Source organism: Gossypium hirsutum, chromosome A05 (genome assembly GCF_007990345.1).
Source record: "Gossypium hirsutum isolate 1008001.06 chromosome A05, Gossypium_hirsutum_v2.1, whole genome shotgun sequence".
Taxonomy (NCBI): Eukaryota; Viridiplantae; Streptophyta; class Magnoliopsida; order Malvales; family Malvaceae; genus Gossypium; species Gossypium hirsutum.
In genome coordinates, this window is record NC_053428.1 from 57,491,341 (window position 1) to 57,563,429 (window position 72,089).

A 72,089-nucleotide genomic window follows, 5' to 3' on the forward strand; every position below is an offset into this window, starting at 1 on the left:
GAGTGGTTTGGTGTTGATAAATTCGGTTTAGAATAGAAACAAGGTAGGTTAGAAAAAGGTAATTGATGGAGATGGAAAATAAAACTTAAACGTCAAGAATGTTCAATACTAAAAAGTATTGCCCGAGTCTTATATTGCTTAAGGTGAAATTTGTGGAAGGATAGAAGCGAACCTTGACCCAATACCTATATAGAGGTAAGAACCAAAGGTATAAAAATATGGTTGAACGCCACACCGATTCGGTGATAAGTTCAATGGAGTTCGGATTGACACCACTAGCAAGCTAGATAAGTCGCTTCGAGACTCGAACGAAAGAAGAGAGGAGGTAACCTCACAAGAACAAAAGTTCTATTAAGTTTAATTGATCAAATTCTGTAACCTTTTACAATAAACAAGTAAGCTATTTATAAGCCTAAAATGCCTATTGATATTCGGCATCTATGTTGTTCACACTAACTTAAATTCTGTTCACACAGGTATTTAACATGTTCACACAAATAGCATTAAAATCCAGTTCATGCTTGAAGATGGTACATGAATTGGCCGAACCATCATGATGCTTCACTTGATGCATTCATGCATCCTTAGCCTTGAAGAATCTCCATAATTCCATGAATGTGCAGCTCTTTAATGATCCTACATCTCCCTTGGCTGAATGAGGCATTAATGTGCCTAAAATACTTGAATGGTCATCTTGAAAATGCATGAATCATGCATGAAACGTCCCATGTATTTTCCCCCATAAATATGATCCATGAATCTTCAAATACATGAACTTTCAGCAACTCCCTCTTGCATGAACGTCCCAAATGCATGTGCTCCTTTAAATGCCATCCATTGAACCTCAATTGTGCATGCACACTCCCATACATTGTATTAAATCATTCATGCATCATCCTTACGTTCATTGAACCAGCCCATTCATGAATCATCTTTAATTGTGTTCCCACATCATGCATTGTAAGTAGACGTTCATGCACCTAGCTTGAATGAATCTCCACATTCGGCTGTACCTACATGAAATATGAACAAATTAATTAAAATAGATATATTAATTAACACATAAATTTAAAATAGACAAATTTAATAAAGTCTTAAGCTAAACATATTAAATTCGGCTAAGACAACTTTAAAAACATGAAATAAATCAAAACATAATTATGAGCTGTAATAACTTAAACTAAGTTAATAAAATACTTTAATTATTCAACCAATAAAATAAATGAGCTGAATTGTAGCTAAATTGAGCTCGATTGAGCTGAAATGAGCTCATTTGAGCTGGTCGGAGTTGAAACGAGCTAGAAAAGCTAAAATGGAGCTGAAATTAGCTTGCACTAAGGTGCATGGTTTCTTCAAGGAGTTGGATCGAGCTTCCTCATCTTCAACAAGCTGATTCTCCTTCCAAAACTTGAACAACAAAGCTGAAACAACTTCATGAAATCGCTTGGACCTAGCTCGGGTCATTGGTCCCTTTGGAAGCTCGAGGGAATCAAGACGAGGACTTGATGGGGCTTGGGGCGTGGTCACATCATTCCCCCCTTCTTCAAAATGACTTGTCCTCAAGTCGAGCTGTTTATTCTCTAGAAAATAATCCGTCTTTTGCAACTCTCCTTGAATGAATGGAACAATTAGTCGTTCATAAGCCTTTGCAAAAGAACTCACAATATTCGGCATTAGAGATGGCAAATGAATCAATGAAAATAGACAACCATTAATCATCAAGAAATGATCAGAACAACTATGTGGATCATGCATGGTCATAACAAGACAAATATGAGTTATGTAAAAAGGCAAACTTAAAACATCATTCTTACAATCATATGGACAAAACTCCTTCCATATCCATAACTCATCAAATGGTCGAGACAAAGACAAATATGTTTTTAAGCATTCAAACCTTTCAATTTGCTTCCACAAGTCATTGTTCAAGTAAATGGAATGCGAGTAATGGAACAAGAAATTTAAATCTTCATCACAAACACACAAATGAAAAGTTTCATATGATTCATGATTTCGCATGTTTGGCACTCGCAATTGTCGTTTGGTTATGTTCTCAACAATGAATTCATCACATTTTCCAAAGAGAAAAATCGTCTTATCATTACTCAAAATGGATTTATCATCATCAAGCAAAATCAAATAATTAACCACTACAGGATTCAAACGATTTTCAGCAATCAAGGTGTCTTCAAAAATTTTAGTTACATTCGACTTAAGAGAAGATGGTCGCATAACATCAGAATTCATACCTGATTCACCTTTAGGAGTGGAAAATTGAGAATCAATTTTACCTTTTTCAATCAAAGTGAACCTTTTCTCCTTGAGAGGGTATTGAAGTCGAAGCTCATTACACAATCCTTGAAAAACCTGAAACGAAGGGTAAACACAAAGGAAACTTGCACTTTTCGAAGTGTTGGGTTCATAATGCTGAAAGAGGGTAATGTCTCCATAGACGTTGAACTCAAAGGAACAGGCTAAAATACTATTCACATATTGAACATATGTAACGATACCAGGTTCAAAAACATGAATTGATCTTACCTTTTCGAAATGAAAAATGAATTTCATGGACAGCCACATAAAATGATCAAAGAACAATTTTAAATTATAAACAGAGTCTTTAAATTTCAGAGGCCAAACATCAAACAGACATAAATTTGTCACATAAAATTTAGGATGCTTGAGTTCCGCACATATCAACCTAAAATAATAAATTCCAGGTTTGAACACACGAGTTTGATTACTTACGCCAAAGTGTTTTAGTAAATCAAACATGTCAAACCAAAAGGGTTTTCGTGTCCATAGAAACAAACATTCAAATCTCTTTATATTCATCAAATCAAACTTGCACAAATTCATGGATTTGTCACATGACAATAATGGATGCACAAAATTATCATATTTGAATAATTGAATCGCTTTTCGTGAAAACTCGACATCATGCAAAACCAAATCTTTAGTTTGTCGTTCGTACCGAACAACATCAACCACATTGAAAGAATAGAAATTAATCGAATGAAAATAAGAGAATTTTTTTAAAACAAAGTCATTTTCAACAACTTTCAAACTTGATGGCCATGACTCGGTTTTTAAAACTTCCTTACCTCGCTTACCTTCAAGCTCGTGTGGTTTGATTTCAACTTCATCCTTACCTTTTTTGGTCATGCAAAAACGTCGCTCGTTAGGAAGATATTGAAGTTGATATTCGTCACAGAGATTTGTCGGAACCTGAAAAGAAGGAACAGAACAAAAACAAACATCACGGGGGTTAGTTAAAATTTCGTTCTCCTTTTCTTGTTCTCGCTCACTATCTTCATTTTCTCTCGTTTCTTCTTCAACATCTTTTTCTTTTTCAATTTTTTTCTCAATCTCAATTTCTTTTTCAATTTTCTTTTCTTCATTTTCTTTTTCACTCACTATTTTGATTTCTTTTTCTTTTTCACTACAATGTGTGGATGACACGAAAGAATCAAAGAGATAATCATTTGGCTCAAAGAAAGAGAAAATATTTTCATAAGCTTCTCATCCATTTCTTCGAGAACAATCCTTTGGGAAGGACTTCTTTGAAGCATACGAGGAATAGCTCGTCCTTTCTCGCTCATCTCGAGTGATTTTTGACTCGAAGTTTTCTTTTCGCGGTCTCGAAAGCCTTGTTGAATAGGAGTCTTGATATGTGTCTCTTCTCGAATAATGTCGTCGTGATGAACTTAACTCTATTTCTCGACTCGGTGGAGTTTGCTTCCGTCGGGCTTTTTCCTCCACTCGGTCCAAACGTCTTTTTAATGGGCTTAGTTTTTTCTCCAATATTCGGCCCATCTCGTTCACCAAGTATTGAAATTCATCGGTAGAGAATTCTTCTTGAGACATGATTCAAGAAAATGTTCGAAAATCGAAAGATAGAATAAATAGTAAATGAACCTCACCAATTCAAAATCCTCACCAATCTCTCACAAAGAAATAATGATTTTCACTCGCACTCGTGTTTACACTCTTCTAGGCTTTTTCTTTGATGTAAAACACACGTGCCTTTTACCTCTCGACCTCGTCTCACAATTTCGTAATTCGTCTCGATAGACTTAATTTGCTGCTTGAGGGTCGGTTTCAAAATAGGTTACAAAGGAATGATGTGGGTGTAGGGTAGGCTAAACAAAATAAAATCAAGGCTAAGTGTGGCGTTGGGATGGGTAAATAATGGTAGGAAGGGAAACTTGATGATCGGAGCAAATAGGAGATAAAAACTCGCAAGACTTTTCACTTTTTTTTAACTTGATTTTTTTGGTCACCTTTTTTTTTGCTCGATTTTTTTTCACTTTTTTTTTGAATTTTTTTTTCAATCAATTTTTTTCGAATTTTTTTTGATTTTTTTTGTTACTCCAATACAATAGTAAGCTAAATACAAGGGAAAAAAAATTAAATTACAACTCAATTTTTTTTTGATTTTTTTTTCATGTTTCGAACCTACTTGCGGCCTTATTACGAACGTCGGCATTCCTCGTTTTAGTAGCTCTAATACCAAATGATGTGATCCGGCCCAGGTTAACCGAGTCGTTTCACAAAGTTGCCCGATCGTCTACGAGGAGTAGTTGGAGTTGTCAAAATTGGGTGATTTAGGCTAAGGGTTGCGGAAGCTTTGAGAGGGTTTAGATGAGTGGTTTGGTGTTGATAAATTCGGTTTAGAATAGAAACAAGGTAGATTAGAAAAAGGTAATTGATGGAGATGGAAAATAAAACTTAAACGTCAAGAATGTTCAATACTAAAAAGTATTGCCCGAGTCTTATATTGCTTAAGGTGAAATTTGTGGAAGGATAGAAGTGAACCTTGACCCAATACCTATATAGAGGTAAGAACCAAAGGTATAAAAATATGGTTGAACGCCACACCGATTCGGTGATAAGTTCAATGGAGTTCGGATTGACACCACTAGCAAGCTAGATAAGTCGCTTCGAGACTCGAACGAAAGAAGAGAGGAGGTAACCTCACAAGAACAAAAGTTCTATTAAGTTTAATTGATCAAATTCTGTAACCTTTTACAATAAACAAGTAAGCTATTTATAAGCCTAAAATGCCTATTGATATTCGGCATCTATGTTGTTCACACTAACTTAAATTCTATTCACACAGGTATTTAACATGTTCACACAAATAGCATTAAAATCCAGTTCATGCTTGAAGATGGTACATGAATTGGCCGAACCATCATGATGCTTCACTTGATGCATTCATGCATCCTTAGCCTTGAAGAATCTCCATAATTCCATGAATGTGCAGCTCTTTAATGATCCTACATCTCCCTTGGCTGAATGAGGCATTAATGTGCCTAAAATACTTGAATGGTCATCTTGAAAATGCATGAATCATGCATGAAACGTCCCATGTATTTTCCCCCATAAATATGATCCATGAATCTTCAAATACATGAACTTTCAGCAACTCCCTCTTGCATGAACGTCCCAAATGCATGTGCTCCTTTAAATGCCATCCATTGAACCTCAATTGTGCATGCACACTCCCATACATTGTATTAAATCATTCATGCATCATCCTTACGTTCATTGAACCAGCCCATTCATGAATCATCTTTAATTGTGTTCCCACATCATGCATTGTAAGTAGACGTTCATGCACCTAGCTTGAATGAATCTCCACATTCGGCTGTACCTACATGAAATATGAACAAATTAATTAAAAATAGATATATTAATTAACACATAAATTTAAAATAGACAAATTTAATAAAGTCTTAAGCTAAACATATTAAATTCGGCTAAGACAACTTTAAAAACATGAAATAAATCAAAACATAATTATGAGTTGTAATAACTTAAACTAAGTTAATAAAATACTTTAATTATTCAACCAATAAAATAAATGAGCTGAATTGTAGCTAAATTGAGCTCGATTGAGCTGAAATGAGCTCATTTGAGCTGGTCGGAGTTGAAACGAGCTAGAAAAGCTAAAATGGAGCTGAAATTAGCTTGCACTAAGGTGCATGGTTTCTTCAAGGAGTTGGATCGAGCTTCCTCATCTTCAACAAGCTGATTCTCCTTCCAAAACTTGAACAACAAAGCTGAAACAACTTCATGAAATCGCTTGGACCTAGCTCGGGTCATTGGTCCCTTTGGAAGCTCGAGGGAATCAAGACGAGGACTTGATGGGGCTTGGGGCGTGGTCACATCAGTGCCTAATATCAACCTGGTCTGAAATGAAAAATATGATGCGCAAGTGTTTCCTTTCATCTTCCAACCATCGGTGATATGAACTCGTCTCGAAATGATTCGACCCTAATGTTTCCCGATTGTGAATTTGAGTAAATCTGAACGGATTGGAAAGAATAGACTTAAAATGATGAAAGATAGGCTCAAATGGAATAGTTTGAAATGGTTATGGAAGAAAAGAATGGAATTCAACTAAGGCTTAAAAAGTGAACCAACACAATTGGACGTGTTGACCCGAAATTTGGACAAGCACTTGGGTTTTAAAATAGTTGAAAGATATGATAATTTAATAACTAACCTCGACCCACTATTGACGTGATTCGGCTAGAGTGATTAAGTCGAGTTCACGAAGTTGCCCGATCGTAGACGAGAAGAGTCATTTGTGTCTTAGTCTTGGAAGTAGAAGTTAGATGGATAGGTTCAGATAAGCAGAAAGGGTTCAAAAGAAATGAAAAGGGTAGTGATAGGTTCGACTAAGGAAACAAGAAAGGATGCTGAATAGATGGTTCGGTTTGGAAACAATAATAACGAGATAATGTAAGGTGGGAATGAAATAGTGAACTTAACATCAGGAATGATTCAACACTAAAAAGTGTCACCCCGGTTCCTATATTATTAAGGTGGATAAATGGAATAGAAGGATAGGTGAACGCCACACCAAAGATGGTGATAAGTTTAAACAAGATTCGTAGACACCACTAGCACAAACTAGATAAGTCTTCGAAACTTGTACGAGATATGAGAGGAAGCAACCTCACAGAAACAAAGTTTCATTAAAATTTTGGCAAAAGTTCTTTTACAAAGAAATGAGTAAACTATTTATAGACTAACATGTTGTAGCCGAATGGACAAATTGACTAACTTAGAAGCTAAGCAATTCGTCTAGGAATCAACTAGAGTAATCTAGAACAAATTATTTAATTTATTAAGGCTAGGTTCGTATGATGTGAACTCCATTGGACAGCTTCATGTGTAAGCAAAGTATCTTGGATGAATGTGAAGTCTTAGAAACTTAATAGCTTGTCTAGATTCAGCCATGGGATGAATGACACATTCAAGAAGTGTCTCTTGGCTGAATAGACACCTAGGGAAGTCATTTGGGTAGCAAACAATTCATGTATTTCACCCACATACATTCAGCCATGCATGGAACTAGAAGGGAGCTTGAATCTGGCCGTACATGAACCTGCAATAAATGCCTTCATTCATGGATGTGAGCCTTCCAAAGTGAATGTATCTTCATAATCCAATGCATGTAATTAACCTTCCATGTACTTGAACATAATTCCCTCCAAGCATTGAACCAAGCTGTGCATGAATCTTCTCATTCATTGAACAATCCCGTACATGCACCTAGCCTTTAATGTATCTCCATATTCAGCTAAACCTACAAAGACATGGACACATTAATTATATCATTTAATCATAATTTAAACAGTAACTAACAACTTAAATAACAACTAACTAATTTCAGACACATTAAATTAAAATTAACTAGCATATTAAATTAGCCTAGCTCAAATAAAGAAAAAAACAATTAATGAACTAATTTGAGCTAGGGAATTTAGCATGATTTGTAGCAAATTAAGTTAAAACAAAGTTAAAACTTATTTTATTGAAATAATGATATGACCCTGGCCAAGGATGCCCTTGATTTCAGCTTGAATTTAGCTCCTCAAGCTCCATTTAGCTTGGTTCAGCTCACCGAATCTTATTTTAGCTCACATGAGCTTAATTCAGCTCGTTTGAGCTCTACCGAGCTTACTTTCAGCTCCTTCTTTCTTTCTTTCAATAAACTAAGTCTTAATTTAGTTTATAATTAAGTTTGCTACAGCTCATGCCGAAACCCCTAGCTCAATTTCAACTCATTAAGTGTTTTGACTATTTTTGAGCTAGCTGAATTTATTATAAGTTGACTTATAATTATTGTGTTCAAATTTAGTTAGTGATATTAAGTTATTTAGTTATTATTTTAAATTATAATTATATGAATAGTTGTGTGTTATTTAATTATGTTATTTACTTTTGTAGGTTAGCCGAATGTGGAAGGTACATTCATGAAGAGATGCATGAACGGGAAAGTTCAACGAATGAGAAGATTCATGCACGGCCTGGTTCAATGTTTGGAGGACATACATTCATGTACATGGAAGATTAATGCATATTGAAAGGTGCATCTCCCTTGGACGGCACACATGCATGAATGGGGGGGTAATCAATGCAAGTGCATGTATGGCTAGGTTCAAGGCCCCTTCCAAGTTCCATGTACAATCGATGCATGTGGGAGGACCCTTGGAGTTTCCTAAGCACCTATTCGGCCAAGAGACACCCTTTGGGAGTTTCATGCATCCCATGGCTGAACCTAGACAATCCCATTGGCTTCCAAAGTTTGCTCATACATGAAGCTGCCCATTCATCTCCCATTCGGCCGAACATGGACAAGGACACCATTGGTCATTTTTCTAGAAGGTTCATGTCTTAATTTAGGTTCATTACTTAATCATTAAGTTCATGAATGGACTATTCGGTTAGCATAAGAAACTAGTATAAATAGTTTGTTGATTTCATTTGTAAAGGACTTTTTGTCAAATTTTTGAATGAACTATTGTTCTTGTGAGGTTACCTCCTCTTTTCTTTCGTTCGAGTCTCGAAGCGACTTATCTAGCTTGCTAGTGGTGTCAATCCGAACTCCATTGAACTTATCACCGAATCGGTGTGGCGTTCAACCATATTTTTATACCTTTGGTTCTTACCTCTATATAGGTATTGGGTCAAGGTTCGCTTCTATCCTTCCACAAATTTCACCTTAAGCAATATAAGTCCCGGGGCAATACTTTACATAGTATTGAATCGTTCTTAATACTTAAGTTCATTTTTTCATCTCCATCCTATTTATTAAATATAAACTTTATTTCTTTTCTTATTAAACCGAACCTACAAAATATCCGAATTTAGCCTATCTTTTGAACCCTTTTAAAAGTCTTCCGCTTAAACTGAAAACAATCTTCATCTTAAAACAATTTCGAACGAACTTCTCGTCGACGATCGGGCAACTTTGTGAAACGACTCGATTAACCTGGGCCGGATCACATCATTTGGTATCAGAGCTGGTAAAAACGAGAAGTACGAGCACTCGAAGTCAATTTGAAATAGGTGCGTAAAAAAAAAAAGTTCGAAAAAAAAAATTGAAAAAAAAAATTGAAAAAAAAAATTGCATACGGTTTAGGTGCGGACGAAAAGAACGTGAAAGATCCGTAAAAAAAAAAAAAAAAAAAGAGTCTGGAGACACTTCAATAGAAATTTTTCCAAAATCTCATTTTACACCCTTTTATATCCCCCGTAGTGAAATTTCACGCAATTAAAAAAAAATTTCGATATAAAAAAAAAAGTGTTTCGAGTTTGTAAGTTTGGCATTTTCTTCCATTCATCTTCTAAGCCACACTTAGCCTTGATTTTATTTTGTTTAGCCTACCCTACACCCACATCATTCCTTTGTAACCTATTTTGAAACCGACCCTCAAGCAGCAAATTAAGTCTATCGAGACGTATTACGAAATTGTGAGACGAGGTCGAGAGGTAAAAGGCACGTGTGTTTTACATCAAAGAAAAAGCCTAGAAGAGTGTAAACACGAGTGCGAGTGAAAATCATTATTTCTTTGTGAGAGATTGGTGAGGATTTTGAATTGGTGAGGTTCATTTACTATTTATTCTATCTATCGATTTTCGAACATTTTCTTGAATCATGTCTCAAGAAGAATTCTCTACCGATGAATTTCAATACTTGGTGAACGAGATGGGCCGAATATTGGAGGAAAAACTAAGCCCATTAAAAAGACGTTTGGATTGAGTGGAGGAAAAAGCCCGACGGAAGCAAAATCCACCAAGTCGAGAAACGGAGTCGAGATCATCACGGCGATACGTGTCCAAAGACTACTCGCTAAGAGATTCTTATCGAGATTCCTATTCGTCAAGGAATTCAAGACGCGAGAGCTTAGAGCTTGCGACTTTTCGACATGATGAACGAGAGAGGACGAGTTATTCCTCGTATGACTCAAAGAAGTCCTTCCCGGAGGATTGTTCCCGAAGAAATGGACGAGAAGCCTATGAAAATATTTTCTCTTCCTTTGGGGCAAATGATTATATTTTTGATTCTTTCGTGTCGACTGCACATTGTAATGAAATCGAAAAAGCGAGAGAAAAAGAAAATGAAGAGAAAGAATTCGAAAAAGAAATTGAGATTGTACAAGAGTACGAGCGAGAAAAAGAAATCGAAAGAAAAGAAAAAGAGATTGAAAAAGAAAAAGAAATCCAAAAAGAGAGTGAGGTCGAAAATAAAAGTGAAAATGAGAGAGGAAATGAAAAGAGAAAAAAAGAAGTTGAGATTAGAAAAGAAACGAGAGAAAAAGAGATAAACGAACCAGAAAAAGTGAGGAGCATTTCGACTAATCCATATGAAACTTGTTCTTGTTCTGTTTCTTCTTTCCAGGTGCCCGAGATATCAAACGATAATTTTCAACTTCACTACCTTTCCGATAAAAGACATTTTCATATGGTCAGTATAGGTAAGGTTGAAGATGAAAACGTGCCTCAAGAGTTCAAAGGTAAGAGAGGTGAGGAAATGTTAACGATCGAGTCACGACCCCAGGTTTGAAAATTGTTGAAATACTTTTTAGTGACTTAATTTCTAAACGCTCTCCTTATTTTGGTCTGATTAATTGCTACTCCCTGAATGTGGTTGATTTTTGTTCCAATCAACAAACCAAAGGTTTAATTTTGCGTGATGACGGTTTTTCACGAAAGGCGATTAAATTCTTCATTTGTGACAATTTTGTGCACCAATTAAAGCTTTGTGGAAAATCCATGAATTTGTGCAAGTATGAATTGATGAATGTAAAAAGTTTTAATTGTTTGTCCCTGTGTATGCAAAAATCCCATTGGTTTAACGTGTTTGGTTTAATGAAATTTTTGCTACATTTTGGCATGAATACTCAAAATCAAGTTTTTAAACCCGGAATCTATTTTGGTTCGTTTTATGGGAAAGTCAAGCTTCATCAATTTTGTGTGAACAATTTCTATTGTTTTGATAATTGGGTGTTGAATAAGGAACTGAGGTATGAAAAATTTGATTTCAATTTAAATTCATTCCTTAATCCATTTTTGTGGTTGTATTTGAAGTTCGCATTTCATTTCGTTAAGGTTAATTCAGCCACAGAGATTCGACTAGACTACATTTCCGAGGAGAGAAGATTTATGATGATTGACAAAGGTAAAAATGATCCTTGTTTTTCCATCCCTCGAGGTAAACAAGGTATGATTTACGATAACTTTAAAATTTCTCTGCCCTATTCGGTTGGTAATAAAATTTTTGTTGAAGAATTGGTTGTTGCAAGGAATTTAAATTGTGATGTGTTTAACTGTTCAGCTTTATTTAAAAATGATCTTTGTTTTACTACTTTTAAAGGTAAGGCTCATGAACTTTTTGAAACATCGTTGTTCTCTTTAGGTGGTGCCAAAGATCGTTTTGTTGATTTGATTCGTTATTCACATATTGGTTATGACTTGTGGAAACGATTTGAGACATTTGAATGCCTTAGAACATGTTCATTTTCGTTTCGAATAATTGACGAGGCATTAACGAGTACATTAGTTTGTTTGCATGGTTGTGAACATGTTGTTTTGCATCCGTCCACTCCCATGGGATTTTCTTATTCTATTTTGCTTGCATTTGGATTACAAATTTATTTGAAACCATTCTTGTTAACTCATGGTTATTCCTTTCAGTTGTCCCAATTCCAATCCATCCCGTTCGACCGAGGAAAGCTAAGTAAAAGTTGCTGCGATCGAGTGAACCAATGGCTCGACTTGAGGACAAGTCGTTCTAAAGAAGGGGGGAATGATATGACCCTGGCCAAGGATGCCCTTGATTTCAGCTTGAATTTAGCTCCTCAAGCTCCATTTAGCTTGGTTCAGCTCACCGAATCTTATTTTAGCTCACATGAGCTTAATTCAGCTCGTTTGAGCTCTACCGAGCTTACTTTCAGCTCCTTCTTTCTTTCTTTCAATAAACTAAGTCTTAATTTAGTTTATAATTAAGTTTGCTACAGCTCATGCCGAAACCCCTAGCTCAATTTCAACTCATTAAGTGTTTTGACTATTTTTGAGCTAGCTGAATTTATTATAAGTTGACTTATAATTATTGTGTTCAAATTTAGTTAGTGATATTAAGTTATTTAGTTATTATTTTAAATTATAATTATATGAATAGTTGTGTGTTATTTAATTATGTTATTTACTTTTGTAGGTTAGCCGAATGTGGAAGGTACATTCATGAAGAGATGCATGAACGGGAAAGTTCAACGAATGAGAAGATTCATGCACGGCCTGGTTCAATGTTTGGAGGACATACATTCATGTACATGGAAGATTAATGCATATTGAAAGGTGCATCTCCCTTGGACGGCACACATGCATGAATGGGGGGTAATCAATGCAAGTGCATGTATGGCTAGGTTCAAGGCCCCTTCCAAGTTCCATGTACAATCGATGCATGTGGGAGGACCCTTGGAGTTTCCTAAGCACCTATTCGGCCAAGAGACACCCTTTGGGAGTTTCATGCATCCCATGGCTGAACCTAGACAATCCCATTGGCTTCCAAAGTTTGCTCATACATGAAGCTGCCCATTCATCTCCCATTCGGCCGAACATGGACAAGGACACCATTGGTCATTTTTCTAGAAGGTTCATGTCTTAATTTAGGTTCATTACTTAATCATTAAGTTCATGAATGGACTATTCGGTTAGCATAAGAAATTAGTATAAATAGTTTGTTGATTTCATTTGTAAAGGACTTTTTGTCAAATTTTTGAATGAACTATTGTTCTTGTGAGGTTACCTCCTCTTTTCTTTCGTTCGAGTCTCGAAGCGACTTATCTAGCTTGCTAGTGGTGTCAATCCGAACTCCATTGAACTTATCACCGAATCGGTGTGGCGTTCAACCATATTTTTATACCTTTGGTTCTTACCTCTATATAGGTATTGGGTCAAGGTTCGCTTCTATCCTTCCACAAATTTCACCTTAAGCAATATAAGTCCCGGGGCAATACTTTACATAGTATTGAATCGTTCTTAATACTTAAGTTCATTTTTTTCATCTCCATCCTATTTATTAAATATAAACTTTATTTCTTTTCTTATTAAACCGAACCTACAAAATATCCGAATTTAGCCTATCTTTTGAACCCTTTTAAAAGTCTTCCGCTTAAACTGAAAACAATCTTCATCTTAAAACAATTTCGAACGAACTTCTCGTCGACGATCGGGCAACTTTGTGAAACGACTCGATTAACCTGGGCCGGATCACATCAAATAATAAAAGAAACGAGCTGGAAAGAAGCTAAATTGAGCTCAAACGAGCTGAAACAAACTCAAATGAGCTGATTGGAGCTGAGTTGAGCTTGGGGAGCTGGAGAGGAGCTGAAGTCGGTTTGCAAAAGAGTACAATGAGTCTTTAAAAAGTTGTCCACAGCTTCTCCAACGTCAAGGGGCTTGATCTCATCCCAAATGCGCATCAACAAAGCTGTTAAAGCTTCTTGAAGTCGCTTAGTACGAGCTCGAGTCATGGGACCTTTTGGCAGATCGATAGAATCTTGATTCGCACTTGAGGGAGCCCCAGGCATGCATACATCAACTATCAATGGTTGATAAGAACCTTGGTATAAATGAACCTTGACCCTTTATCAATGGATGATAGGAACCAAAGGTATATGAACGCCATATTTTTGAAGTCATAAGTTCAGTAACAAGGAAAAGATAGAGGCCACAAGCTAAGCTTGATAAGTCAAATCAATTCCAAAAGGAAAAAGAGAATTGTATAACTCACAATTCAAATATATTTCAAATATTCAGCAAAAAGATCTTTTTCAAAAGGCTGATTGATGTGAGCACGCCCGGGGCATCCTCGAGTGCAAACCAAGATCTAAACGAGCTGCCTAAAGGACCTATAACTCAAGCTTATGCTAAACATTTCCTAGAAGCTATTTTAGCTTCTAATGCAAAACCTTGGTTCGAAACAAGGGCCAAAGCTCACAAAATCAGCTTGAAGCAACTATCCAAAGGACCCGTGCATTGTTGGCAAGCTGATCCTAGCTCATTTCTAGCTCCTCGAGCACCGTCCAGCTCAACTCAGCTCATTTGAGCTTGTTTCAGCTCGTTTGAGCTCAACCGAGCTTACTTTCAGCTCCTTCTTTCTTTCTTTCAATAAACTAAGTCTTAATTTAGTTTATAATTAAGTTTGCTACAGCTCATGCCGAAACCCCTAGCTCAATTTCAACTCATTAAGTGTTTTGACTATTTTTGAGCTAGCTGAATTTATTATAAGTTAACTTATAATTATTGTGTTCAAATTTAGTTAGTGATATTAAGTTATTTAGTTATTATTTTAAATTATAATTATATGAATAGTTGTGTGTTATTTAATTATGTTATTTACTTTTGTAGGTTAGCCGAATTTGGAAGATACATTCATGGCATTTAATGCAAGGTCCATGGGAAAGTTAATTGAACGGGAGGATACATGCATGGAAAGGTTCAATGTTTGGAGGACATAAATTAATGTACATGGAAGGTTAATGCATATTGAAAGGTGCATCTCCCTTGGACGGCACACATGCATGAATGGGGGGTAATCAATGCAAGTGCATGTATGGCTAGGTTCAAGGCCCCTTCCAAGTTCCATGTACAATCGATGCATGTGGGAGGACCCTTGGAGTTTCCTAAGCACCTATTCGGCCAAGAGACACCCTTTGGGAGTTTCATGCATCCCATGGCCGAACCTAGACAATCCCATTGGCTTCCAAAGTTTGCTCATACATGAAGGTGCCCATTCATCTCCCATTCGGCCGAACATGGACAAGGACACCATTGGTCATTTTTCTAGAAGGTTCATGTCTTAATTTAGGTTCATTACTTAATCATTAAGTTCATGAATGGACTATTCGGTTAGCATAAGAAACTAGTATAAATAGTTTGTTGATTTCATTTGTAAAGGACTTTTGACTTTTGATCATTTGAATGAACTTTGTTCAAAGAGTGAGTTTTCTCCTCTCTAAATTCGTACGAGTTTCGATCTGACTTATCTAGCGTGCTAGTGGCGTCTATCGTTCTCTTTTGAACTTATCACCTTGCTTTGGTGTGGCGTTCAACCCTTCTACAATTCCGCAATCCCACCTTGAACCGAATAGAAATCGGGGTGACACTTTTTAGTGTTGAATCGTTTCTGGCGTTTAAGCTCATTTATCCATTCCACCGACTATCCTAGATTTTACCCAACTATAATATCTTTTTACAAAACCGAGCCTTCATTTATCAACTTCCATTTTTCTTATTTTTATCCTTAAATCGAGCCTACTACCCTTAAAATTTACCATCACCTTAGCCAACCTTTAAAACCATTTTAAAGCTTCCACATCTTTAGCCTTATTTCATCCTATTTTCGATAACTCAACTATTCCTCGTCGATGATCGGGCAATTACGTGAAACGACTCAATTAATCCGGGCCGGATCACATCACTGATTACACACATATTTATAAGGCTAGGAAAAGGCTAGCTGAATGGTCACAAGTATTCATCTTAATAGCTGAAATAAAGCTCAATCTCTTGGAATTCTTGAACAAAATAACTCCACCATTTAATTCACTTTAATTCAGCTACATAATTGACCTTGAATGCTTGAAAAGTGACTCTTGAAGTGTCTTTTGGTTAGCCAAATAGTCACCAACACCTTAATGGTGTTTTGAATGCTTGAATTAATTCTTTTGAAGTAGCAAAACTATTGGAAGTTGAAAAGCTTGTTGCCAAATTTAAAGAAGCAATAATCCACTCTTTAAATTCTTTTAAATGATGTGTTAAATCTTCTTTGTAACAGCCTCTTGCTTAAAACTGAAAATGACTTGAAAAGCCACTTTATTGAATGTATAACAGCATGTAGCCGAAAACACTTGAAAAGCCTCTTTATTGAATTTATAACAGTTGTGAGCTGAAGAGACACCTACAATATTAAACACAATTAAACACTAATTAAACTCAAACACATTAAAAACTTAACTTCAATAAATGAATCATCAATTTTCCAGCAACTAGTTTAATTAAATGAAGCATAATTAATTAATCTTAAACTCATGCATCAATAAATTATCCTAGTAACTAGATTAATTAAAGAAACATCTATTAAGTGAAGTTCAATAATAACTCAATTATTAAAACTAAGATGAGTTGAATTAATGACCAGCAACTCATTTATTAATCTAAGATGAGTTATTAACTAATATGAACTCAATTAACTAAGATGAGCAATTTATTCAAGCAACTTAATTAAAAATAAAGTCTAACAACTCAATTTATTAAAAAACTAAAATTGAACGTCTCATTTTGCACTTGGGCCCCTCGAGTTTAGGCCAATCTCGATGTCGTCGAGATGTATCGAAACATGATGAGACTAGGATCGCATCATACCCTCCCTCTTAAGACGATTTGTCATCAAATTGGACAACTTGATCGAAAGAAATTTTTCAAGATCACAAATAAAATTATTTGCAGACCCTCCCTCTTTAAGAGGGTTCCACCTCACATCGTCACCTACAGAAGAATAAAATGAATTAGTGACGCAATGAAGGTTAAACCAAGAGAAATTTTTCAAGACTTTGTTCATATTCAATAACAAGAAAGGTTTATGAGTCAATCTCAAATGGTAATCAAAATACATTAAGAATGCTTCAAAACAAACATGTAATCCAAGCATCTTTTGTTCAGAACATGCATGATTCATATCAAAAGGCAACTTCCATACACCATCATTACAATCAATTGAACAAAAATTTTTACAAGTTAATGCCTGATCACATAATTGAATAGAAAACACATGTTTTGAAACATTCGATCATCTCAAATTGCACCCGCAAATCGTTATTTAAAAAAAAATTGAATTCGTGCAATAAATCAAGGAATACATATCAACAACATGACCTTTTTGAGTAATATTCTCATTATCTTTTTTTCAAAACAAACAATCCATTACTAATCAAAGAAGGACAATAAACCTCATCAAAGTACGAATGCGTTTCAGAAAACAAGACATCAACAATGTTTCCATCAATGATCAAAGGGAATGGTTGAGTCTTAAAAGATTCAGAAAACTCACCTTGTTTACCCATATGAATGAATGGATGGGAATTGATTTGAACAGTACCTTTTTCAGTCAACGTAAACCTTCTCTCTTCGAAAAGATAGTAAAGTAGAAGCTCTTTACTCAAACTAACCTGAAATGTAGGAGAAAAACAACTCGCACTTCTCAAAATGTCACCTTTACGAAAAGAAAAGGGGTTAGTGACACCATAATTGATGAACTTGAAAGGACATGCTAAATCGATGCTAGTGATACAACCACACCTCCCGAGTTGTCAGCTGCCAATGAAGATCCTCTCGAATTGCCCGTAGGACCGATGACCCGAGCTCGAGCAAAGAGATTCAAAGGCGCAACAACAGCCTTAGTTGATAGAGTTTGGGGTGAAACCGTTGCTGGACTTCTTGAAAGCTCTTGGACCAGCAAGCCAAGCAAACCATGCATACTCCTTCAAGCTCAAATCAGCTCAAATCAGCTCAACTTCAACTTAACTTAGCTCAACGAGCTCGTTTCAGCTCATTTCATTATTGCGTTTATTATGCTAGAATAAATCATTTAAGTTGCTGTTAGTTTTATTAGTTATTTGTTTTAATAATTAATTTGTCATAATCTAGACATGTTTTAATTATGTTCTAAATTAAGTACTTAATTAATTAGGACCAATTAAATATGTCTTAACTATTACAAAGATTAATTATGTCCAGCCTAATTTATGGTGCAAGATTTATTTGTCTATGTTGCCGAATTTAATGTGTCTAAAAGGGATTTAATTTGCTGAATTAAATGTTTTAGGTACATTACCCCTTGGACGGCATAGGTGCATGGATGATTTAAAATTGGTTTGCTGATCTTTGGTGTCCCCTAAGTGACCATTCAGCCAAACCTTACAACTCTTCAAGAAGACCGATTGGCTGCCCAAGACAAATTAAGGCTGTTCACACCCACCCGATTATTCCTTTCCCACCAAGGGCTGTTCGGTTTTGTTTGTTCACACATGTGTGGCTGTTCAAATCGGTTTGTTCACATTCTAAGACTATGGAAGTGCTCTAGACAGCTCCTTAATCACATGAACATTCGGCTGAATCAAACAGCAGCATGAATTCCAAATTCAAGCATTTGGCCGAACCTATTGATGGCATTTTAGCTCCCAAACAATTCATTCAATTTTCTATTGAATCAAGGCATCTAGAAGCTGCCCCTTACCGTTCTCCATGCACAAGAAACTTTAAGGAAGCTTCATCAAAAATTCTGGAATTTTCAGCAACCATTTAGCTACCTCAAGAGCCTATTCGGCTATCCCTTGCATTCACTATAAATTGTGGCTTGTGTTACTTTGAAAAGAACCTTTTGGACTTTTGTTAATGTTATGCTGCTGAATTTGTTAGGCAAAACTTTTCTCAAATTTCGTTCAAAGATTCAATTGGCTTCCTAGCGTTCTAGTGTGTCAACCGTTGTTCTTTGTCGAAACCGAACTTATCACTACTCGTAGTGTGGCGTTCAAACATACCGAGGTTCCTATCTTGTTAGATAGTGGGTCGAGGTTTTCCTTTACCAATTCCAAACCGAACTAAAAGAGCTTATAAACAACGGGTCGATACCAAATCGATATTGGTTCTTGTTTGCACTTTTTGTTCAACCTCATTTCTCCATTTACCAATTGTACCTAAACCGACCATTCCATTCGTACCATTTCATAAACCATTTCGTTCTTACCCTTCATACCATTACGTCCATTTCTTCAATTCCCCCTTACCTAATTGAACCAATTCATTCATCCACACCTATTCAGACTTTAAACCCGAACTTTCAAATTCCTCTTACCTATTCTAATTCAAACCCAGAACCAATATCCTTCTTTCCTTCATCCGACCTTTTTTTTATTTAAACCTAACGTAACTTCTTGTTGACGATCGGGCACATTAATATGACTCAACTTGTAACGCCCCAATTTTCAGGAATCCTGTGAATGTTGGCATAGGTTTAATTATGTTAGTGGGCCTCTAGAAGGCCCAAGCTTTAAGATAGAACCCGGTAATTTTAGTTAATTTTTGTTCCATAAGAAAAAGGGAGTGAAATTATGAAATAGGACCTATGTGAAAATGTTTGAAAATGCTATAGGCTAAATTGAAGTGGCCAAATAAATAGGAGTGCAAAATAGGAGGATTTGCATGACAAACCTCCCATTTTACATGAAGTGGCTAGCCATCATGTTGTTGTAGACAAAATGTACACTTGATATCCATAATTTATTGTACAAATTGATAAAAGGTTAGGTAAATGTTCCATGATAATAGGTTAGGTAAATGTTCCATGATAATGGGTTAGGTAAATGTTTCATGATAATGGGTTAGGTAAATGTTTCATGATAAGAATTTCATGTCTTTTGTATTAAAGAATTAAATGGATGAAATATGAAGTTTTATTAAAAGAAAAATGGGTGAAAAGAACAAAGTTTTGTCCATCTTTGTTCATCATAGCTGAAAGTTAGAGAAGAGAAAGGAGAGGAGAAAGCTCTTGAGTATTCGGTCATTAGGAGGAGGAAAATTGAAGGTAAGTTCTTGGTACCTTGCTTCTATTTTGAGGTTCATGAGTTCTTCTTGATTCTACCTTAACTCTTGAAGTATATTTTGATTTTTAGTTGTGTTGTGAGCATTTAGTCATGAATCAAAATGAAGGAAATGGTTGTTGTTTGATGTTCTTTTGATGAAAAATGGAAGATAGGTGAAGTTGAGCCAAACAAATGAGCATGCATGTGCCTTAGATGTTAAAGGGAAAAATCAGCTAACATGTTGTGCTTTAAAATGATGAAATGGAGATTATACTTAAGTAAAATCATAGATATGTGATGATTGATTGGTGATTTACATGTTCAAATAACAAGCATGCAAGTTAGGTGTGAAAGAGTGATTTGGTAATAAATCTGCTTGGGACAGCAGCAGTAACGTGACTTTGGAAAATCACCATAAATTGTGGGAGATGAGTTAGAAGCTGCATAAATTATGTAATTAAAGATTAATGAGTCTAGTTTCAAATGGAATAAACTAGAACATATTTTAAATTCTGTAGAATAAGAAATTTGATTCGTAATGAAGAGTGGTCAGATTAGTCAAACAGTGAAACATGGGAAACTTTGAGAAAAATCTGGTATTGATTGGCCATACCAAAAATTCTAAAAATTTTATGGATAAAATATATATGAGTCTATTTTCAAGGAAAATTAACGGCACTTGATTTGGAGTTTCGTAGCTCCAGTTATAAATAATTTAGTGACTGTTGCTCAGGAAGACAGCTTGCAGTGAAATTATGATTATGTGGTAAACATTGACAAAAATTTGTTAATGAGTTGCTTATTGATTTCTTATAAGCTTACTATGATCTGTAGGTGTGGTTGGCCGAATATTGTAAGGGGTTAATACGTAGTTTGTATTTGAATAGTTAGATTAACGTGTTAGTAATCCAATTGTAGGCGGTTCGTGTGTGGATCTCGTCAGCATATCGTCGCAAACAGGTGTGTAACTGACACCCTTTCATAGACTAGATTGGCAAAAGTCGAAAAGCCGAAATTTCGAAAAGTCGGTATTTTGGGAATTTGCGAGTGTGCGAATGCTTGTAAGATAGTTGGGTTTGTATATTTGGTAATCTAAAGTAATAAACTGCAGTACGCGCAATTTCGTACATTTTGATAATTTGGGCTTAATGGGCCAAAGATCGGGTTCATGGGCCAACGGGCCCAATTCGGTAAGTATACGCGGTAAGTGTTCTGATAGTACGTAAATAGTTAGGATATGCATGAAAAACCTAAAAGTAACTAAATTACTATAATACCCCTATGTATGGAAAATTACTGTTATACCCCTAGGTGCAAAATTACCGTTATACCCCTAGGGTTAATTTTGACTGAAAAGCATGACGATCTGATTCTGTATGATGTATGCCATGATTATATATCTGTTGCATGGGGACATGGGTTATATTATGGAGGAAGCGTTCTGGTGGCTATGCCACAAATATCTGATCTGGTGGCTCTGCCACAAATATCTGATCTGGTGGCTCTGCCACATATATCTGTTCTGGTGGCTCTGCCGCGATTATCTGTATCTGGTGACTCTGTCACATTATCTGTTCTGGCAGCCATGCTTCAAATTCTGTGGTGTGTAGCGGTTGGGTGGGTCGAGTTGTCTCCCCACGATGTAAGGTTGGTACGGGGGTGTATACGGTTGGATATGGTTGGGTTTCTACATAAACATGTAATATCTGTTCTGTTCTGTTATGGGCCTATGGGCTTTAAATAGAATTCTGTTCTGGGCTAAGGCCAACTTATTTTATTTCTGTGGTTTGAGCTGATATAGGCTATGGTTGGGTTAATTTACACACTGAGTTTCCCCAAACTCACCCCTTTTATTTTCATCCACGCAGGTAATCCCCAACCATAGTGGGCTTGGAGCTGTGAGGGAATTCGGAGTGGCCACCTATTCTGAAAGTTTGATTTTCTTCTGGTGAACTGGACATCCTTTTATTTACGTTTGAAGTTTTGGGTTTTTAAATGTAATAAGGCCGCTTATTTATTTTTGATGGTTTTTTTATGTATTACTAAGATAGGTAATACTTATTTTAACTGTTGAAATTGGATAGCTTTAGGGCGCGTTTTCAAAAACAACAGTTGATTTCAAAATAACACGACAACAAGCAAAGCTTCTGCAATGAAAGTATTTTCCAAGATTAATCACTTTTCCTAAAAATGACTTAATCAAATCGGTTTCCTAGAAATATCCATGACGTTAAGGTGTGGCAATGGTGGTATGCCTGTCTAGGATTGGATCCGAAGGGAGCTTGGTACTTAAGCAATCTAATGGACTCACCACCTCTTTTCCGGTTTCCTACCTGGTGCACAGCTTCCATTCACTTTAACCCTTAATGAATTAATCTTTTGAACATCAAGTACAATTTTCTGGACTTAGAATGGAAATTTTTTTTTTTACGTTTTTGATGTGGCATGCCAGATCCGGCCATAACTTCTGGGCCGGGTTTGGGGTGCTACACGACTCTTCCGAGGCGGATCGTATCAGCTAGGATAAAAAGTAGAAGTGGATCTTACCTTATCATTACAAAACAGGAAATTCATTGATAGCAACCAACCAAAAACAAAATTTTGATTTTGACCTTTTCTTAACAACTTAGGAAAATGTTCTCCGGGTTTGAACATGTGGTTTTGATCACACATTTTCAAAAACAGCAAAGACTTTTCTTTTGTCAATAATTTACTCTCTTCAATCACGCAAGACTTAAGCATGTAATCATTCAAACCATTATAGCTTTCACAATTTATCCGAAGAGGTAAACTTATACAAAATGAGTTCACAAAAAAACTCAAAGATCTCACATAACAATCACAATTAAACAAGTCAAGATTTGTATGTGTGGTACGGACGTGCACGCGGACCAAGATCGAGTTGCCAAGTCACGAGAAACTCCTACGAAAGATCCTAGACGAACAGATCTGAAATCAAAAACAAAGATTAAGATTAAACCGAATCAGATTTGAATTTAAAATTCCCAAATTCAATTAAAAGAGCAGCAAGAAGAAAAGAAATAGAATCGATGAATCAAACGAAATTGAGAAGAAAGAAAAGATGCGAATCTGCCAAGGAATTGATTCGGCCAAGAATGCCCAATTTCCAGCAATCAATTGATTCCCAAATTGAAAGAAATCCAATCGGCCAAACCCTAGGAATTGGGAATTTTTGGGTTCGAATGGGTGCTGCCAATAGGAGAACAACTTAAACGATGAGATCTTGAGTTTAATCAATGCTGGAAAACAAATAAGAACAGCAAAATATTAGATGAGAAATCGGCACAAGTATAAGCAAAGAAAAGTAAAGAAAGAAATCGAAAACAGCAAGAATTAAAGGATAAGTCCTAAAGATCCTTGAAATCCCGAAAGATTTCACAAATCTCTTCAAACGGCTCTAATCTCCCCTCCAGAGAATATCGATGGCAAGAAGAAGGTTGAAGATGGCTCCCACAATCAAAAGATTGTTAAAACAACTTCTAAAGAAAACTCAAGAGAGAATTCTTGGAGAAAACCCCAAAGAAAATTCTGCACTCAACAAATCTAAAATTTGATAGAAAAAATAATAATAAGATGTTTTTACAAAGGGTGGCTGGCCAATGCTTATATAGGCCTCCAACAAATCCTAATCTCACAAGTAACTAATAAAAAATTAAACCTAATTAATAAAATAACAAGGTAAATTCGGCCATGCACTTATATGGGCTGTTTTGGGCCGAATTTTACATGTAATGCTCCTAAAGATTAAAAAATTAAATTAAACAAGTAAGATGTTTACAAATTGGGCCCTTTAACATTTTGGCCTAATTTTCAACTAAGTATGAAGAAATTTCTTGATTGGGCTGGATTTTGGTTATTGGGCCCCGCCTTCAAGAATTTGGGCTCGTGATCCATCTCCTACCAAAATTGGGTCGTTGACGCTCGTAATGGAGATCCAATGCGTTTTGGCTGCAAGATTTGGTCTCTTGGACCAAGATTTCCAAGATTTGAAATCTTGATTTTCTTGATTCTTGAAATCTCTTCGAATAGCAAAATTGGGCCAAGATTCGGTTTCTTGATTTTCTTGAAAACAAGAAAGTGAATCTTGATTTTCTTGTTCTCTCGTGTATGCATCTAAGGCCTTGCTAACAAGCTCTTGAATGGTCCCATTTAGTTTGGACCGCATTTGTCGGGCCTTTGATCTTGTTATTGGGCCTTGTGGCAATTTGAGCCCATCACGTTCTTGAACTTGGATTGGGCCTTTATGACTCGTATCATTCCCCCCTTCCTCAAAAAGATTCGTCCTCGAATCTGAAAAATCAAATGGGGACAAGTCAACCACATTAAAAGTAGAACTTACATTGTACTCACCAGGTAGATCAATTTTATAGGCATTATCGTTGATCCGCTCGAGTACTTGGAAAGGCCCATCGCCCCTTGGGTTCAACTTAGTCTTCCTTTTTGTAGGAAATCGTTCTTTCCTCAAATGGACCCAAACCCAATCTCCGGGTTCTAGTACAACCCGTTTGCGCCCCTTGTTTGCTTTGTTGGTGTTGGCGTCATTTGTTTTGGCTATTCGCTGTCTAGCCTTCTCATGTAAGGATTTCACCAACTCAACTTTCTGTTCCCCATCTAAATTCATAACGTGTTCAAGAGGTAATGGCGCAAGATCAAGTACTGTTAGTGGGTTAAAACCATAAACAAGTTCAAATGGGGAATAACCAGTTGTAGAATGAATAGATCTATTATATGCAAATTCAACGAATGGTAGGCATTCTTCCCAATTTCTAATGTTCTTTCCCACAACAGCTCGTAATAGAGTCCCTAAGATTCGATTAACTACTTCAGTTTGACCATCAGTTTGGGGGTGACATGTAGTAGAATAAAGCAATTTAGTACCAAGCTTACCCCACAATACCTTCCAAAAGTGGCTAAGGAATTTGACATCTCTATCAGAAACAATTGTTTTAGGGATGCCATGAAGTCTTACCACTTCTTTAAAGAATAAGTCTGCCACATGTGTAGCATCATCTGTTTTGTGACAAGGAATAAAATGTGACATCTTTGAAAACCTGTCAACAACAACAAATATACTATCTCTTCCTTTTTTTGTTCGAGGCAAACCTAAAATAAAATCCATGGATAAATCTACCCAAGGTGAAGTAGGAATCGGTAGAGGAGTGTAAAGGCCATGAGGCATTACCTTAGATTTTGCTTGTTTGCATGTAATGCACTTGGAACATACCTTTTCCACATCCTTCTTCATATGTGGCCAATGGAAGTGTTCTTGCAATATGTCTAGTGTTTTGGCCACTCCAAAATGTCCCATTAATCCCTCACTATGGGCTTCATGAATCAACAATTCTCTCATGGAACACTTTGGTATGCATAACCTGTTTAAACGAAAAAGCAAGCCATCTACAAGATAAAATTTTTCAAAAGCAGTATGTCCACAATTGATATGATCCCGCTCGGGATGATGAGTCGATTCACTTGATTGCCCGATCGTCGACGAGAAGTTTGTTTGATTTTGTAGATAGATGGAGTTAGATGATTTTTTATAGTGGAAGTTGAGAAAATGGGTTCAAAAGATGGTTTGGATAGATGTTTGATAGGCTCGGTGAAATAAAGAAATATTGTTTATAATTTAATAGTTAAAATGAAATGGAAAAATAGAACTCAAGCGAAGAACGATTCAATACTATATGAAGTATTGCCCCGGGACTTATATTGCTCAAGGTGGATTAAATGGATTGTCGAAGATGGACCTTGACCCGTTACCTATAGAGAGGTAGGAACCAAAGGTATAAAAAGGTGGATGAACGCCACACCAGGATGGTGATAAGTTCAAGAAGTCGGGCTGACGCCACTAGCGAGCTAGATAAGTCAGAACGAGACTCGTACGAAATAGGATAGGAGGAAACCTCACAATCAAGTTTTCAATAATCAAATTCTGTAACCTTTTACAATAAACAAAATAAACTATTTATAGGCTCTCTAATGCCTATTAAAATTCAGCTACTAATGTGTTCACACAACAATTAAAAATGTTCACACTTCAAGCACTAAATCTCTGTTCATGGATAGTGTAAGTTCATGCATGGTTGAATAATCATGTTTCTTCCCAAAACCCGTTCATGCATGCTTAACCAATAAGAAAGCTTCCTTGTTCCATGAATGTGCATCTTCAATTCATATCCAACCCCTCTTGGACGAATGCTAGGTGCATGGGTCATGCATCTCTCTTAATTAAAACTTTAATGATGGGCTGGTTCATGAATGGAAGCATGTACCTTGTAAATTCGTTCTCCCCTTTGTACATGCACATTATACATTCAATGTGATGAATTAAGGTAATATTCCCTCCCTTTGGACGTTCATGAATCCACCCATACATGTATAGGAGCTGATTGGTCAAATTGAGGTGTGAATGGCTTAGATGCTGCCTTGGGAATACGATCGGCCAAGCTTGTGCTTTTAAGTTGCTGGACACCTTTTGGCCAAATAGGTGCCTTGGGGAGCCAAATGGATCAGCCACCATTCATTGAAAGAGGCCTTACATGCACCGTCCCATACATTGAACCTATCATGCATGAACCTTGTTTAATTACTCTCCAAATTCAACTCACCTACAAAAACACATGAACCAAAATTAAATCACATAAAATTCAGCTGAACAAACATTAATATAATTTAGACACACTAATTAAACATAAATTAAATTAGACAAATTTAATAAAGTCTTAACAAGACATATTAAATTCGGCCAAGACACATTTAAAACATGTAATAAGTCAAAACATAATTATAAGCTGTAGTAATTTAAGCTAAATTAATAAATTACTTAATTTATTCAGACATTAAAATAAATGAGTTGAAATAAACTTAAGCCAAGCTCAAACGAGCTAAAGTAAGCTAAATTGAGCTCAAACGAGCTAAATTAAGCTCATGTGAGCTAAATCGAGCTGGGTAAAACTAAGATTGAGCTTGTTGAGCTGAGATTGAGCTTCATCTTGCACTTGGGGCCCTCGTGTTTTAGGCCAATCATGATAGCAACGAGTGGTGCCACAACATGATGCGATTGAGATCACATCAACAATTCTTATAGATATGGCTGAAATCAGTATCATCATCATATAACTCTTTAATATGTTCAAACCCTAAGACTTTATAATTCAATGTAGTTATTAAAGTATATCGTCTAGACAAAGCATCTGCAACTACATTATCGTTACCTGTTTTATATTGAATCATATAAGGGAATGTTTCAATGAATTCTACCCATCGGGCATGTCTTTTACTCAACTTACCTTGTCCCTTTAACCATTTAAGAGACTCATGATCTGTATGTATGACAAACTCATTAGGCAGCAAATAATGTTGCCATACTTGAAGTGCACGAACTAATGCCAATAGTTCTTTGTCATAAGTCGAGTAATTTAACTATGCACCGTTCAATTTCTCACTAAAATAAGCAATAGGTTGCTTATCTTGCATTAAAACAGCGCCGATTCCAATTCCTGAAGCATCACACTCAAGTTCAAAAGCTTTAGCAAAATCAGGTAATTTAAGCAAATGAGCAGAACATAACTTAGCTTTTAGAGTCTGAAAAGCTTTTTCTTGGGTTTCACCCCATTTGAAACCCACTGATTTCTTTATAACTTCAGTCAATGGGGCAGCAATAGTAGAGAAATCTTTCACAAATCGTCTATAAAAACTGGCTAAACCATGGAAAGATCTCACCTCAGTTACCGATTTAGGAGTCGGCCACTCCTTAATTGCCTTAACTTTGTCCTTGTCGACATGAATACCTTGAGCACTAACTATGAAACCTAAGAATATTAGTTTATCACAACAGAATGTGCATTTATCAAGGTTGGCAAATAATCTTTCAGTTCGTAGAATATCCAAAACGGTTCGAACATGGAAAACATGATCATCTAATGACTTCGAGTAAATTAAAATATCATCAAAGTAAACTACTACAAATTTACCCAAATGTAGCCTCAAAACATGATTCATTAATCTCATAAATGTACTAGGTGCATTAGTAAGGCCGAAAGGCATAACTAACCATTCATACAATCCAAATTTTGTTTTAAAGGCTGTTTTTCATTCATCACCTTCCCTCATTCGAATTTGATGATAACCGCTTTTTAAATCAATTTTTGTAAATATTATTGAACCATGTAATTCATCAAGCATATCATCAAGTCTAGGGATTGGGTGTCGATACTTTACCGTTATCTTGTTGATTGGGCGACAATCAACACACATACGAAACGTACCATCTTTCTTTGGCACCAATAAGACAGGAACAGCACAAGGACTTAGGCTCTCACGAATGTACCCTTTGTCTAGTAATTCCTCAACTTGCCTTTGCAATTCCTTTGTCTCCTCGGGATTGCATCTATAGGCTGGTCGATTTGGGATTGAAGCTCCGGCTACTAAGTCAATTTGATGTTCTATCCCTCGTAAAGGTGGTAAACCTTTAGGGGCCTCACTAAAAACATCCTCATAATCCTGCAAAAGAGATTGAAACACACTAGGCAAATTTTCGTTAATGTTAGATAAAGATAAATAATTTTGCCTAAACCTCACAAGGATACAAGGCTGTTTATTAAGTAGGGCTCTCTTCACATCTTTTTTTATTGCCAAAAGATTTTTTCCGCTCATTTTACCACTAGAGGATTCACTCACCTTTGGGCTTTTTAAATTTTGACTTTTTCCACTACTATTAGCCTCTTTTCTCTTTGTCTTTTGTACTTGCTCTTTCTCCCTTACCCCCTCACAAAATTTTATCATCCTCAATTGATCTTTATATACATCAGTAGGATTTAAAGGAGCAAAAGTGAATTTCTTGCCTTTAAATACAAGGGAGTATCGATTAAGTTTACCTTGGTGTGTAACATCGCGATCAAATTGCCAAGGTCGTCCAAGGAGCAAGTGTGCCGCATGCATGGGGACTACATCACACCATACGTCATCCTCATAATTGCCAAGTTTAAAAGTGACCAAGGACTGTTTCGTAACTTTAACTTCGGAACATTCATTAAGCCACTGAAGGTGATATGGCTTAGGGTGTTTGGTACAAGGCAACTTTAAAGAATCCACCAAATAACTACTCACTACATTCGAGCAACTCCCACTATCAATAATGAGTGAACATAAGTTACCTTTAATAAAACACCGAGAATGGAAAATATTGGTCCTTTGGCTCTCATCATCTTTCATCTGAATGTTAAGGGTTCGGCGAACTACAAAGCAATGGAAATTAGCAAAGTCCCCTTCTTTTGGTGGTTCGACCAACTCTTCGCCATTATCACTGTCATCCACAAGTTCTGGCATATCTGGATCTGTTTTATCAGAGTCGGAAGTGTACTCACCATTATCTTTCAGAAGAAGTAATCTCGTGTTAGGGCATTCCCTACTATAATGACCACGCCCTTTGTACTTAAAGCACTCAATCTCACGAGTCCTCTTCGCACTCGAATCTCCTAAATTGGGCTGCTTAGAAGGTGTTTGCGTTTTAACAGGAGCCCCTTTTTTCCAATCTGATTGCTTGCTTCCATTACTCAAAGAAGGCTTGTTAGTAACGAAAGGTGATTTTGAGCTCTTAAAATCAGAATTGGAATTGTTACCTCGGTAATATTGCGAAGTCGAGAAGGAACCAAACCTTTGTTCCTTTAGTTGTTGCTCGATCTCAATGGCTTTATGAACTGCTTCTTCCAAATCAATGTAAGTTTGTAGCCTCAATGTATTAGCTACCGGCCTGTTCAAACCATCAATAAATCGAACCATAGTTGTTTCTTCATCCTCCTCCACATTAGCTCTCTGAATGAGCATCTCCATCTCTTTAAAATATTCATCCACTGTCCTACTACCTTGGATAAGTCTTCTCAGCTTTGTTTTAATTTCTCTATAGTAGTGAGGTGGAATAAACCTTTTACGCATAATCTGTTTCAACTCATCCCATGTCGAAATCTCACCTTCATAATTCCGATGGCGGTTTACCCCAAGTTGAGTCCACCAACTTAATGCATAATCAGAAAATTCCAGTGTTGCTAACGCTACCTTTTCATCATCCGGACATTTATAATACCGAAACATAAGTTCAATCTTAGATTCCCATTCACAATAAGCGTCAAGATCATTCTTACCACGAAATTGGGGAATTGTGAATTTCGATTTTGCCAAAGAAGGTTGCCCACGATCATGAAAATCATCATCCATTCTAGTGACACGTCGAGGGCCGCGCCTCTGGGGTTGGTTATCCCTATCTTCTTTGATTGGATCTCGATATTGAGGTTCTTGATTCAATCGCACCTCATTGATGGTAGCAGTCAAAGCTCGAAGAGCAGCAGCCTGTTCATCCAACTGTTGTTGGAATTTTTTAAATATGTCACTATTATTATCACCTGTAGACATTTTTTTTAAAACCTGCAAAACACTCAACACTCAAAAATAAAAGTTATCAAACCTCACCGTTAATCACTCAAAAAGAAAAAATCAAATTCTCAATGAGGTCGAATTCAATCTTGTGAGTTCTTTATCAGAGTTTATATCAACCAATTAGAGAGTGTGAACCAAACTACCAAAGAATCCTAATTTGCACTAGGATGCCAAAAACTGACGAGACACCAATTGATTCGTGTTGCACCGAGGAAGAAGTTGTGCACACGTTTAAATCCTACTAACACAAGAAACAAGAAGGTGTTAGATAACGTAAAGGAAGAATAAAGGTAAACAAATGAAAACCTACAGCTAAGAATCAATAAAAATTGCTGAAAACAGAAAACCTGAAAAACTGCGGAGTAACTTGACAACTTCGTTCGAGGTGTTCCCGATCTCCAAAAATCACAAAATTTAATCTGGAGTGTCCTTATATATTGAATTTTTGATCTGGAAATTTTGGGCACCAAATTCAACCCGCTGAATCTTTTTTTAAATTTTTATTGAATTTCGTCTTTTTTTATTTTTTGACTTTTTTGACTGATTTTTTTGCGGGAATAATTTTTTTATATTCAATCACAGTGCCAAAAACATGTATGTAAAATTTCAGATCAATAGGACAACGTTTACCCACTCAAATGAATTTTTTTTGAACAATTTTTCTGGGTAAAACTGCTGTTTATGCTTTAAAAAATAGAAATCAGTTTAGAAATCAACCAAGAACACCCAAAACGCCCAAAATCTGATACCAAATGATACGGGGTTGCGCGCGGACCAAGATAGAGTTGCCAAGTCACAAGAAACTCCTACGAAAACCCTAAACAATTAGATCTGAAACGAAACAGAAAATTAAAAGATTAGATTTTTGAATTTTCAGATCTGAAATAAAATCCCCAAATCAGCAAAGAATCAAATTGAGAATAGAAATAAGTGTTAGGGTTCTTGAAACCCTCAAGGAGATTGTGATTCTGCCCAATTGAACACCAAGATAGTTTTCCCCAAATTTCGACAATCTAATTTCACCCAAAAAGAGTATGGAAAAACCCTAGAAATTGGGGATTTTTGGGCTGATTCCTTAAGATAGAAAAAGGCTGAAAACACAATAAGAACAGAAAATAGATTAGATAATGATTCAGCACAAGTAGAAATAAAGAAAGAATTGACAGTAAGAAATTAAAAGATAAGTCCTAAGAAGCCTTGAAATCTCGAAAGATCTCACAACTCCCTTCAAACGGCTCTAATCTCCCCTCCAAAGAATATCAATGGCAAGAAGAAGGTTGAAGATGGCTCCCACAATCACAAGATTGTTAAAACAACTTCTAAAGAAAACTCAAGAGAAAAATCTTGGAGAAAACTCAAAGAAAATTCTGCTCTCAACAAATCTGAAATTTTAATAATAATGATAAGTGTTTAACAAGGTGGACAGCCATGCCTTTAAATAGGCCTTATAACTAGTCCTAATCTAATTAGAAAACTAAAATAAAAAAAACTCCTAATTATTTTAATATGGAAATTCAGTCAAAGGTCATTTTATCTGGGACTCTTGGACTGAATATTGACATAAAAATTTAAACTAAGTAAATAAATAAATAAATAAATAAAAATAAAAATAAAACTTTACAACTTGGGCCACTTTGACAATTTGGCCTGATTTTCAACTAAGTATGGATGGATTTCTTGATTGGGCTGGGAATTTGCTTATTGGGCCTCGCCTTCAAGAATTTGGGCTTTTGTGACTCGTATCATTCCCCCTTCCTCAAAAAGATTCGTCCTCGAATCTGAAAAATCAAATGAACTCGACTTTCCTCTATCGAACGGGACTAATGGCAATTGAGTCCACTGAAAAGAATAGCCATGAGATAGTAAATAGCAACGGAAACAAGCTTGTAGTCCAATCATAAGCATAACAGAACAGGTATAACGCATGTGAATGGACAGATTCAGATTACCATGCAACCTATCTAATTTACTCACCACTGCCTCGTCAAATATTTGAAACAAAGATGGACATGTTTTAAGGCATTCAGTCGTCTCACATTGTTCCCACAAACCATGAATAAATTGCGAGTAATAAATCAAATGGTAAACATAATCGTCACAAGTAGGTATTTGAAAAGATTCACATGGTTCACAGAGTTGCATAATCATACCATGCATTAATCGACGGTCTATAGATTCACTCACACATGCATTATCAAAACAAGAATCTTTTTATCAACCATCAAAACAGATAGATCATCAATAAATAAAATAGGACAGTCAAGCACGTTTCGATCTAAGTGTTCATCAACACGATCTTTATCACTATCCGAGGAGTACAAAAGTGTTTCAAAGGTTTCAAGCATCTTACCTCGATAAGCAGAAGAATAAGGGTCGATTTTACCTTTTTCATTTAAAACAAACCTTCGCTCATCGGGGGCATAGTGTAGTCGAATCTCCGTTGTTGAGTTAACCTTTGTCAAATGGAACTCAAACTTCATGTACAACCACATAAACTGTTTAAGGCACGAATATAAATTGAAAACAAATTTGGAAAATTTCGTTACCTTATTCTCCAAAACAGATTTGGACAAATTCGAGGATTTTACACAAGGTAAATCAAGAGAATAACAAATCACGCTTCTTTTCATAATGACTTTATCAACCACAATCGAAGAGTAACAATTAATCGGATCAAAATGAGGGGATCTTTTAAGAACTAAGTCACCAAAAGTTTTATCAATAATTTTCAAATCTGCACTGGACTCGGTTTCTAAAATTTCCTTACCTCGCTTACCTTCGGGATCATGTAGTGTGATTTCATCTTTGCCTAAGTTGATCGTATGAAAGCGTCTTTCATTTGAGAGGTATTGAAGTTGAAAGTTATCTTTCGATCTTTCGGGAACCTGAAAAGTAGCAACACAAGAAAAATTCATATCTTGGTTAGTGGAAACATTCCTCACTACCCTTTCCACGTCTTTTTCTTTTGTTTCTTTTTCTAATTTATTTTCTCTTCTTTCTTCAATTTCTTTTTCACTCTCAATCTCTTTTTGCTCTTTTTCATTCTCTTTTTCTTTTTCCTCACTTGTTTTAACAGAATTTTTCAGTTTGATTTGGTCCTCATGGACTTGTTCCGGAGTGAGCGGCACTAAGGTGAGTTTCTTTCCTTGATGCTTGAAAGAATACCTATTGGTACGACCATCGTGAGTGACTTTTCGATCCAGTTGCCATGGTTCTCCTAGCAACAAATGGCAGGCTTGAATAGGCATTACGTCGCACACAACTTCGTCTTGATACTTACCAATAGAAAAGGCGATGCGCACTTGTTGAGTGACCCTAAATTGGCCTTTGTTGCTAAGCCCTTGTAGTTGATAAGGTTGTGGATGCTTGGTAGTGGTTAAGCAAAGCTTTTCCACCATCGTCGTGCTGGCTATGTTCGAGCAACTTTCACCATCAATAATAACTCTACAAAGCTTACCTTGTACATGGCAGCGAGTATGAAAGAGATGTTCTCGTTGCTGCTCGCTCTTTGGTTTTGCCAAAGATGATTGTCCACGATCATGAAATCATCATCCATTCTAGTGACACGTCGAGGGCCGCGCCTCTGGGGTTGGTTATCCCTATCTTCTTTGATTGGATTTCGATATTGAGGTTCTTGATTCAATTGCACCTCATTGATGGTAGCAGTCAAAGCTCGAAGAGCAGCAGCCTGTTCATCCAACTGTTGTTGGAGTTTTTTAAATATGTCACTATTATTATCACCTGTAGACATTTTTTTAAAACCTGCAAAACACTCAACACTCAAAAATAAAAGTTATCAAACCTCACCGTTAATCACTCAAAAAGAAAAAATTAAATTCTCAATGAGGTCGAATTCAATCTTGTGAGTTCTTTATCAGAGTTTATATCAACCAATTAGAGAGTGTGAACCAAACTACCAAAGAATCCTAATTTGCACTAGGATGCCAAAAACTGACGAGACACCAATTGATTCGTGTTGCACCGAGGAAGAAGTTGTGCACACGTTTAAATCCTACTAACACAAGAACCAAAAAGGTGTTAGATAACGTAAAGGAAGAATAAAGGTAAACAAATGAAAACCTACAGCTAAGAATCAATAAAAATTGCTGAAAATAGAAAACCCGAAAAACTGCGGAGTAACTTGACAACTTCGTTCGAGGTGTTCCCGATCTCCAAAAATCACGAAACTAAATCTGGAGTGTCCTTATATATTGAATTTTTGATCTGGAAATTTTGGGCACCAAATTCAACCCGCTGAATCTTTTTTTTTAAATTTTTATTGAATTTCGTCTTTTTTGATTTTTTTGACTTTTTGACTGATTTTTTTACGGGAATAATTTTTTTATATTCAATCACAGTTCCAAAAACATGTATGTAAAATTTCATATCAATCGGACAACGTTTACCAACTCAAATGAATTTTTTTGAACAATTTTTCTGGGTAAAACTGCTATCCCAGGATCAAAACCTGGCTCTGATACCAAATGATACGGGGTTACGCGCGGACCAAGATCGAGTTGCCAAGTCACGAGAAACTCCTACGAAACCCCTAAACAATTAGATCTGAAATGAAATAGAAAATTAAAAGATTAGATTTTTGAATTTTCAGATCTGAAATAAAATTCCCAAATCAGCAAAGAATCAAATTGAGAATAGAAATAAGTGTTAGGGTTCTTGAAACCCTCAAGGAGATTGTGATTCTGACCAATTGAAAACCAAGATAGTTTTCCCCAAATTTCGATAATCTAATTTCACCCAAAAAGAGTATGGAAAAACCTTAGAAATTGGGGATTTTTGGGCTGATTCCTTAAGATAGAAAAAGACTGAAAACACAATAAGAACAGAAAATAGATTAGATAATGATTCAGCACAAGTAGAAATAAAGAAAGAATTGACAGTAAGAAATTAAAAGATAAGTCCTAAGAAGCCTTGAAATCTCGAAAGATCTCACAACTCCCTTCAAACGGCTCTAATCTCCCCTCCAAAGAATATCAATGGCAAGAAGAAGGTTGAAGATGGCTCCCACAATCACAAGATTGTTAAAACAACTTCTAAGGAAAACTCAAGAGAAAAATCTTGGAGAAAACTCAAAGAAAATTCTGCTCTCAACAAATCTGAAATTTTAATAATAATGATAAGTGTTTAACAAGGTGGACAGCCATGCCTTTAAATAAGCCTTATAACTAGTCCTAATCTAATTAGAAAACTAAAATAAAAAAAACTCCTAATTATTTTAATATGGAAATTCGGTCAAAGGTCATTTTATCTGGGACTCTTGGACTGAATATTGACATAAAAATTTAAACTAAGTAAATAAATAAATAAATAAATAAAAATAAAAATAAAACTTTACAACTTGGGCCACTTTGACAATTTGGCCGATTTTCAACTAAGTATGGATGGATTTCTTGATTGGGCTGGGAATTTGCTTATTGGGCCTCACCTTCAAGAATTTGGGCTTTTGTGACTCGTATCACCAAATGGTACGGACGCGCACGCGGACCAAGATCGAGTTGCCAAGTCACGAGAAACTCCTACGAAAGATCCTAGACGAACAGATCTGAAATCAAAAACAAAGATTAAGATTAAACCGAATCAGATTTGAATTTAAAATTCCCAAATTCAATTAAAAGAGCAGCAAGAAGAAAAGAAATAGAATCGATGAATCAAACGAAATTGAGAAGAAAGAAAAGATGCGAATCTGCCAAGGAATTGATTCGGCCAAGAATGCCCAATTTCCAGCAATCAATTGATTCCCAAATTGAAAGAAATCCAATCGGCCAAACCCTAGGAATTGGGGATTTTTGGGTTCGAATGGGTGCTGCCAATAGGAGAACAACTTAAACGATGAGATCTTGAGTTTAATCAATGCTGGAAAACAAACAAGAACAGCAAAATATTAGATGAGAAATCAGCACAAGTATAAGCAAAGAAAAGTAAAGAAAGAAATTGAAAACAGCAAGAATTAAAGGATAAGTCCTAAAGATCCTTGAAATCCCGAAAGATTTCACAAATCTCTTCAAACGGCTCTAATCTCCCCTCCAAAGAATATCGATGGCAAGAAGAAGGTTTCATGGCTCCCACAATCAAAAGATTGTTAAAAAAACTTTTAAAGAAAACTCAAGAGAGAATTCTTGGAGAAAACCCCAAAGAAAATTCTGCACTCAAAAAATCTGAAATTTGATAGAAAAAATAATAATAAGATGTTTTTACAAAGGGTGGCTGGCCAATGCTTATATAGGCCTCCAACAAATCCTAATCTCACAAGTAACTAATAAAAAATTAAACCTAATTAATAAAATAACAGCTAAATTCGGCCATGCACTTATATGGGCTGTTTTGGGCCGAATTTTACATGTAATGCTCCTAAAGATTAAAAAATTAAATTAAACAAGTAAGATGTTTACAAATTGGGCCCTTTGACATTTTGGCCTGATTTTCAACTAAGTATGAAGAAATTTCTTGATTGGGCTGGATTTTGGTTATTGGGCCCCGCCTTCAAGAATTTAGGCTCGTGATCCATCTCCTACCAAAATTGGGTCGTTGACGCTCGTAATGGAGATCCAATGCGTTTTGGCTGCAAGATTTGGTTTCTTGGACCAAGATTTCCAAGATTTGAAATCTTGATTTTCTTGATTCTTGAAATCTCTTCGAACAGCAAAATTGGGCCAAGATTCGATTTCTTGATTTTCTTGAAACAAGAAAGTGAATCTTGATTTTCTTGTTCTCTCGTGTATGCATCTAAGGCCTTGCTAACAAGCTCTTGAATGGTCCCATTTAGTTTTGACCACATTTGTCGGGCCTTTGATCTTGTTATTGGGCCTTGTGGCAATTTGAGCCCATCACGTTCTTGAACTTGGATTGGGCCTTTATGACTCGTATCAATGTGGATAATCTTTAACACACACATCGAAATTTTGTATATGCTGAATCAAAGGAAATTTAGGCATGCATATATTCAAGCATTCATACTTCACAAGTCTCATGTGTACAGCCTTGTTTAAGTATGCGGTTTTTCCATAACGGATCAAAGAATGCACATTAACACCAAAATCAAAGTAATCAAATTGCGTACTTGGACAACCACTATCGCACACAACCAATTTTTGCAATGGCCGTTTGGATTTTACTTCACCACCATGCTTGTCAATACCATGATTTTCATTAAAGATACTCGCCTTGCCAATATTTAAGACAAACACGTCTTTATTAACCAAAGAATGACAACCAACTATATCATCAATATAATCACAAGCATTCAAATAAGTTGATGATGACTTAGAGACGACTATATCCTTACCTAAATTACCTTTAGGCACTTGTGGTATAATGTCACTTTCATTCTTACCTTCCTTGATCAATTTAAACCGTCTCTCCTTGGGAAGATAATGTAGTTGGAACTTGTCAAATAAACCTTGAGAAACCTAAAAATAAGACAAAATACAAGGAGAACTAATAAGATGGTTAGTAAAAATATTCCTTGCTTTTTCTTGTTCACTCTTTTCACTCATTTCTTTTTCAAACTCATTTTCAAGTCATTTCTCTTTTACCAGAACACTCATTTCTTTTACACTCTCGTTTTGTGATTCAATTTCTTTCTCTTTTTCAATTTGTGTTTCTTGCTCACACTCTTTTTCAAACTCAATCTCATTTTGCTTTCTATCATTCTCTCTGATGCGAGCTCGCCCGTGAAGACCATGGAATTGCCATCGGGGCCAATCACTTAAGCCCGTGCCAAGAAGTTCCAAGATGTCGTAGCAAGTTACATTGCTCGAGTTTGGACGGAGGGAATGGCCAAGCATCAAGAGTCTAGCTTGAGTAGCTCATTGTGTAATGTGTTGCAAGCTGACTTAACCCGTGCTAGCTCAAGGGAGCTCAATTCGACACTAAGCTAAATCATTGAGCTGAATGCCTATTTATTTATTTCATGAATTTATTTTTGAATAAGCTTAAATTAGTTGTGTTAGTTAAATTCAACTCATGTAATTAAATTAAATAAATGTGCTTAAATCAGGACATAATCAATTAAATATGCCTTAGTTCATACATACTTATTAAGATAAATTTTAATGTGTCTAGTCTTAGGACAAATTTAATTAGTTGCTTACAATTTGACTTAGTCGAATTTATATTAGTTACAGCCAAATTTAATAGGATTAATGCTGCAACTGAATTCAAGATTATGTTGACTAATGAGTTAAAAAAATGTGCAGCAAACATGCATTAAAGGAGCAGCACGCTTGGGATAGCATTTAAGGAGCTACCGAATTCTTTTCCCAAGCAATGGGCGGCACAATGAATATAACTCGTGATCAGTAAAGCATTTAAGGAGTTGTTGGATCCTTTCATGCATGAACGCCTTAAAGAAGCTGCCTTTTTTGTGGAAAGCAAAAGCCATGAGGATTTAATTCCAGCAGCCACCATTAAGAGTGACGCATAGTGAAGATAAATGAGCATGCTTCTTCATTAAGCATTCGGCTGAACCAAGGGAGCTGTCCATTGACTTTTTCGAGCTTCATTTAATTGTATATGACTGTTCAGCTCACAAGCACTCTCCCCTCTCTCTTCAAGCATTCTGCCGAACCTTGTTAAGTTAGATGGATAAGCTCATTCATGTATCAGCCAAAGGGAAGCTTCAAGGAAACTTCCTTGAGTGATTCTAGCACCTTCCAGCCGAAATCTTCAAGGCTAAGAAAGACCATTCGGCTAGCTAGACTTTTAGCTATAAAAAGGAGTTGTTTCTCTCTTGTAATGGCTAATGAACATTTTATGAATTTTATCAACTTTGTGAGTTTGTTTTCAACTCTCAATCTTCTCCAAAGACTAGTTTGACTTATCAAGAATCCTTGTGGTGTCATTTATCTTTGTTTCTGAACTTATCACTTTGATTCCCAAAGTGTGGCATTCTAAGTTATACTGAGGTTCCTATCATTTTTTATAGCGGATCAAGGTCTCCATAAACTATCCCATATCTTTCTTTAATTTTTTGACTTAAGTGACTCATAAGTAACGAGTCAGCACACAATGTTGTGTTAGTTCTTACTTTGACCGTTAACCGAATTCCATCCATACATCTACCAAACTATCCATTATCCTACCGAACCATTTTGAACTTAGTTCTTTCCTTCTAAACAAACAATTCTCGAACGACCCTTAGCTTACTCGATTTACGATCGGACAAACATTACGACACAAATCTCAATCGAGGCGAGTGCATATCAAGTTGGTACCAGAGATCGTTTATTAGTAAAAAAACAAAAAAAAATTTATTTCGTAAAATTCAAGTATTGCATTGAAAGTATCATTTTTAGTTAAAAAAATAAAAAAATTTCACGGTTGAAAAAAAATTCGAAAAAAATTTGATTGGAAGTAGTATTTAATTCTCTCTGGTAATTCCCGATCCTCAAGTTCTATGCTACCTTAGTACACACCAACGCCACACTAAACCGATATCCTTCTTTTCTTCAGCCTACCTTTAACCTACATTGTTCCTCACCTAACCACATCAATTTTGTAAACCGACCCAAAGGTTTTCTTTGATTTTTCTACATAGTTTGCAGAGAATTTCGAGAGATGAAAACTGAGTGGTAAAAGGAAAGAGAGTGGTGAGACCATCCGATAGGGATAAAAGCCAAAAATTGAGTGATATTTTTCTTTTTAGTGACGTGTGAGTTCTTTTGTTGTGTGCTTAAATTTCCATGTCTAGAAGTGATATGACCTCGGTTTAGTAGTTGAACCCGAGTCGTTTAGTTCCCGATCGTAAACGAAGAAGTAGAATAGACGAGAAGAAGATAGAATATAATTGAGTTTCAAGAAGTAAAGTAAGTCCGTGCAAAGTTGGATATGGATTTGGTTTAAGTCGAAATGGTATGACTAGAATGGTCGAGTTCGGTTTAAGATTAATTAGAAAATGGTATTTGGTTTTGGTACGTTTTGGTATTTGGGAATTGGTACTAAATGGTAAAGGATTTGGTACGAAATGGTAATGGTTCAAAAAGGTCAAGAGTGAACCAACACTAAAGAAAAGTGTCGACCCGAAACTTATAGGACCAAATTGAGTTGGAAATGGTTGATAAGGACCTTGACCCGATACTTAGTAAAGTATGAACCAAAGGTATCAAAGGTGAACGCCACACTCGGGTTTTAGGAGTGATAAGTTCAGAAAAGACTCGGAAAGACGCCACTAAAAGCTTAGATAAGTCTTACAGGTCTCGAACGAAATTTGAGAGAAAATGCCTCACAAATTTGGCAGCAATTCGCTAATTAAAATGTCAAAAAGTCCTTTACAAAGTAAAATTTCAGCTATTTATAAGCAACACCTAAGCTAGCCGAATGGTCACTTACATTCCTTAAAAATTAAGCAAATGAATCACTTAAATGAACTAGCTAGATTCGGCTGAACATGGAGCTCCATTAGACACCTTCTAGATGAAGCATTGGACTTGGAAAAACTTGGATGATGCATGGATAGCTAGGTTCGGCCAATGGGCATAAATTAGCTCATTTATGTTGCAACTTTTGGCTGAAAAGTGACCAGCAATTAAGAGGGTAATGAGCAGCCAATTCAAGTGTGAAAGCTCAACATTGAAGAGTCATGGAGTGTGAACACATGGAACCGAAAAGCCAAGATGCATCCAGCAAATGTGAAAGGATTAATTGACAGCTTTGGAGTTGGAAACATTAGCTCTCTTGACCGAATAGTCACCTAGGAATGCCAAATTCAGCTCACCAATTTGATGCATGTATCTCCAGGTTCATTGAATCTATTGTGCATGCACCAAGCTAAATGAATCTCCACATTCGGCTCACCTTGCTAAATGAACCCCCACATTTGGTCAACCTACATAAATAGGAAAAAACTAAGATTAATGTGGTATTTAGCTGAACTAAATTAAGAATAAAAACAAGACACATTAATTCGGTCAACAATGACACTAAAAACAGCTCATTAAATCCGGCAGCTTTAAAGCAATTTTAAATCATGTAATAAAACTTGACATATTAAAAACATGCATAAAAACATATTTATAGGCTGTAGGAATTGATATGACTTAATAACATGTAAGAAAGAAAAACATATTTAACATGCTTATTTAAATTCGTCCAGATTTAAGACCAATTAAACAACAAAAATTAATTGAGCTGTAATAAACTAATTAAATGACGCAAATAATTAGTTCAGCTACTATAATAAAGGTCTTAAAGATATTGAGCTGAAATTGAGCTGGTTCGAGCTCATTGAACTTGAAGGAGCTGGAAATGAGCTAAATGAAGCTCCATAAAAATAAAATTGAGCTACGTCCAGCTTGTAAAAATGACGAGCCTCGCTCGTAGGCTGAAACAATAGCCGTTCCCGGGGGCGGGTCGTATCAAGAAGTCCCGAGAGGAATGAAATAGAGGGAGGAGGCTTGTGGCCCATTCGCAATGTTGCGGGTGGAGGAGTACCAGATTTGAACCTACAAGCCTTAATGTGTGAAATGGAAAGACTTTTCGATCATAAGCTCGAGCCCATCTGATACGAGTCACAAAGGCCCAACCCAAGCTTAAGAAGGTGATGGGCTCAAATCAAGAAAATCAAGATTCACTTTCTGTTTTCAAGAAAATTAAGAAATCGAATCTTGGCCCAATTTTGCTATTCGGAGCGATTTCAAGAATCAAGAAAATCAAGATTTCAAATCTTGGAAATCTTGGTCCAAGAAGCTGAATCTTGCAGCCAAAGCGCGTTGGATCTCCATTACGAGCGTCAACGACCCAATTTTGGTAGGAGATGGATCACGAGCCCAAATTCTTGAAGGCGAGGCCCAATAACCAAAATCCAGCCCAATCAAGAAATTTCTTCATACTTAGTTGAAAAATCAGGCCAAAATGTCAAAGGGCCCAATTTGTAAACATCTTACTTGTTTAATTTAATTTTTTAATCTTTAGGAGCATTACATGTAAAATTCGGCCCAAAACAGCCCATATAAGTGCATGGCCGAATTTACCTTGTTTTTTTTATTAATTAGGTTTAATTTTTTTATTAGTTACTTGTGAGATTAGGATTTGTTGGAGGCCTATATAAGCATTGGCCAGCCACCCTTTGTAAAAACATCTTATTATTATTTTTTTCTATCAAATTTCAGATTTGTTGAGTGCAGAATTTTCTTTGGGGTTTTCTCCAAGAATTCTCTCTTGAGTTTTCTTTAGAAGTTGTTTTAACAATCTTTTGATTGTGGGAGCCATCTTCAACCTTCTTCTTGCCATCGATATTCTTTGGAGGGGAGATTAGAGCCGTTTGAAGGAATTTGTGAATTCTTTCGGGAATTCAAGGGTTCTTAGGACTTTTCTTTATTCTTGCTGTTTCGATTTGTTTCTTTATTCCTACTTGTGCCGATTCATTATCTAATCTTTTTGCTGTTCTTGCTTGTGTTTCAGCTTTGTTTAACTCCAAGATCCTTCCATTTAATCGGTCTACTTTTGGGCAGTAAAGTTTCGAACCAAAATCCCTAAATCCTAGGGTTCTTGTCGATCAATACATTCTGATTTTGGGGAAATCAAGTTGCTGGAATTTGGGGTTTTTATTGTCGGTTTGTTCTTGGGCAGATTCGGCTGGTGGGATTTCACTATTGGAGTTCGACTTCATCTTCTTGAACTCCGAATACATTTATTCATTCGTTCTTTGTTCCTTGCTGCTCATTTAATTGAATTTGGGGATTTAATTTCAGATCTGATTAGTTTAATCTTGTTCTTTGTTTTAATTTTCAGATCTGTTCGTTTAGAGCTTTCGTAGGAGTTTCTCATGACTTGACGACTCGATCTTGGTCCGCGCGCAACCTCGTATCATTTGGTATCAGATTTTGGGCGTTTTGGGTGTTCTTGGTTGATTTCTAAACTGATCTCTATTTTTTAAAGCATAAATAGCAGTTTTACCCAGAAAAATTGTTCAAAAAAATTCATTTGAGTGGGTAAACGTTGTCCGATTGATCTGAAATTTTACATACATGTTTTTGGAACTGTGATTGAATATAAAAAAATTATTCCCGCAAAAAAATAAGTCAAAAAAGTCAAAAAAATCAAAAAAGACGAAATTCAATAAAAATTTAAAAAAAGATTCAGCGGGTTGAATTTGGTGCCCAAAATTTCCAGATCAAAAATTCAATATATAAGGACACTCCAGATTTAATTTCGTGATTTTTGGAGATCGGGAACACCTCGAACGAAGTTGTCAAGTTACTCCGCAGTTTTTCGGGTTTTCTGTTTTCAGCAATTTTTATTGATTCTTAGCTGTAGGTTTTCATTTGTTTACCTTTATTCTTCCTTTACGTTATCTAACACCTTCTTGTTTCTTGTGTTAGTAGGATTTAAACGTGTCCACAACTTCTTCCTCGGTGCAACACGAATCAATTGGTGTCTCGTCAGTTTTTGGCATCCTAGTGCAAATTAGGATTCTTTGGTAGTTTGGTTCACACTCTCTAATTGGTTGATATAAACTCTGATAAAGAACTCACAAGATTGAATTCGACCTCATTGAGAATTTGATTTTTCTTTTTGAGTGATTAATGGTGAGGTTTGCTAACTTTTATTTTTGAGTGTTGAGTGTTTATTTTTTACAGGTTTTGAAGATGTCTAAAGGTGATAATAATGATGCACTTATGAAAGTCCAACAACAGTTAGACGAACATACTGCTGCAATCACACAAATAAATGCTACACTTCAAGCATTGAATACTACTTTGAATGAGGTACGAGTGAATCAAAAACATCAATATCGAGATCCAATTAAGGAAGATAGGGATAACCAGCCCTATAGGTGCAGCCCTCAACGTGTCCCTAGAATGGATGATGATTTTCATGATCGTGGACAATCATCTTTGGCAAAACCAAAGAGCGAGCAGCAACGAGAACATCTCTTTCATACTCGCTGCCATGTACAAGGTAAGCTTTGTAGAGTTATTATTGATGGTGAAAGTTGCTCGAACATAGCCAGCACAACGATGGTGGAAAAGCTTTGCTTAACCACTACCAAGCATCCACAACCTTATCAACTACAAGGGCTTAGCAACAAAGGCCAATTTAGGGTCACTCAACAAGTGCGCATCACCTTTTCTATCGATAAGTATCAAGACGAAGTTGTGTGTGACGTAATACCTATTCAGGCCTGCCATTTGTTGCTAGGAGAACCATGGCAACTGGATCGAAAAGTCACTCACGATGGTCGTACCAATAGGTATTCTTTCAAGCATCAAGGAAAGAAACTCACCTTAGTGCCGCTCACTCCGGAACAAGTCCATGAGGACCAAATCAAACTGAAAAATTCTGTTAAAACAAGTGAGGAAAAAGAAAAAGAGAATGAAAAAGAGCAAAAAGAGATCGAGAGTGAAAAAGAAATTGAAGAAAGAAGAGAAAATGAATTAGAAAAAGAAACAAAAGAAAAAGACGTGGAAAGGGTAGTGAGGAATGTTTCCACTAACCAAGATATGAATTTTTCTTGTGTTGCTACTTTTCAGGTTCCCGAAAGATCGAAAGATAACTTTCAACTTCAATACCTCTCAAATGAAAGACGCTTTCATACGATCAACTTAGGCAAAGATGAAATCACACTACATGATCCCGAAGGTAAGCGAGGTAAGGAAATTTTAGAAACCGAGTCCAGTGCAGATTTGAAAATTATTGATCAAACTTTTGGTGACTTAGTTCTTAAAAGATCCCCTCATTTTGATCCGATTAATTGTTACTCTTCGATTGTGGTTGATAAAGTCATTACGAAAAGAAGCGTGATTTGTTATTCTCTTGATTTACCTTGTGTAAAATCCTCGAATTTGTCCAAATCTGTTTTGGAGAATAAGGTAACGAAATTTTCCAAATTTGTTTTCAATTTATATTCGTGCCTTAAACAGTTTATGTGGTTGTACATAAAGTTTGAGTTCCATTTGACAAAGGTTAACTCAACAACGGAGATTCGACTACACTATGCCCCCGATGAGCGAAGGTTTGTTTTAAATGAAAAAGGTAAAATCGACCATTATTCTTTTGCTTATCAAGGTAAGATGCTTGAAACCTTTGAAACACTTTTGTACTCCTCGGATAGCGACAAAGATCGTGTTGATGAACACTTAGATCGAAACGTGCTTGACTGTCCTATTTTATTTATTGATGATAAATCTATTTTGATGGTTCATAAAAAGATTCTTGTTTTTGATAATGCATGTGTGAGTGAATCTATAGACCGTCGATTAATGCATGGTAATCTGAATCTATCCATTCACATGCGTTATACCTGTTCTACTATGCTTATAATTGGCCTACAAGCTTGTTTGTGTTGCTATTTACTATTTCATGGCTATTCTTTTCAGTGGACTCAATTGCCATTAGTCCCGTTCGATCGAGGAAAATCGAGTTCATTTAATTTTTTAGATTCGAGGACGAATCCTTTTGAGGAAGGGGGGAATGATACGAGTCACAAAGGCCCAACCCAAGCTTAAGAAGGTGATGGGCTCAAATTAAGAAAATCAAGATTCACTTTCTTGTTTTCAAGAAAATCAAGAAATCGAATCTTGGCCCAATTTTGCTGTTCGGAGCGATTTCAAGAATCAAGGAAATCAAGATTTCAAATCTTGGAAATCTTGGTCCAAGAAACCGAATCTTGCAGCCAAAGCGCGTTGGATCTCCATTACGAGCGTCAACGACCCAATTTTGGTAGGAGATGGATCACGAGCCCAAATTCTTGAAGGCGAGGCCCAATAACCAAAATCCAGCCCAATCAAGAAATTTCTTCATACTTAGTTGAAAAATCAGGCCAAAATGTCAAAGGACCCAATTTGTAAACATCTTACGTGTTTAATTTAATTTTTTAATCTTTAGGAGCATTACATGTAAAATTCGGCCCAAAACAGCCCATATAAGTGCATGGCCGAATTTACCTTGTTTTTTTATTAATTAGGTTTAATTTTTTTATTAGTTACTTGTGAGATTAGGATTTGTTGGAGGCCTATATAAGCATTGGCCAGCCACCCTTTGTAAAAACATCTTATTATTATTTTTTTCTATCAAATTTCAGATTTGTTGAGTGCAGAATTTTCTTTGGGGTTTTCTCCAAGAATTCTCTCTTGAGTTTTCTTTAGAAGTTGTTTTAACAATCTTTTGATTGTGGGAGCCATCTTCAACCTTCTTCTTGCCATCGATATTCTTTGGAGGGGAGATTAGAGCCGTTTGAAGGAATTTGTGAATTCTTTCGGGAATTCAAGGGTTCTTAGGACTTTTCTTTATTTCTTGCTGTTTCGATTTGTTTCTTTATTCCTACTTGTGCCGATTCATTATCTAATCTTTTTGCTGTTCTTGCTTGTGTTTCAGCTTTGTTTAACTCCAAGATCCTTCCATTTAATCAGTCTACTTTTGGGCAGTAAAGTTTCGAACCAAAATCCCTAAATCCTAGGGTTCTTGTCGATTAATACATTCTGATTTTGGGGAAATCAAGTTGCTGGAATTTGGGGTTTTTATTGTCGGTTTGTTCTTGGGCAGATTCGGCTGGTGGGATTTCACTATTGGAGTTCGACTTCATCTTCTTGAACTCCGAATACATTTATTCATTCGTTCTTTGTTCCTTGCTGCTCATTTAATTGAATTTGGGGATTTAATTTCAGATCTGATTAGTTTAATCTTGTTCTTTGTTTTAATTTTCAGATCTGTTCGTTTAGAGCTTTCGTAGGAGTTTCTCGTGACTTGACGACTCGATCTTGGTCCGCGCGCTTTCCCTCTATCACCATCGAGGACCGACTCTATCAAGTGGAGGCACGAGGACAACGTGAAAGAACCCCAGAGGAAGCATGGCATGGACGTGGGCGTCCTAACCGAAATCGGGAGGAGCCTTATGAGTCAAGTGACCAAGAAAGTAATCGTTCATTTGTTCGGAGTGTGCAGGATCGAGGCCAACGTAATCAGGGTCATCAAGAAAGAGATCATCCCGACGACAACCTTCAAAACATTAAAATATCCATACCGCCATTCCAAGGCAAGAATGACCTGGAGGCGTATCTGGAGTGGGAAAAGAAAGTCGATCTAGTCTTCAAGTGCCGTAATTACTCGCAGATAAATAATGTGAAACTTGCAGCCATAGAATTCTCGAAGTACGCAATCGTATGGTGGGATTAGCTCGTGACTAGCCAAAGGAGGAATGGCGAGAGACCTATCTCGACGTGGGCTGAAATGAAGGCTGTCATGAGGAAGAGATTCGTTCCCTCATACTATCATAGGGAATTATATCAACGACTACAAAATCTCATTCAAGGCAACCGCAGTGTCGAAGATTATTACAAGGAAATGGAGGTTGCCATGATACGAGCCGACGTGGAAGAGGACCGAGAAGTGACGATGGCGAGATTCTTAGCTGGTTTGAACTGCGATATTGCCAATATCGTGGAACTTCGACACTATGTTGAGGTCACAGATATTGATACGATCGCGACCTGGAGTGCATCAAGTTCGAGCAAGGACTCAATGGTGCTGCCTCAAGGACCAATTACGGGAGCTCGAGCTAAGCAATTCAAGGAGGCCGTTTCGGCCTTAGTTAATCAAGTGTGGGGCGAGGCTTTGGTTGGAGAAATAGATCGAGTTGGGACCAGCTTAATAAAGTGTCCTTGCAACATTTTGCAAACTAATTTCAGCTCAATTTCCGCTCCTTGAACCCGTTCCAACTAAATTGAACTTTTATTTATTTCTTTTAGCTGCATTTAGTTTGCATTCTAATACTTGCATTTAAGCCTCTTAGTTTAATAAATGAGTTGCTGGTCATTAATACAACTCATCTTAGTTTAATAAATGAGTTGCTGGTCATTAATACAACTCATCTTAGTTTAATTAAATGAGTTTATTTAATGAATTTAATTTAATGAGTTGCTTCTTTAATTAATCTAGTTACTAGGTTAATTTATTGGTGCATGAGTTAAAGTTCATTAAATACTTCTTTTAATTAACTAGTTGTTGGAATAAATGATGCATAAGTGTGTGTTCATTTATTTACGTAGTTGTTAATTTGTTTAAAGTTTAATAATTGAATAAATGTGACGGTTACATATGTTTTAATTGCAGGTGACTTTTCAATTCACAAAGGCTGTTACGCATTCAATAAAGGAGACTTTTCAAGTTATTTTGGTTACAAAAGAGGGGGCTGTTATAAAGGAAGCATTAAGCATCACTAAAAGAGAGTTTAAAGGAGCATTTCATGTCCTTTAAAATCTGGTAGCAGCTTGTTCAAATACCCCAACGTTTTTTTTTGCTACTTAATGGACAATTTATGCATTGCAAATTTCATTAAAGTGGCTGGAGTCTATTCAACTAGCCAAAGGGAAAATCAAGAGTCATTTTTCAAGCGTTTAAGGACATTAATTCAGCTAGTTAAAGAGAGGAGTTATTGACTCTAGAATTTCAAAAGTCTTTGATTTATAATTAGCCCTTTAATAGCACTTTACTATGTGACCATTCGGCTAGCTCATTTTAGCCTTATAAATTCTTGTAACCAAGCCTTTTGGGGACTACTTTTTGGACATTTTTGAATGATATTCTGCCAAATTTGTAAGGCAAACTTTTCTCTATTTTCGTTCAAAGATTTGTTGGCTACCTAGTGTTCTAGTTGTGCCATCCATTTTCTTTGTTGAAAACTGAACTTATCACTACTCGTAGTGTGGCGTTCAAACATACCAAGGTTCCTACTTTGCTAAGTAGCGGGTCGAGGTTCTCATATTCTCCATTCGACCACCTTGAAAACTTATAAACATTTGGGTCAATATTTTCTAATATTGGTTCGTGTCTGTTTTCGAGATCATTTTCATTTCCATTCCAGTCCATCTTTTCGTTTCATTATAACCAAACCTACAAAAACTTTGTTAAAACATCCTTTTGAACAAATCTAACGCTACTTCTTCGTAGACGATCGGGCAAACTCACATACGACTCGACTCACCCTGAGGCGGATCGTATCAGATATGGTTAGGTTGAAAAGCAATTAAAGTGAAAAAGTGTCAACCGGACCTATCCAACGTCTTCTACCAACAAATAGAGTCAAGGAAGAGCAAAACTCCTATTCGGCCAAGGAATCATCAGTTGCTGCTAAGCCCAATCAATTAAGCGGTGACACTGGTAAGAGTAGAAATGAGCCCGTTCCTAATCGAGCTCGTGATATAAAGTGTTTTAAGTGTCAAGGCTGGGGACATATTGCTAGTCAATGCCCTAATCGTCGAGTGATGGTGGTGCGGCCAAATGGCGAGATCGAGTCTGAAGATGAGCAAGAAAACGAACCTGAAGTGCCCTCAAAAGAAGATGATGAAATTGAGATGCCGGTTGAGGGAGAGATACCCGTTGTAAAACGAAGTTCGAATATTCAAGGTGCCGAGGAAGAACAACAACGAGAAAATATTTTTCACACTCGCTGCATGTTCAAGGCAAAGTGTGCAGCTTGATAATCGATGGAGGTAGTTACACCAACGTCGAGAGTACCATGCTTGTTGAACGACTAGCTAAAGATAGAGGAGAACTCAAAGTTACGAAGCAAGCAAAAGTGGCATTTTCCATAAGAAAATATCAAGACGAGGTGATATGCGATGTTGTGCCAATGCATGCGGGACACCTTCTATTTGGTCGTCCTTGGCAGTTCGACCCTCGAGTAGTTCATGATGGCTACACAAATCATTATTCATTTAAGCACCTCGGAAGGAATGTTACACTAGCCCCTCTCACACCAAAGTGAATGAAGATCAAATAAAATTGAGGCAATCCATTGAAAGAGAAAAAGAAAAAGAGCAAAATAAAAAGAGTGGAAAAAGTGATAAAATGAGTTAAAAAAACGAGTGACAAAAGAAAAAGAAAATGGGAGTGAGAATGAAAAACGAGTGTTTTTGCAAGAAAGCGAGAGATCCGAAAGTTATTGTTGGGAAAGCAACCCATTCTTGTACTTATGTACAAAGAGTGCTTGTTGGAAACTAACAAGATAGAAAAATCATTGCCGTCTCCTATTGTTTCTTTGTTGCAGGAGTTTGGAGACGTGTTCCCCGAAGACGTGCCGAACGGGTTGCCTCCTATTCAAGGCATTGAACACCAAATCGTCTTTGTGCTGGGAGCATCTATTCCAAATAGACCGGCCTATTGGAGTAACCCCGAGGAAATAAAGGAACTGCAAAGGAAAGTAGCCGAGTTAATGGAAAAGGGCTACATTCACAAAAGTTAAGTCTGTGTGCGGTGCTGGTGTTGCTAGTGCCTAAAAAGGACGGTTCATGGCCAATGTGTGTAGACTATCGCGCCATCAACAAAATAACTGTTAAATATCGACACCCTATTCCCCGCCTTGATGACATGCTCAATGAACTTAACGGAGCTCAAATCTTTTCAAATATTTATCTAAAGAGCAGCTACCATCAAATCCAAATGTGGGAGGGTGATGAGTGGAAAATAGCATTCAAGACGAAATACGATTTGTACGAATGGTTGGTAGCCATTTGGCCTTACAAATGCCCCTAGTACTTTCATGCGTTTGATGAATCATGTTTTTCATGCGTTTATTGGAAAATTTTGTGTTGTGTATTTTGATGATATTTTGATTTATAGTAAATCATTGGAAGAACATGTTCAGCATCTGCGAGCGGTGCTGAAAGTACTACGAAAAGAGATACTTTATGCCAACTTAAAGAAATGTTCATTTTGTACTAACGAGGTTGTATTTTTAGGTTTTGTGGTAAGTGCTCATGGCTTGCAAGTTGATCAAGAAAAAAAGTCAAAGTAATCAATGAGTGGCCGCGACCAACAAACATCAGCCAAGTAAGGAGTTTTCACAGGTTGGCAAGCTTTTATAGAAGGTTTGTGCCTAATTTTAGCTCTTTAGCTGCCCCCTTGACAGGTATAATTAAGAAAAACTCACCCTTTGTTTGGACTGATGTTCAAGAAAATGCCTTTGTTAAAATTAAGTAATGTCTTACTCATGCCCCATTATTATCATTACCTGATTTTAGCAAGACATTTGAGATTGAATGTGATGCTTCAGGAATCAGCATTGGCGCTGTTTTAATGCAAGAAGGACGGCCTGTGTAACACCCCGAGCCCGAAACCGACACCGGAGTCGAACACAAGGTGTTAACTGGCTTTAACCCCTTACAAAATTTATTTTCCAGGCACTGCCCAATCTGTGCACTAGTCGTTTTAAAATTCATATCTTGAGTTTCGTAACTCAAAAATCAGTTTCGTAATTTTCCCAGAAACTAGACTCATGTGCCCATCTATGTATTTTTTTCTAAAATTTTTGGTTGGGCCAATTAGTACAGTTTATTAGTCAAAGTCCCCCAAGTTGCAGAGGTCCTACACTGACCTTTGCCCATTACGACTTGAATATCTCCCTGCACGGGGCTTAAATACTGATGCCGTTTGTTTCTATGAAAACTAGACTCAGAGAGGAATCTGTACATATATGGTACGACCCCTAATTATCTCTGGTTAATTTGTAATGAATTTCCAAAGTCGGAGCAGGGAATCCAGAAACCGTTCTGGCCCTGTCCCACAAAAATCTGATTATCTCTTAATATACTGCCCATATGATCTTTTCGTTACTTCCTCATGAAAGCAGACTCATCGAGCTTCGATTACATAATTTATTCATCAATTAATTCCACTCCTACTATTTTTAGTGATTTTTCAATCTCATGACACTGCTGCTGCCAGCATCTGTTACGAAAGTAACTAGGTTCATTTCATGCCTACCCTTGATCCAACTCAATCAAACATTCGTGCCATTTTCGCATGGCTTAAAGTTTACATGCCATAATTCAAACACAACGTACTAGCTTATACATGCCAAAATGTTCTTCTAAGCCAACTAAGAAGAAAGTACCAAAACTTGCTATCCGGTGTGATGACTTCGATGACGGCCCGACCACGCAAAAATAGATGAGTCCAAGCAACCTATAATGGGTGACAAGGAAACACCGAGTGAGTTTATAACTCAGTAAGTCATAAGCTATGCACTACCATCCATCAATAACATTATCACAAGAGAAAACAAAATGGAACGAGGCTAATTACTCCATCCATTCCGAACCATACCATAGTTCCTCCAACCTATCAATTCAATTTCATATCAATTCATGCATTCACATTCCATATACTCATCAATAGGACATTGAAGCATTTTCATAAATCAATTTATTTTCGTTACAATCAAACGACTAAACGGCCTTTCACCCATCCTACGATAAATTTTATGTACGTGACTTCAAGTATATTTGTCACATAGGTTCAAACTTACCGAGCTCAACACCAAGTATAAGCATAGCACCTATTAGCCATGTACTCAAGACACTTACCCGATCCGCTGTCCGCGATCGACTCAATAGTGTCGCACACATAGTGTCCATAATGATTCACGAATGTATATCGAGTCCGCACACTCAGTGCTATATAATCAACTCGCACACTTAGTGCTACATAATCAAATCGCACACTTAGTGCTACATAATCAAATCGCACACTTAGTGCTACATAGTCAAACTCGCACACTTAGTGCCGCATGGTCAATTCGCACACTTAGTGCATCATATTCATTTCGCACACTTAGTGCAACATAATCAAATCGCACACTTAGTGCTGTACAATTTAATCCCGCGCACTTAGCGCCAATCTCATGGTCATAAATGGTTATCCCGCACGTTTAGTGCCGAGATCGACAACTCAGTACATCTTACCTCTTTTCTTTCATTCAACAATTTCATCATCACATACGTACATGCACATATATATATATGTATATTTATTCATTCCATTCAGCATCAATACATAAACATTATGACCATTGAAATAATACCAACTACATGCTTAATGACTTACCTCGTGTTGGGTAAGACGGTTCCAACTCGGCTACTCGATAACCTTTTCTTTGCCTTTGCTCGATTCACCTCCTTTAACTCCTCGAGCCAAATCAATAATTTAAAATAGTCATTAATCGACTATTCAAGTATTACTTTCAGAATAATATATATATTGATTTGACTTTCACACACATAGATTATAGTAAGCTTTATAATAGTCAATAAATAACTCATTGGCAAATTTTCATTAATGTTTACAACAAAATCACATATTCACTACGAGCTGTTTTCCTGAGCAGTAGTCGGTAAATTGTTTATAACTGGAGCTACAAAACTCCAAATCACTAGCCGTTAATTTTCCCTGAATATAGACTTGTATATCTTCCATCCATAAAATTTTCAGAATTTTTGGCTTGGCCAATCAATACCAGATTTTTCTTAAAGTTTCCCCTGTTTCACTGTTTGACTATTCTGACCACTCTTCACTACGAATCAAATTTCTCATTTTACAGAATTCAAAATGTGTTTTATTTGATCTCATTTGAAACTAGACTCATTAAGGAGTCTAAGCATATAAATTTTATCTTATAATCATTTTTGTACAATTTATAATGATTTTCTAAAAACAGAACAGGGAATCTAGTAGTCATTTTGACTCAGCCCCACAATACTCTAAATATCTCAAGATCGGTAACTCTTTTGTTTTCATAGTTTCTTTTGTAAGAAAATAGACTCTTCAAGCTTTAATGGCATAATTCACTCAGCTTCTAATTCAACTCCTACAAATTATGGCGATTTTCCAAAATCACCTTACTGCTGCTGTCCCCAAACAAATTATTACCGAATCAAATACTAACATTAGCATTTCACCTTAATAGCTAGCTTGCCAAGCCTTAATTTAACATATTTTCATTCAATTTAGTCTAATAACACATAAATGGGTAAATTACATTTTTACCCCTAATATTTCGCACTTTCACAATTTAGTCTTTATTCCACAAAACACAAAATACACAAAGTTTGGTCACACTCCTTAAGGGCCGAATCTTCCTAGTGCCCATATAAGTCCATACATCTCATTTATTTCAACTTTGAGTCCTTCAAAAATTTGTTTTTGTAATTTAGCCCTAACTACTCAAAATCACCAAAAACTTCAACACAAAACATATTAATCTTTAACATATCTTTCACTTTTCATCAACAACTATCAAAAAGCTCAAGCACTCATCAATGGCAAAACACAAAATCATCATCAATCCACAAAATTGAACCATGGGTTTTTTGAACTCAAGTCAACTACTAAAACATGCATGCATCTCAAGAACAACATCAAACATACCTTAGTCTAGCAAACCACCATAGCCGATTTTCTCAAGCTCTTCCCCTTCCTTTCTTTCCTCTATTCGGCCAAAGGTGTTCAAGAATGAACACACATTTTTTTTGTTTTCTTTCCTCAACTCACGGCAACAAGGGGGGGTATGGATGAGACCATTTTTTTTTTCATCACCCTTCCTTTTCATTGTTTAATTCCTTTCTTTAATTTATTTTAATTATCATGCTTAATATTTTATTTTCCTTACCATACATCACTAACACAACATGTTGGTGACATGTTTCCACCCATAGCATGGCCGACCACTACATATTAGGGAGGGGGAATTTGACATGCAAGTCCCCTTTTTCTTCCACATGCACTAATAGGTCCTCATGCATTGACCTATCACATTTTAAAATTTTCTCATATAAGTCCTATTGACTAAATTCACATGCAATCGACTAAATCGAAGCTTGAAATTTTCACACATTCATTATTACATATTCTAGATAATAAACATCACATTCAAACCTTTCGGTGACTCGATTTAGCGGTCCCGAAACCACTTCCCGACTAGGGTCAATTTTGGGCTGTCACAACTCTCCCCCACTTAAGAAATATTCGTCCCCGAAAATCTTACCGGTAAATAGGTTTGGATATCGTTCTTTCATCGAGCTCTCGGTTTCCCAAGTAGCTTCCTCGATCCCGTGTTCGAGCCATAACACCTTTACTTTCTGTTCGGCATCTTTAATCAAATCAACTCCGAAAATTTTACTTTCACCAAGCTCAGTCCAAAACAATGGTGTGCGGCATTTACGCCCGTACAAAGCCTCGTAAGGTGCCATCTTAATACTTGATTGAAAACTATTGTTGTAAGCGAATTCAATCAAAGGTAAATACCGTTCCCATGAACTACTAAACTCGAGGATGCAACATCTCAACATAACCTCAAGCCTCTGAATTATCCGCTCGGATTGACCATCGGTTTGGGGGTGAAAAGCGGTGCTAAAATGCAGCTTGGTACCCAAAGCTTCTTGCAATTTCTCCCAAAATCGCGAGGTGAATCTCGGATCTCTATCCGACACGATAGAAATAGGTACTCCATGTAATCTCACAATCTGTGAAACATACAATTCGGCTAGTTTATCCAATGAAAAATCCGTACGCACGGGGATAAAGTGAGCCGACTTAGTCAGCCTATCAACAACAACCCAAATCGCATCCTTCTTACTCGCTGACAATGGCAGTCCGGACACAAAGTCCATTGTGACTCGATCCCATTTCCACTCGGGTATCATGATCGGCTAAAGTAACCCTGAAGGCACTTGATGTTCCGCTTTCACTTGTTGACATATTAAACATCTCGAAACAAAGTCAGAGATGTCTCATTTCATACCATGCCACCAAAACCGACGTTTCAAGTCGTTGTACATTTTCGTGCTCCCCGGGTGAATTGACATTCGGCTACAATGGGCTTCGTTCAGTATCATCGGAATGAGTTCCGAATTCCTTGGAACGCACAAACGACTTCTAAACCTCAAACAACCATCATCATCAATCTGAAACTCCGATTCCTTGTTCGGAACACACTCAGCTCGTTTTGCAACCAATTCATCATCAACTTTCTGAGCTTCACGAATTTGATGAGTCAATAATGGTTTGGCTTTTAATTCAGCTACTAACACATTGTCAGGTAGAACAGACAAGTGTACATTCATCGCTCGCAAAGCAAACAGTGATTTCCGGCTTAAGGCATCCGCAACCACATTAGCCTTTCCCGGGTGGTAATCAATGACAAGCTCGTAATCCTTCAACAACTCAAGCCAACGTCTTTGTCGCAGATTCAAGTCTCGTTGAGTCATCAAATATTTGAGACTTTTGTGATCCGAAAACACATGGCACTTCTCGCCAAACAAATAATGTCGCCATATTTTTAATGCAAACACAATGGCGGCTAGTTCGAGATCATGGGTTGGATAATTTCTCTCGTGTGGCTTCAATTGTCTTGACGCATAGGCCACAACTCGACCTTCTTGCATCAATACGTAACCCAACCCAAGTAGGGATGCGTCACTATAAACGACAAACTCTTTACCCGATTCGGGTTGCACCAAAATTGGAGCTTCAGTCAGATGAGTTTTCAGTTGATCGAAGCTTTTCTGACACTTCTCCGTCCATTCGAACTTAACATCCTTCTGAAGTAGCTTCGTCATTGGTGTGGCTATCATCGAGAAACCTTTGACAAATCGTCGGTAATAACCGGCGAGCCCTAGAAAGCTCCGGACTTTAGTAACATTTCTCGGAGGCTTCCAGTTAAGTATGGCTGAAATTTTGCTCGGGTCAACTCGAATACCCGATGCGGATACCACATGACCCAAGAAGCTAACCTCTCTTAACCAAAACTCACACTTACTGAACTTAGCATATAACTGCTTATCCCGCAAAATTTGCAACACTTGCCTCCGATGCTTAGCATGTTCGGTCTCATCTCTTGAATAGACCAAGATGTCATCAATAAACACAACTACGAACCGATCCAAATACGGCCTGAAGATCCGATTCATCAAATCCATAAACACCGCAGGGGCATTCGTGAGCCCAAACGGCATCACTAAGAACTCGTAGTGACCGTACCTCGTTCTGAAAGTAGTTTTGGGTACGTCCGAATCTCGAATCCGCAACTGATAATAACCCGATCTCAAATCTATCTTTGAAAACACCGATGCCCCCTTTAATTGATCGAACAGATCATCAATACGCGGCAACGGATACTTATTCTTTATCGTCACTTTATTCAGTTGACGATAATCAATGCACAACCTCATGGTTCCGTCCTTCTTTTTCACGAACAATACTGGTGCACCCCAAGGTGAGAAACTCGGTCGAGCGAAACCTCTATCCGTCAATTCTTGCAACTGAGCTTTCAACTCTTTTAACTCGGTTAGTGCCATACGATACGGAGCGATCGAAATAGGCGTAGTTCCAGGTACAAGCTCAATACCAAACTCTACCTCCCGAACAGGTGGCAAACCCGGTAACTCTTCAGGAAAAACATCCGGGTATTCACAGACCACCGGCACCGATTCGGGTTTCTTTTCTAACTCCTTGTCATCAAGTACATACGCGAGGTATGCTTCGCACCCTTTCCTTACATATTTCTGGGCCAACATTACTGATATTACAGCTGGCAACCCTCTTAAGTCCGCAGACTCAACTCGGATTATTTCGTTATTTGCGCACCTCAAATCGATAGTCTTGCTTTTGCAATTCACAACCGCATCATGCGCGGTTAACCAATCCAAACCAAGAATAACATCAAACTCGTCGAACGGCAAAAGCATCAAATCGGTCGGAAAACAGGATTCTCGGATTATTAGAGGGCATCTCTTACACACTTTATCAACAAGTACGCATTGACCCAAAGGGTTTGATACTCGAATTACGAGCTCAGTAGACTCAACAGGTAGAGTCTTACTGGTTGCTAAGGTTTCGCATACATATGAATGAGTAGAACCAGGGTCAATCAATGCAATCACATTAGTATCAAAGAGAGTGAAGGTACCAGTGATGACGTCGGGGGAGGATGCCTCCTCTCGTGCGCGAATGGCATATGCTCTAGCAGGAGCACGGTTCTCGGCGCGATCGGCCGTATCAGAAGCCCCCCTCTGACTACCACCCCTGCCTCCTAAAATTCTCGGTGGTCTACCTCTAGATGTCACTCCACTAGGTCTTGCACCTTGAATCTTATTCTTCTCATCCAGCTCCGTGCAATCTCTAATGAGGTGGTCCTTCGAACCGCATCCGTAACAGACCCTGCTAGTAGACTTGCCCCAACATTCACCTAGGTGTCGTCTTCCACATTGGGGACATTCAGGTTTCTCGTGACGATTATTGCCCACACTAGCTACCGAAGTAGCTCGGGAGCCCATCGATGGTCTTGCCCTGATGGAAATTCCCGCAGTCGCCCTCGACTTCTTAATGTCCTCCCTGAACTTCTTTACAGCTGAGAACAGAGCTTTACCCGTCGATCTCTTACGATAATCTCTAGCTTCAAATTCAGCCTTCCCCTTCTCCTTTCCAAGTTCTTCCTCCTTGCAGGCTCGTTCGACTAGTGTTACGAATTCTTTTATTTCCAAAATACCCATTAGTAGCTTTAAATCTTCATTCAATCCTTCCTCGAATCTTTTGCACATAGCAACCTCGTCAGCTACACACTCCCGGGCATACCTACTAAGTCTTACGAATTCATGTTCGTATTCAGATACAGTCATACGGCCTTGCTTGAGTTCCAAGAACTCCTTACGCTTCTGGTCAATGAACCGTTGGCTAATAAATTTCTTCCGAAATTCCGTTTGAAAGAAGTCCCAAGTTACTCGCTCGTTCGGGACTATGGAAATCAAGGTCCTCCACCAATAGTAGGCTGAGTCTCGCAACAAAGATACAGCACATTTTAGACATTCGTCGGGTGTGCATGACAATTCATCGAACACCCGAATGGTGTTATCAAGCCAGAACTTGGCCCTTTCGGCATCATCAGTTACTATGGCCTTGAACTCCTCGGCCCCACGCTTCCTAATCAAGTCTACAGGTGGCTTACTCAGCCTCACAGGATCAGCGACTGGTGGCACTACAGGCTCTTGGGGTGGATTATTCAAATTTGGGAATTGTTGGACAGCCGGGTTGGTTCGGGCATATTGCGCGACCCACTCATTCATCATGGTAAAGAAGGCTTGTTTAGCCCCCTCACCTTGATTATTCGCAGATGACTGAGGTTCAACAGGCGGCGTCCCTTGTGCAGGAGCAGCCGCTACGCTCTCAATGTCATCCGCTAGGGTTCTTTCTTCACCGGGGTCCATTTACTAATCAAAGCAAAAACATTTCAACCGTCGGAAGTCATCACACATTTAAACATTAACATTCGGCATGTATAGCTAGACTCATACGCGCCATGGTAGTCCTAGAACCGACTAAACCATAGCTCTGATACCAATAAAATGTAACACCCCGAGCCCGAAACCGACACCGGAGTCGAACACAAGGTGTTAACTGGCTTTAACCCCTTACAAAATTTATTTTCCAGGCACTGCCCAATCTGTGCACTAGTCGTTTTAAAATTCATATCTTGAGTTTCGTAACTCAAAAATCAGTTTTGTAATTTTTCCCAGAAACTAGACTCATGTGCCCATCTATGTATTTTTTTCTAAAATTTTTGGTTGGGCCAATTAGTACAGTTTATTAGTCAAAATCCCCCAAGTTGCAGGGGTCGACTACACTGACCTTTGCCCATTACGACTTGAATATCTCCCTGCACGGGGCTTCAATACTGATGCCGTTTGTTTCTATGAAAACTAGACTCAGAGAGGAATCTGTACATATATGGTACGACCCCTAATTATCTCTGTTTAATTTGTAATGAATTTCCAAAGTCGGAGCAGGGAATCCAGAAACCGTTCTGGTCCTGTCCCACAAAAATCTGATTATCTCTTAATATACTGCCCATATGATCTTTTCGTTACTTCCTCATGAAAGCAGACTCATCGAGCTTCGATTACATAATTTATTCATCAATTAATTCCACTCCTACTATTTTTAGTGATTTTTCAATCTCATGACACTGCTGCTGCCAGCATCTGTTACGAAAGTAACTAGGTTCATTTCATGCCTACCCTTGATCCAACTCAATCAAACATTCGTGCCATTTTCGCATGGCTTAAAGTTTACATGCCATAATTCAAACACAACGTACTAGCTTATACATGCCAAAATGTTCTTCTAAGCCAACTAAGAAGAAAGTACCAAAACTTGCTATCCGGTGTGATGACTTCGATGACGGCCCGACCACGCAAAAATAGATGAGTCCAAGCAACCTATAATGGGTGACAAGGAAACACCGAGTGAGTTTATAACTCAGTAAGTCATAAGCTATGCACTACCATCCATCAATAACATTATCACAAGAGAAAACAAAATGGAACGAGGCTAATTACTCCATCCATTCCGAACCATACCATAGTTCCTCCAACCTATCAATTCAATTTCATATCAATTCATGCATTCACATTCCATATACTCATCAATAGGACATTGAAGCATTTTCATAAATCAATTTATTTTCGTTACAATCAAACGACTAAACGGCCTTTCACCCATCCTACGATAAATTTTATGTACGTGACTTCAAGTATATTTGTCACATAGGTTCAAACTTACCGAGCTCAACACCAAGTATAAGCATAGCACCTATTAGCCATGTACTCAAGACACTTACCCGATCCGCTGTCCGCGATCGACTCAATAGTGTCGCACACATAGTGTCCATAATGATTCACGAATGTATATCGAGTCCGCACACTCAGTGCTATATAATCAACTCGCACACTTAGTGCTACATAATCAAATCGCACACTTAGTGCTACATAATCAAATCGCACACTTAGTGCTACATAGTCAAACTCGCACACTTAGTGCCGCATGGTCAATTCGCACACTTAGTGCATCATATTCATTTCGCACACTTAGTGCAACATAATCAAATCGCACACTTAGTGCTGTACAATTTAATCCCGCGCACTTAGCGCCAATCTCATGGTCATAAATGGTTATCCCGCACGTTTAGTGCCGAGATCGACAACTCAGTACATCTTACCTCTTTTCTTTCATTCAACAATTTCATCATCACATACGTACATGCACATATATATATATGTATATTTATTCATTCCATTCAGCATCAATACATAAACATTATGACCATTGAAATAATACCAACTACATGCTTAATGACTTACCTCGTGTTGGGTAAGACGGTTCCAACTCGGCTACTCGATAACCTTTTCTTTGCCTTTGCTCGATTCACCTCCTTTAACTCCTCGAGCCAAATCAATAATTTAAAATAGTCATTAATCGACTATTCAAGTATTACTTTCAGAATAATATATATATTGATTTGACTTTCACACACATAGATTATAGTAAGCTTTATAATAGTCAATAAATAACTCATTGGCAAATTTTCATTAATGTTTACAACAAAATCACATATTCACTACGAGCTGTTTTCCTGAGCAGTAGTCGGTAAATTGTTTATAACTGGAGCTACAAAACTCCAAATCACTAGCCGTTAATTTTCCCTGAATATAGACTTGTATATCTTCCATCCATAAAATTTTAAGAATTTTTGGCTTGGCCAATCAATACCAGATTTTTCTTAAAGTTTCCCCTGTTTCACTGTTTGACTATTCTGACCACTCTTCACTACGAATCAAATTTCTCATTTTACAGAATTCAAAATGTGTTTTATTTGATCTCATTTGAAACTAGACTCATTAAGGAGTCTAAGCATATAAATTTTATCTTATAATCATTTTTGTACAATTTATAATGATTTTCTAAAAACAGAACAGGGAATCTAGTAGTCATTTTGACTCAGCTCCACAATACTTCAAATATCTCAAGATCGGTAACTCTTTTGTTTTCATAGTTTCTTTTGTAAGAAAATAGACTCTTCAAGCTTTAATGGCATAATTCACTCAGCTTCTAATTCAACTCCTACAAATTATGGCGATTTTCCAAAATCACCTTACTGCTGCTGTCCCCAAACAAATTATTACCGAATCAAATACTAACATTAGCATTTCACCTTAATAGCTAGCTTGCCAAGCCTTAATTTAACATATTTTCATTCAATTTAGTCTAATAACGCATAAATGGGTAAATTACATTTTTACCCCTAATATTTCGCACTTTCACAATTTAGTCTTTATTCCACAAAACACAAAATACACAAAGTTTGGTCACACTCCTTAAGGGCCGAATCTTCCTAGTGCCCATATAAGTCCATACATCTCATTTATTTCACCTTTGAGTCCTTCAAAAATTTGTTTTTGTAATTTAGCCCTAACTACTCAAAATCACCAAAAACTTCAACACAAAACATATTAATCTTTAACATATCTTTCACTTTTCATCAACAACTATCAAAAAGCTCAAGCACTCATCAATGGCAAAACACAAAATCATCATCAATCCACAAAATTGAACCATGGGTTTTTTGAACTCAAGTCAACTACTAAAACATGCATGCATCTCAAGAACAACATCAAACATACCTTAGTCTAGCAAACCACCATAGCCCTATCACGTTGTAACTGATGCCCTATCACGAAGGTATGCACTTGTCAATTTAATGGACTCTAAGCTGCTTGGTTTTGAATTTATGAAAGATCTTTACATGCCTGATTCTGATTTTAGTGAAATTTATAAGAATTGTGTGCATGGGGCATGTGAAAACTATTTTTAGCATGAAGGCTATCTTTTACGCGAAGGAAAACTTTATGTGCCTCAAGGATTTATACATGACATGCTTGTTAATGAAGCCCATGAAGGTGGGTTAATGGGCCACTTCGGAGTTGCTAAAACTTTAGCAATATTGCATGAACACTTCTACTGGCCTAAAATGAAGCATGATGTCATAAGTAAATGCGAACGATACATCATCTGTAAGAAAGCGAAATCACACATCAAGCCCCATGGTTTGTACACCCTGTTGCCTATACCGGACGCACCGTGGGTCGATATTTCAATGGACTTCGTTCTAGGCCTTCCTAGAACCAAAAAAGAGAAGGATGCAATATTTGTTGTTGTGGATCATTTTTTGAAAATGGCACATTTCATTCCTTGTAATAAAACTAATGATGCTACTAACGTTGCTAATTTATTTTTCAAGGAAGTTGTCAGGTTGCATGGAATACCTTGCACCATCATTTCTGACCGTGACACAAAGTTTCTAAGTCATTTTTGGAGAATAATGTGGGGTAAGTTAGGAACAAAGTTACTATTTTCGATGACATGCCATACTCAAACGGATGGCCAAACTGAAGTGGTTAACCGAGTGCTGTCAACCTTGCTTCGAGCCATCCTTCAGAAGAATTTAAAGTTATGGGAAGAATGCCTACCTAATGTGGAGTTTGCTTACTACCAAATGGTTCATTCAGCAACCAAACATTCTCCTTTCGAAGTAGTATATGGTTTTAACCCTATTACTCCCCTTGATTTGGTTCTTATGCCTGCTAATGAGCTAGTACATGTAGATGGCAAAAAGAAAGCTGAATCTTTTAAGCAACTGCATAAGAATGTCAAAGACAACATCGAGAGGAGAACCGAACAATATGTTTGACGAGTGAATAAGGGGCGCAAGTGAGTTGTATTTGAACCCGGTGACTGGGTTTGGATCCACATGCGCAAAGAAAGATTTCCTGAGTAAAGGAAATCTACCAAGGGGTGACAGGCCATTCCAAGTAGTGGAGCGAATCGATGATAATGCCTACAAACTCGATTTACCTGATGAGTATGGTGTAAGTGCTAGCTTTAATATTGCTGACCTTTCTCCCTTTGATGTAGGTGACGATTCTAGGGTGAATTGCCTTGAAGAGGGGGAGGATGATGCGAGCTCGCCCATGAAGACCATGGAATTGCCATCGGAGCCAATCACTCGAGCCCGTGCCAAAAAGTTCCAAGATGCCGTAGCAAGTTACATTGCTCGAGTTTGGATGGAGGGAATGGCTGAACATCAAGAGTCTAGCTCGAGTTGCTCGTTGTACAATGTGTTGCAAGCTGACTCAACCCGTGCTAGCTCAAGGGAGCTCAATTCGACACTTAGCTAAATCATTGAGCTGAATGCCTATTTATTTATTTCATGAATTTATTTTTGAATAAGCTTAAATTAGTTGTGTTAGTTAAATTCAACTCAAGTAATTAAATTAAAAAAATGTGTTTAAATCTGGACATAATCAATTAAATATGTCTTAGTTCATACATACTTAATTAAGATAAATTTAATGTGTCTAGTCTTAGGACAAATTTAATTAGTTGCTGCCAATTTGATAATACCAGTCAATGGGGCAGCAAGTGTGCTAAAGTTTGGTACAAATCTCCTGACGTTTAAGTTCATCTTTCCATCTCCATACTTCTTTTTATTTTCTTGTTATCCCTAACCGAACCATCCACACATTACCTTTCCTTGCTTTTCCCTGGCTGAACCTATCATCCTAATAGCCCTCTTGAACCCCATTTTTCTATCATCATGTCTACTAAGCCAATTCCAACAATTACACCATTCTTGTGAACAACTCTTCTCGAAGACGATCGAGCACTACATGAATTTGACTCCAACTTCTCGAGCCAAACCACATCAGAAAATCGATTGGGTCCTTGCTCGAACTAGAGGGTCTCCAGGGCGTGCTCGCATCATCCCCCTCTTTGAAGAGACTTGTCCTCAAGTTGTATTCTGCTTCAAATGGGGATAAGTCAGACACATTGAAAGTTGCGCTTATATTGTACTCACCTACTAAATCAAGTTTGTAGGAGTTCTCGTTGATTCTTTCAATGACTTGGATCGGTCAATCTCCGCGAGGTAATAATTTAGACCTCCGTTAGTCTGGGAATCATTCTTTTCACATATGAACCCAAACCCATTCACCAGGTTCAAAGACAACTCGTTTCCTCCCTTTGTTCGCCTTTCTCACATAAGTCTCAGTCCTGGCCTCAATGTTGACCCATACCTTTTGATGGAGATCTTTGACAAAATCGACCTTTTTCCTAGCATCTACATGGATAAGTTGATCATTAGGCAATGGAACCAAGTCTAAGGGTTCAAGGGATTAAATCCAAGGTAAGTATTTTGTAGCTGAATGGATAGATCGATTATAAGCAAACTCTATAACAATCCTCCCATGTTTTTAAATTCTTTTGGATGATGGCTCGAAGTAGTATAGATAATACATAGTTGACCACTTCCGTTTGGCCATCTGTTTGGGGGTGGTAGGTGGTTGAGAACAGCAACTTAGTTCCTAATTTCCCCCACAAGGATCTCTAAAAATGGCTTAAGAACTTCGCATCTCGATCGGATACAATAGTTCGCGAGATGCCGTGCAACAAAACAATGTCCCTAAAGAAAAGGTTAGCAACATGAACAGCATCATCAATTTTTGTACAAGCAATAAAATGAGACATTTTCGAAAATCGGTCAACAATGACAAATATAGAATCCTTCCCCATTTTTGTTCACGGCAATGCAAGGAAGAAGTCCATGGAGATGTCCATCCAAGGCACTTCGGGAATGGGCAAAGGGGTGTATAATCCGTGAGGTTGAACCTTGGACTTAGCCTTTTTATACGCTATGCACTGCTCACAAATTCGCTCGATGTCTTTTCTCATTTTTGGCCAATAAAAGTGTTCTTGGAGTGTGGCCAAAGTCTTGTTCTCCGATGTGTGCCTCGTGCGTGAGTAAGTCCCGAATGAAACTCTGAGGAATGCAAAGCTTCCTTCCTTGAAAAGATACCCTTCGTACCTATAAAAATTCTCTAAAACACCATTCTCACAAGCAGCAAAAATATCACCAAAGTTAGCATCATTAACATACGCATCGAAAAACCAAGCAGTTTTGAATCAAGATATGATAGCAAAGTGTACCTTCTCGAAAGAGCATCGGCTATAATATTATCTTTACCTTTTTTGTACTTAATCATGTAAGGGAACGACTCAAGGTACTCAACCCACTTGGCATGACATTTATTTAACTTGTGCTGGCCCTTGATGTGTTTCAAGGCTTCGTGATCAGAGTGAATTGATGCGATCCCGGTCGCATCATGTTCCGGTACATCTCGACGACATCGAGATTGGCCTAAACTCGAGGGGCCCAAATGCAAAATGAGACCTTTAAATTCATTTATGCTGTTGGAATAAAGACTTGATTTATCTTAGTTACTTTAGTCTTTAATTATGTCTTATTTATTAAATACATATTTTAATTATGACATGCATTATGTGTTCTGCATTTAATAAAGTCATACATTATGTGACTCCGATGTTAGTTTAAGTCAGCTTCATTAAATTAAGTCTTGCATTAAGTAACTCATTTGTTCAGTTAGTTTGCATTTTAAACCATGCATTTAAGCATCTTAGTTTAATAAATGAGTTGCTGGACATTTATTCAACTCATCTTAGTTTAATTAATAAGTGTTTTTGTTGAACTTTATTTAATAGTTGCTTCTTTAAATAATCTAGTTCCTAGGATAATTTATTGATGCATGAATTTAAGTTCATTTAATAATGCTTCTCTTAATTAAACTTGTTGCTGGAATAAATGATGCATAAGTGTTAGTTCATTTATTTAAGTTAGTTGTTAATTTGTTTTAAGCTTAATAAATGAATAAATGTGACGGTTACATGAGTTAATTGCAGGTGACTTTTTAGCTCCCATCTATTATTATTAAAGGCTGTTATGCATTCAATAAGGTGACTTTTCAAGAGATTTCAGTTACAAAAGAGAGGGTTGTTACAAAGAGGCTTTAAATATCATTAAGAAGTTGTTTCTATCAATTAAAGGAGAGCATTATTCTTCTTTAAATTAGGCAGCAACTTTGTTTCATCTTCCATAACCGTTTGCTTCATGAGTAATCACTACATGCATTCAATTCTCCATCAAAGAAGCTGGTTTCTTTTCGGTTGCTCATGGAGACTTCAAAAGACTTTGAAAGCAACTTAATTGAAGAAGTAAATCACATTGAAGGCTGGAGTTACTTGGAATAGAATTTCTATAGTTGTGACTTTTCATTAGGCTTCATTATTAGCTTCATTAAAAGTGACCTTTCATGATACGGACGCGCACGCGGACCAAGATCGAGTTGCCAAGTCACGAGAAACTCCTACGAAAGCTCTAAACGAACAGATCTGAAATCAAACAAAGAACGAGATTAAATCTGGAAAATTAAAATCTGGAATAAGAACCCTAAAAATTAGCAAGATCTAATCAAGGAACGAAACACTTATGAAAGAGGTTTCTTGAAACCAAGAACACGAAATTGATTCCCAAGAATGAACTCCCACAAGCCGAATCTGTCAAAGAACACCAAATCAGCAAGCAAATTAGATCGACCAGAATTTCTTGAAACAAATTAGGGTTTATGCGTCAATGAGAAAAAAAGAAATTGAAGGCATAAAACGGCTATTGAGGCTGAGAAAGCGAGGGCGATCTGCTCAATTGACCACCACGAAAGTTTCCCATAAGTTTCCACAACCAAATTCACCCAAGAAGAATAAGTGTGCATTCGGCAAGAACCCTAGAATTTGGGGATTTAGGGCTGATTGTCGAACTCCAGCAAAAAGTGAAATTGATCAATTCTTTAAGATAAACGAGGGCTGGAAACACAAATAAAACAGCAAATAGATTAGAATTGAGATTCGGCACAAGTAGAATTAAATAAAAGAAATTGAACAGCAAAAATTAAAGGATAAGTCCTAAAGATCCTTGAAATCCCAAAAGATTTCACAAATCTCTTCAAACGGCTCTAATCTCCCCTCCAAAGAATATCGATGGCAAGAAGAAGGTTGAAGATGGCTCCCACAATCAAAAGATTGTTAAAACAACTTCTAAAGAAAGCTCAAGAGAGAATTCTTGGAGAAAACCCCAAAGAAAATTATGCACTCTAACAAACTGAAATTTAATGTATTGAATGATAATAAGATGTTTTTACAAAGGGTGGCTGGCCAATGCTTATATAGGCCTCCAACAAATCCTAATCTCACAAGTAACTAATAAAAAATTAAACCTAATTAATAAAATAACAAGGTAAATTCGGCCATGCACTATGGGCTGTTTTGGGCCGAATTTTACATGTAATGCTCCTAAAGATTAAAAAATTAAATTAAACAAGTAAGATGTTTACAAATTGGGCCCTTTGACATTTTGGCCTGATTTTCAACTAAGTATGAAGAAATTTCTTGATTGGGCTGGATTTTGGTTATTGGGCCTCGCCTTCAAGAATTTGGGCTTGTGATCCATCTCCTACCAAAATTGGGTCGTTGACGCTCGTAATGGAGATCCAATGCGTTTTGGCTGCAAGATTTGGTTTCTTGGACCAAGATTTCCAAGATTTGAAATCTTGATTTTCTTGATTCTTGAAATCTCTTCGAACAGCAAAATTGGGCCAAGATTCGATTTCTTGATTTTCTTGAAAACAAGAAAGTGAATCTTGATTTTCTTGTTCTCTCGTGTATGCATCTAAGGCCTTGCTAACAAGCTCTTGAATGGTCCCATTTAGTTTGGACCGCATTTGTCGGGCCTTTGATCTCGTTATTGGGCCTTGTGGCAATTTGAGCCCATCACGTTCTTGAACTTGGATTGGGCCTTTATGACTCGTATCATTTCAGCTAGCTTTCCTTTTGACACTATAAATTCATGTAACCAGCCTTTTGAAGGAACACTACTTTTTGGACATTTTTGAATGATATTCTACCAAATTTGTGAGGCAAACTTTTCTCTGTTTTCGTTCAAAGATTTGTTGGCTACCTAGTGTTCTAGTTGTGTCATCCATTTTCTTTGTTGAAAACTGAACTTATCACTACTCGTAGTGTGGCGTTCAAACATACCAAGGTTCCTACTTTTCTAAGTAGCGGGTCGAGGTTCTCATATTCTCCATCTGACCACCTTAAAAACTTATAAACATTTGGGTCAATATTTTCTAATATTGGTTCGTGTTTGTTTTTTAGATCATTTTCATTTCCATTCCATTCCATCTTTTCGTTTCATTATAACCAAACCTACAAAAACTTTATATCCATAAATCCATCTACATAAACTTCATATCCATAAACCCATCTTTGAATCCTTTTACATAGCTTTCACCATTATTTACGTTAAAACATCCTTTTGAACAAATTTTGAATGCTCGTACTCCTTGTTTTTGTAGCTCTGATACCAAATGATACGATCCGCCTCGGGGTGAGTCGAGTCGTATGTGAGTTTGCCCGATCGTCTACGAAGAAGTAGCGTTCGATTTGTTCAAAAGGATGTTTTAACGTAAATAATGGCAGAAGCTATGTAAAAGGATTCAAAGATGGGTTTATGGATATGAAGTTTATGTAGATGGGTTTATGGATATAAAGTTTTTGTAGGTTTGGTTATAATGAAACGAAAAGATGGAATGGAATGGAAATGAAAATGATCTCAAAAACAAACACGACCCACTACTTAGCAAAGTAGGAACCTTGGTATGTTTGAACGCCACACTACGAGTAGTGATAAGTTCGGTTTTCAACAAAGAAAATGGATGACACAACTAGAACACTAGGTAGCCAACAAATCTTTGAACAAAAACAGAGAAAAGTTTGCCTTACAAATTTGGCAGAATATCATTAACAAAAATATTCCAAAAAGTAGTGTTCCAAAAGGCTTGATTACAAGAATTTATAAGGCTAAAATGAGCTAGCCGAATGGTCACATAGTAAAGTGCTATTTAAAGAGCTAATTATAAATTAAAGACTTTTGAAATTCTAGAGTCAATAACTCCTCTCTTCAACTAGCTGAATTAATGTCCTTAAAGGCTTGAAAAATGACTCTTGATTTTCCCTTTGGCTAGTTGAATAGACTCCAGCCACTTTAATGAAATTTGTAATGCATAAATTGTCCATTAAGTAGCAAAAAAAAACGTTGGGGTATTTGAACAAGCTGCTACCAGATTTTAAAGGACATGAAATGCTCCTTTAAACTCTCTTTTAAGGATGCTTAATGCTTCCTTTATAACAGGCCCCTCTTTTGTAACCAAAATAACTTGAAAAGTCTCCTTTATTGAATGCGTAACAGCCTTTGTGAATTAAAAAGTCACCTGCAATTAAAACATATGTAACCGTCACATTTATTCAATTATTAAGCTTTAAACAAATTAACAACTACGTAAATAAATGAACACACACTTATGCATCATTTATTCCAACAACTAGTTAATTAAAAGAAGTATTTAATGAACTTTAACTCATGCACCAATAAATTAACCTAGTAACTAGATTAATTAAAGAAGCAACTCATTAAATTAAATTCATCAAATAAACTCATTTAATTAAACTAAGATGAGTTGTATTAATGACCAGCAACTCATTTATTAAACTAAGAGGCTTAAATGCAAGTATTAAAAATGCAAACTAAATGCAAAGCTAAAAGAAATAAATAAAAGTTCAATTTAGTTGGAACGGGTTCAAGGAGCGGAAATTGAGCTGAAATTAGTTTGCAAAATGTTGCAAGGACACTTTATTAAGCTGGTCCCAACTCGATCTATTTCTCCAACCAAAGCCTCGCCCCACACTTGATTAACTAAGGCCGAAATGGCCTCCTTGAATTGCTTAGCTCGAGCTCGCGTAATTGGTCCTTGAGGCAGCACCATTGAGTCCTTGCTCGAACTTGATGCACTCCAGGTCGCGATCGTATCATTCCCCCCCTCTTTTAGGTGACTTGTCCTCAAGTCGAGCCGTTTGTCCATGGGAGAACTTTGACTCATGCATGGTTTTCCTTGGTAAATAGGATGGAAGATGTCACACAAACCTAAAAAATTCTTACCACAGCCAATAAAAAGAAACTCAAAGTGATACGCCCTCACCTCGAGATCGACTTGAGTCGTAAAGATCGCCCGATCGTGAATTAGGAGTAAATTGAGGCTTTACAAAATAGGCTAGAAGAAAGAGGTCTATTTAGGCTAAAAAAGGTTTTGTTGGTTTAGGAAATGAGTTAGAAAACAATGGAAGCAATTTGGCTAAGGATTCGAAAGCTGAACTAACACAATAGGAATGTGTTAACCCGTAACTTAGGAGAATGCTTAGGTTGGTAAGGATGGATGGAAGGTTTGTTAAATGGAAAGAAACTTCGACCCACTATCAATGGTGATAGGAACCTTAGTATGAATCGAACGCCACACTTTTGGGATTAAAGTGATAAGTTCGGGAAGAAACAAAAACAAGTTTGACGCCACAAAGATGTTTGATAAGTCTCACAAGTTTTTGGAGAATGACGAGAGTTGAAAACAACCTCACAATTTAGCAAAGCTATCAAATTGTTCATTAACCTCCAACATGTGAATTACATGGTCTATTTATAGGCTGGACTAAGGCAGCCGAATAGCCTATTAATCAGATTCTTATGCCTTAAGTTTCTATAGGAAACTTCCTAGAAATTTCCCAAATACATTGATGAACAAAAATCTGAATCTTATCCTTCTAGAAGAGATGATTCGGCTGGCCCTTTTAATGATGATAATTCACATTCAACTAATGTTTTAAAATAGCTTAATTGCTGCTATGGAGAAGAGAAATGGACAGCTTCAAAAATTATGCTTCTTTGGCCGAATATGAGTAGCCACCAAGTGAATTGGCTGCTGGAATTTATGATACCTCTTTGGCCATTGCTCTCCACGAAATTGGCCCTTGGAGAAGCTCAAAAACAGCAGCTAGAAGTCCATTGAGCTGCACGAAAAGTCAGCTGGAAACACAAGGCAGCTGCACTTTAAATGCCGTCCATGCATGTGCCCAAATACATGCTCCTTCTTTATGAGCTTTCTTTGCCATTAAGCTAGCTGAAAAAGACATCAAATAAATGTGATTAGGACAAGTTTAATACTCATGAAATCAGCAGCTGGACATATTAAAATTCTGCTCATTAATTCGGCTAAGACAAATTAATTAGCAGCCACTAGTAAATTTGTCTTAGTCAAGACACATTAAAACTTTGTAATTAAACTA